This window comes from Carcharhinus amblyrhynchos, chromosome 11 (assembly GCF_965287045.1).
Source record: "Carcharhinus amblyrhynchos chromosome 11, sCarAmb.v2.hapA, whole genome shotgun sequence".
NCBI classification, from domain to species: Eukaryota; Metazoa; Chordata; class Chondrichthyes; order Carcharhiniformes; family Carcharhinidae; genus Carcharhinus; species Carcharhinus amblyrhynchos.
This window is the reverse complement of record NC_137334.1, coordinates 12,499,460-12,571,548: the sequence shown is the minus strand read 5'-3', so window position 1 is coordinate 12,571,548 and position 72,089 is coordinate 12,499,460.

Here is a 72,089-nt window from a genome sequence, read left to right as displayed (position 1 = left end):
GGCCAGGCTAAATTGCCCCTTAGTGTCCCATGATGTGTAGATTAGGGTGGATTGGCCAGGCTAAATTGCCCCTTAGTGTTCCCTGGTGTGTAGGTTAGGTGGATTGGCCAGGCTAAATAGGGTAACAGAAATTGGGCGGGAGAGAGGGCCTGGGTATGAAACTCAGTCAGCGAGTTGGTGCAGACTTGATGGGCTGAATGGCCTGCTCCTGTACTGTAGGGAATCTAAGACCATTGAAGAAGAGTCATGCAGTCTTGACACACCAAGTTTGTTTCTCCTTCTACAGATGCTGCCAGACCTGGTGAGTTTTTTTCCAGCATTTTCTTTTTTAATTACAGACAATAAGCTTATTCATTTTGTGTGATCTTGCTGTGCGCAAAACAGCTACCAAGAGCATTGCTTTGAAAGCAGTCAATGCCTGCACAAAGTATTTTGGGATATGTCAACGTGAGGAAGCACCAGGTGAAATGTGATGACTTTGGGCACTAATTAGTGAGGAAATCAGTGAATTTCATCAAAGTCAGAAAACCAGCCAAGGAACCAGAGTGACTTCACATAATTCCAGTAGGATTATTCAAATTTAGCTGGTGGGCAACACCCAAAGGTCAAAGACACAGTGAAGACTGTCTGTGTGGAGTTTTTGCACATTCTCAGCGTGTCTGCATGGGTTTCCTCTGGATGCTCCAGTTTCCTCCCACGATGTATAAGTTAGGGTGGATTGGCCATGCTAAATTGCCCCTTAGCGTCCAAAGATGTGCAGGTTAGGGGGATTGGCCATGCTAAATTGCCCCTTAGCGTCCAAAGATGTGCCGGTTAGGTGGATTGGCCATGGTAAATTGCCCCTTAGCGTCCAAAGATGTGCAGGTTAGGTGGACTTTCCATGCTAAATTGCCCCTTAGTGTCCTAAGATGTGTAGGTTAGGTGGATTGACCATGGTAAGTTGCCCCTGAGTGTCCTAAAATGTGCAGGTTAGGTAGATTCTGTGTAAAAAAACTTGCCTCATCCATTTCCTTTCAACCTTGCCCCCTCCCACCTTAAAGCTACGGTATTTTGCAGAGGGGGAACCAGGCGACAAGAATTCCACAGCCTACCCAGTCAATTTATCCACTTACTTTAGAAAGGAAATGACTCCTAACCACAGTTCTCTGAGGAATGTTCCAGTTACGCTGAATGAAACTCAAAATAACAAAAGATGTGAGACTCACATTTTATTTTCAGCCCTGGGGCAACGAGTTGTCCTCAAAGGAATGGGAGGCACATGAAAGCAAAACATGAAGTCAACAACCACCCCCACCGCCCCCCCCCGCCCCCAGAAACCTGCCTTCTGCAATCTCTGCTAAGGGTGCTGCCTAGCTCATCTCAAACCGAAGGCTTGTTTGCTCTCTCAGGTGACGACACAAGATCCCAGGACACTGTTTGAAATCAGAGCGACTGAGGTTGGCCCAGGTGCTCTGGCCAATCTGGATCTCTGTCACATTTTTGGGGAGCGTTACTGTGCACAAATTGGCTGCACGCCAAAAATATTTCATTGGCTGGAAAATGTGTTGGGACATCGGAGGTGACAGCCGCTATATAAACATAATTCCAATACCTGGCTCACTGGTGCTCAGAAGGATGGGGGGGCGGTGGATCTCATTGAAACTTACAGAATAGTGAAAGGCCTAGATAGAGTGGACATGGGAGGAAGATGTTTCCATGAGTTAGATCTGAGGGCACAGCCTCAGAGTAAAGGGACAATCCTTTAGAACCAAGATGAGGAAGAATTCCCTCAGCCAGAGGGTGGTGAATCTGTGGAATTCACTGCCACAGAGAACTGTGGAGGCCAGGTCACTGAGTGTATTTAAGACAGAGATAAACAGGTTCTTGATTGGTAAGGGAATCAAAGGTTATGGGGAAAAGGCGGGAGAATGGGGTTGAGAAATATATTATCCATAATGGAATGGTGGAGCAGACTCAATGGGCCGAATGGACTAATTCTACTCCTATGTCTTATGGTCTTATAGTCTTAAGAGGAATCATCAATCAGTTTAGTATCTTCATGTTCTTTGTCCTTGGAGATTAAAGTGACCATGTTTATTATCGGGGGACTTTGTTAGGGTTCTGGTGGATGTTGGTGCAGAGTTGATGGGCTGAAGGGCCTCTTTGGCACTGTATGATTCTATGGTTCAGTGTTAGGAATCAATTGCAAGTAGGACAGGATATCACGGATCATTGGGTTTTGGGTGGGTTGTCCTCTCCTTGTGTTTTCTCTCTCTGCCCCAATATCTATTTGCTTTCAAAGAACACCATGCCCTTTACATTTTGTCGCACCAGATGCAACAATACTGGGTAAGAATCTCCTGGGTACCAAAGTCAGCAGCAAACCTCCCACATCAGACACAAGGGCCCACCCCAGACTCAAGTTCTCCATAGAAGTTTGCATTGATCCCCAGGCAATACATACTCTTGGTTGTGAGCTTAGACACCTAATAGAATAACAGAACCCTTGCTCCCCAGAGGAAACTGTTACATATTTAAAAGGTTGCAGGTTGCTTCAAGAGCTGATCACATGATTTGATGGCAATGTCATTAGGGTGTTGCCACACACTATCATTTCACTTTCAGTTTGTCCTCTGCAGAGAACATCTCCTGGGATCAATCTGTTTCTGTTAGTCTGAAACTACCTGTGCAAACCACGATCTTTTCTTTTTGTTAAAACCCTGAATGGTTAGGACATTACAGAAACATTATTTGATTGACGGCCCACTATTGGCCAATTTTGCTCTATGGCTGTAATATGCAATTTTAAGTGTTTGTGGTTTGTAGATTTTGAAACCTCAAAGCACTAGGATGATTGACATTTATGCATTGGTCCAGATTTCTCTCTAAGCAGAGGAGAAAGTGATAAATGGATTACAGTTTTTATTTAGACATTTTAATGTGGCCACGGAGGCACCATGGTTAGCACTGCTGCCTCACAGTGCTAGGAACCCAGGTTCAATTCCAACCTCAGGTGGCTGTCTGCGTGGAATTTGTACATTTTCCCCATGTCTGCAGAGATTTCCTCTGGATGTTCTGGTTTCCTCCCACAGTCCAAAGACATGCAGGTTAGGGAGACTGGCCATGTTAAATTGCCCTTTAGTATCCACAGATGTGCAGGTTAGGTGGATTGGCCATGCTAAATGCAGAGGTGCTACATGGAAAGGAGGGGGTGTGGAAGAGCCTGGTTAAGATGCTCTTTCAGAGAGTCATTGCAGATTCGATGGACTGAATGGCCTCCTTCTGCACTATAGGGATTTTATGCTCCCTCTTTACAATGTGGTGTTCATTGGCAGTCAGAATCTACCTGCCATTTCTAAAGGGCCCCCTACTCTAACCAATTTGTTTAAAATCCAAGCTGGGAGCTTGGGTTTTGAACCAGCAGTAAGGATACTCCAGTAGCAAGCAATAAAAGAACTAACTTCACAAAGTAAATCAGAGTAAAGGTTTAATAAAGAAACTTTATTACACCAACACTCATGCTACACCCTCAGTCACAAATGTTTCCCACAATCCCTGTCTCTTTCCTATTTATACTGGGTTAGCTGGTCAGCTGACCCACACATCATTTTGCTATTGGTTGCATTGTCCATTGGATCAGCTGGTCAGCTGACTCCCACAGCATGTTACCATTGGTTACATTTTAACATGGGGTGGCGGGTTGGGGGGGGAGTCTTGGGGCGATATCTAATTCTGCAATGGAGCCCACCAGGTCTGGAGTATCGGAGGCAGCTCACTGAGAGGAAACAGCCCAAACCCTCCCAAAAATCAAGTAGCCCGGGAGTTTTCTTTTTATTCATTTGTGGGACATGGGCTTTGCTGGCTGGGCCAACATTTAATATCCACCCCTAGTTGCTTGAGGGCAGTTGAATCAACCACGTTGCTGTGGTTCTGGAGTCACATGTAGGCCAGACCAGGTAAGGACAGCAGATTTCCTTCCCTAAAGGGCGTTAGTAAACCAGATGGTTTTTTCCAACAATGGTTTCGTGGTCATTAGTAGGTTTGTAATTCCAGATATTTTTTAATTGAATTTAAATTTCACTATCTCCCAGGGTGGGATTTGAACCCAGGTCCCCAGAATATTAACTGAGTTTCTGGATTAATAGTCTAGTGATAAAACCGCTCAGCCATCACCTCTCCCTGTATGGGATCCTAACTGGGATCAAGAATTCTGCAGACAGAATCTACCTGCCATTTCTAAAGGGCTCCCAAGTCTAACCAATTTGTTTAAAATCCAAGCTGGCGAGTGAGGCCTGCAAATGATGTCTCACATGAAAGGTTTGCGAGAGTTGGCACATCCATATGGAAAAGTACTTTGATAAACTGTCACTTTTCTAACATATAGAACACAAAAGCAGTGGCATGGTGGCACAGTGGTTAGCACTGCTGCCTCACAGCACCAGGGTCCCAGGTTCGATTCCTGTGCTTGGGTCACTGTCTGTGCAGAGTCTGCACCTTCTCCCCATGTCTGTGTGGGTTTCCTCCGGGTGCTCTGGTTTCTACCCACAGTCCAAAGATGTGCGGGTTAGGTGGATTGGCTATGTTAAATTGCTCTTCAGTGTTAGGGAGAATGGCAGGGTAAATTTGTGGGGTTACAGGGTTAGGGCCTGGATGGGATTGTGATTGGTGCAGCCTTGATGGGCTGAATGGCCTCTGTTGGCACTGTAGGGATTCAATGAAATGTGACCTTCTCTGCCACTTTAATTGTTTGGTGACCTACTGTATTTATAAACTCTCAGTTAATCTCAAGTCCTGTGTAATCTGTTGTATTCTCTTTGCTTACCAGACTTTCCACTCCCCAGCATGACGGGTATACAATCCTTTCCTGTTACTGGTTAGTGATTTTGGAAGTCAGTGTAAGTATTTATTGGTTGGTGTGTCACTTTTAATGCTCAGAGTTTTAGGGTTTGGCTATTATTGCGGTTGCTTAAACATCAAAAAGGCCTTGAAGCAAACTAAACAAAAGTTGGAGCATCTGGGGCCTGTCACATCCACATCCTGTGACATGTGGGAACTCTAGGCACTCTGGCAAAGCTTCGTATCTGGGACAGAGAGAGGGCTGACTCACGGTCACTGCAATGGAGATGGGGAGCTGAGAGCTTGAAGATTGGTGTTTATCCCACAGTGACAGAGAGTCCGAGAGGAGAGGTAGTGGGCAAATCAAGGTGCCAGAATCACCTGGGGACTCTGACACTCTCAAATTGACAGTGAGAGCGATGATACCTCAGGGCAGTGTGCTCAGAAGCAAGTCCAGACAGGGCAGCAGGTTGGAATGCATGTGGGGCCTGAGAGAGCAGAGATACAGCTGTTCTGCAGTTGGTGTGGAGTGTATTAGCTACGAGGAGAGGTTGAATAAACTGTTAGTTAGGCCACATTTGGAGTATTGTATCCAATTCTGGTCACCCCACTACCAGAAAGATGTGGAGGCTTTGGAGGGAGTACAGGGATGTTGCCTGGTATGGAGGGCATTAGCTATGAGGAGAGGTTGGAGAAACTGGATTGTTCTCCCTCGGCAGACAGAGACCGAGGGGCGAGCTGATAGAAGTTTATAAGATTATGAGGGGCATAGATACAGTTGGAAGCCTTTTCCCAGGGCAGACATAACAAGGGGGCACAAGTTCAAGATAAGGGGAGGGGGTGGGTAGATTCAGTGGAGACGTGCAAGGGATGTATTTTACACAGAGATGGTTGGGGGCCTGGAATGCACTGCCAAGTGAGATAGTTGAGGCAGACACGTTAGTGACACATGAGCAGATAGGGAATAGAGGGATACAGGCTGTTGGTCTAGATGGGACAATGTGATCAGCACAGGCCTGATGGGCCAAAGGACCTGTTCCTCTGGTGTACTGTTCTTTGTTTTATGGGAGTGGGTGAAGGAGGGGGGTGGGTGAAGAACGGGGGGTGGGGGGGGTGGCTCTGTGGTCAGATTAAGAAGGGTGGTTTGTGCTAATGCAGGTGTACCTCCTGAAATGTATGTTGCCTTCCTGGAACCAGGACATCAGTGTAAGATAGCCCTGTGCAGATGACGGGAACAACCTTAAAGTGCGCTTAGTACCCAATGACTCGGATGGAAAAAAAGGTGGAATTCCTTCAGGCAAAGTTTCCAGAGTCTCGGAAGAAAAACACAGGACCTGAAAGGTAGATGTGGAGATGCCGGCACTGGACTGGTGTAAGAAGTCTCACAACTCCAGGTTAAAGTCCAACAGGTTTATTTGGTAGCACAAGCTTTTGGAGCGCTGCCCCTTTATCAGGTGAGTGAGGGCTTGTGTTCACAAACAGTGCAAAAATAGACACAAACTCAATTTACAAGATAATGGCTGGAATGTGAGTCTTTACAGCTAATCAAGTCTTAAAGGTACAGACAATGTGAGTGGAGAGAGGGTTAAGCACAGGTTAAAGAGATGTGTATTGTCTCCAGACAGGACAGTAAGTGAGATGTTGCAAGCCCAGGCAAGACATTGGGGTTACAGATAGTGCGACATGAACCCAAGATCCCGGTTGAGGCCGTCCTCATGTTTACGGAACTTGGCTATCAGTCTCTGCTCAGCGACTGATAGCCTTGGAGAATGTTTACCTGAAGATCGGAGACCAAATGCCCATGACTGCCGAAGTGCTCCCCAGCAGGAAGGAACAATCATGCCTGGTGATTGTCAAGTGATGTTCATTCATCCGTTGTTGTAGTGTCTGTGTGGTCTCCCCAATGTACAATGCCACCTTTCCTGCAGCGCGTCAGGTAGACACCGTTGGCCGAGTCGCAACAGTATGCACCGTGTACCTGGTGGATGGTGTTCTCACGTGAGATGGGGGACACAGGGGTGACTTAATAGAAGTTTATAAAATTATGAGGGGCATAGATAGAGTGAACAGTTGGAAGCTGCGGAGCTGGGACCAAATCCTTGCAGGGACTTGAGCCAATGTTGTGCAGAGCATTTAAACTCACTTGGTAGAGGATTGGCTGGCCAAGACAGGGCAACAAAAGGAAGAGATGAGGGCCAGAACTTTCCAGCTCCTCCCGCCAGCAGGATCTTCCAGGCCCGCTGAACTGGGACTTTTGAACATCTCATCACTTCCGAAGGGGGGGGCGGTGTGCAGCCGCAGTGGGGCTGGAAAATTCTGGCCAGATGTATCTAGAAAGCTAGGAAGGACAAACAACAAAGAATAAAGTGGAGGAATTAGATGGAGGAAAAGAAGGGAAAGGGAACCATCTGTGTTAATGTGAAGAGTGTTACAAATGAGCATGTGGTTAAGGTGTGGAAACCTGGCTTAAATGGGGGCAAGAATGCGAACCAAACGTACAATATTTTGGGATGATAAGGGAAATTATGGTGGAAGAGTTTTGGCATTAAAGATAACATTATAGATGTAGAGGGACATTTCGAAGACTATTTGGTTCGAGTTAAGGAATAGGAGATGAGCAGTTACATCACTGACTATGGAACATAAATAGCAACAAGGAGATAGAGAGGGAAATCTGCAGGGAGATTGAAGAGATGTATCAAAATAATTGCTTCATTTCTGTGCACTCTGCTTCAGTTTGACTCCTTGCCGTCTTCCAGAGTTTTTGTCAATGGCGGTTTGCCCATTGCCTTCCATTCTCGGGGGGGGGTGAGGGGGCGGGCGACCTTACCAAAACATTCTAAGTGCCAAATGAACATGAAAATGGGAGAGAATTGTATCCAATTTTTTGGGCAATCTCCCAGCTGTGATTGTATGGCACTTAGAAAAGAAAAGGCCCTAAATGTGATTCTCGCCATTAGGGTGAGTGGGCACAGCCTATTCAACCTGGGAAGTCAGCTGCCGAGCTGCTCGAGTCAAAGAGGTTACCAGCGTGGAAACAGGCCCTTCGGCCCAACTTGTCCATGATGCCCAGATTTTACCATTAAGCTAGTCCCAATTGACCACATTTGGCCCTTATCCCTCTATACCCATCTTACCCGTGTAACCCATCCAAAGATGTGCAGGTTAGGTTGATTGGTCATGCGAAAATTGCCCCTTAGTGTCCTGAGATGTGTAGGTTAGAGGGATTAGTGGGTAAAATATGTAGGGATATGGAGGTAGGTCCTGGGAGGGATTGTGTTCAGTGCAGACTCAGTGGGCCAAAGGGCCTCTTTCTGCACTGCAGGACTCGATGATTCTATATTCTAACTGTCTAAATGCTTTTTAAAATATAAAATTGTGCCCGTCTGTACTACAGCCTCTGATGGCTCGTTCCAGACACTCATCACCCTCTGGATGAAAAGAATTGCCCCTCTGGACCCTTTTGTATCTCTCCCCTCTCACCTTAAGCCTATGGCCTTGAGTATTAGACGATCCTACCTTTTGGACTATCTACCGAACCTATGCCTCTCATTGTTTTACAGACCTCCATAAGATCACCTCCTACACTGCAGGGAAAAAAGTCTCAGTTTATCTAAACTCTCCTTATAATTCAAACCATCAAGTCCTGGTAGTATTCTAATAAATCTTTCCTGCAGTCTTTCTAGTTTAATAGTAGGGGCGCTATAGCACATGCACCCTGATCCCCCAAGGGCACTGCCCACTGTTGTCTCCAAACACTTGGGGGCATCAATGGCCTCTGGTCCCCCTGGTGAGGCCATTTTTTGTGGTCTCTTTGGTGGGGACCATACATAATCCTCACCAGTGAGGACCTCAACTGGAGAGGTCATAAAGACAAGTGATCCCGAGGAATGAGAAACTAGGCACTTACCGCCGAGGTGGTTTGCAACCACTCACCCAGTGTTGCTGTGTGACCACACTGGTGTATTCATGATGCTCCCATCCATAGAAACATAGAAACGAGAAGCAGGAGAAGGCCATTCGGCCCTTCGAGCCTGCTCCGCCATTCATTTTGAGATTGGCTGATCACCAAATTCAATATCCTGATCCTTCCCCTTCCCCCCATATCCCTTGATCCCTTTAGCACCAAGAACAATATCTAATTTCTTCTTGAAATCACACAACATTTTGCCCTCAGCTACATTCTGTGGTAGTGAATTCCACACATTCACCACCACCTGGGTGAAGAAATTTCTCCTCACCTCAGTTCTAAAAGGTTTACCCCTTATCCTCAAACTATGACCCTTAATTTTAGACTCCACCACAATCAGGAACATTCTTTCTGAATCTACCCTGTCTAATCCTATTAGAATTTTATTACTTTCTATGAGATCCCCTCTCACTTTCTAAACTCCAATGAATATAATCCTCACTGACTTAATCTCTCCTCATATAACAGACCTGTCATCCCAGGAATCAGCCTGGTAAACCTTCATTATACTCTGTCTATAGTGGAAAACATGCCTCTGTCTACAGCAATGGGGACAAAGTAGGAACGGTCGAGAGCTTCAGGTATTTAGGTGTCCAGATCACCAACAATCTGTCCTGGTCCCCCCATGCCAACACTATAGTTAAGAAAGCCTACCAATGCCTCTACTTTCTCAGAAGACTTAGGAAATTTGGCATGTCAGCTATGGCTCTCAAAGTTTTACAGATGTACCATAGAAAGCATTCTTTCTGGTTGTGTCACAGCTCTGTCCCAGACCACAAGAAACTACAAAAGGTCATGAATGTAGCCCAATCCATCAGGCAAACCAGCCTCCCATCCATTGACTCTGTCTACACTTACAGCTGTCTTGGAAAAGCAGCCAGTATAATTAAGGTCCCCACACATCCTGGACATTCTCTCTTCCATCTTCTTCCATCAGTAAAAAGATACAAAAATCTGACGTCATGTACCAACTGACACAAGAACAGCTTCTTCCCTGCTGCTGTCGGACTTTTGAATGGACCTACCTCACATTACGCTGATCTTTCTCTACACCCTAGCTATGACTGTAACATTACACTCTGCACTTTCTCATTTCCTTCTCTATGAATGGTATGCTTTGTCTGTACAGCACGCAAGAAACAATACTTTACACAGTATACTAATACATGTGACAATAATAAATCAGATCAAATCAAAGGACACCCTTCCTCAGATAAGGAGACCAAAACTGCACGTAATGCTCCAGTGCTGGTCGGACGGTTCCTTTGGTATGTCAACCGGCATGTCAAGCTCAAGGGTGACTCTTGAGCTACAAGGACTATCCGCTCTCCAGTTACTGTGGTCAGCATGGTACAACAACAGCCACACTGCCGTGGCAGCCATCACGGAGCAGACGATTGGAGTATAGAGCCAGGAGAACGGGGATGAGAAAAATATCAGCCATGATTGAATGGCGGAGCAGGCTCGATGGGCCGAGTGGCCTAATTCTGCTCCTGTGTCTTATGGGTGCCAAAACGAAGCTCCTGACCACACTCCAATACTCGATGGAGTAGGTGTCCCAATTCCGGACTGGGCCTGTTGGGTCTCCACCATCTGGACACAAGCCCTGGATATCCGGGAATCGGTGGGCACCACGGGGAGGAGGCTGATGGCTCGTTCACATTCCAAACAGGGATTTATCCGGGATGGCCTCTGCTTCCCATCAATCCAACCCCACCACCCCATTTGCCAGCGCTCCCACAGCTGACCATCCCGTCTTGGGTCACTGCTCTGAAATAGAAGCTACCTTATCCAGCACGACATTCGAAAGCCCACTTGTCATCCTTGTGAATTCCCTGAGCGCGGTGAGGGGGGGGGACAGGATTGCAGATGGCCTTTCCGATAGCGTGGTTCCGTTAATGGGCGAGACTTTGCCAGTCACGTGACCAGGCCCGAACCAAGGGAGTGCGAGCACCTGAACCTTGGTCAGTCGAGAGGGCAGGCGCACGTTCTGGGGGCTGGGAAGTTGAAAGTTAAAGTTTATTTATTAGTCACAAGTAAGGCTTATATTAGCACTGCAATGAAGTTACTGTGAAAACCCCCTAGTCGCCACACTCCGCTGCCTGTTTGGGCCAATGCACCCAACCAGCATGTCTTTCAGAATGTGGGAGGAAAGCGGAGCACCCGGAGGAAACCCACGCAGACACGGGGAGAACGTGCAAACTCCACACAGATAGTGGCCCAAGCCGGGAATGGAACCCGGGTCCCTGGCGCTGTGAGGCAGAAGTGCTAACCACTGTGCCAGTTTCAGTGGGAGTCAGTGTGTTGTTGGGGGTAGGTCTGTGTCCTTCTGTTAAACCTTGAGTTGCACGTAATTCTCAGTCAATTAATCTACTCGCCTGTTCCCTCCAGTTACTGTGGCTTCTGGACTGGACAAAGCAGCAAAGGGAAAGCCATACGGGGGGATTTTAATGTTAAAATGGAATTGTGGCCACACTGGGAGATACGCAGAAGAATGTGGTCACTCACGGCTATTGGAAATGATTTTCGCCAGTCAGTAACTTGCGAATAACTGTGACGACTGAGGGGCACAGTAGTTATCACTGCTGCCTCACAGCGCCAGGGACTCGGGTTCAATTTCAGCCTCGGGTCACTGTCTGTGTGGAGTCTACATGTTCTCCCCGTGTCTGCGTGGGTTTCCTCTGGGTGCTCCGGTTCCCTCCCACAGTCCAAAGATGTGCAGGTTAGATGGATTGGCCATGATAACTTGACACTTAGTGTCAGGGGGCTTAGCAGGGTAAATATGAGGGGGGACGGGAATAGAGCTTGGGTGGGATTGTGGTCAGTGCAGACTCGATGGGCCGAATGGCCTCTTTCTGCACTGTGGGACTCTATCAGTAATGAGCTGGCTTCACCTTTCCTCGTGTTATTCCAGTTGCTGATCTGGCTCCCTCATGATGACTCAGAGCTAATTCCAAATAGTTAATGTGTGCTCTCTTCATTAGTTTTCCCACTATGTCTGGGGAAGAACTCCCAGCCTTGTCTGCTAATTCGATTCTTATTTAGTTGGTGACAGAGATATGGTTCCCGATAATAGGTTTTATGTACAGATTGCTGCATTACCTCTGTCTGCTTCCGACCTTCTGGGCCTCGCGCACTCACCGTGTGTCCCTCCCCCAGTCTCTCTTTATATTCTGTTGATTGGCCTGGTAAATAAGGACAATTGACTTTGTTAAATGATGAACCCATAAAAGGGCGCTCCAACAGAAACAAAACTCAAAGGAATTTTATCTAACCGAACCAAACTGTCGGGTTGGGAAGGATGTGGTACTCTAACCCCTGCAGTGCTCACCAGTCATTGGAAGGCCTCAGGCTGACCAGTGTACATCAGTGTCCCCTATCCACACAGCCACAAATGTAGCCGTGGTGGCACAGTGGTTAGCACTGCTGCCTCACAGCGCCAGGGACACGGGTTCAATTCCCGGCTTAGGTCACTGTCTGTGTGGAGTTTGCACGTTCTCCCCATGTCTGCCTGGGGCTTCCTCCGGGCGCTCCGGTTTTCTCCCACAGTCCACAGATGTGCGGGTTAGGTGCATTGGCCATGCTAAATTGCCCTTTATTGTCTCAAGATGTGTAGGTTAGGGGGACTGGCCATGGGAAATGCACAGGGTTACTGGGATAGGGTGGGGGTAAGGCCCTGGAAAGGCACCCTGTCACAGAGAGTCAGTGCAGACTCAGTGTGTCGAATGGTTTCGTTCTGCACTGTAGGGATCCTATGATGATTTTATTCTGTGAAGAAGGGGGCAGACATTCAGCTGGATGATCCACTTGAGTTTGATATGTTAATGCCTGCCAGGTAGAAGAACAGGCTTTTTAAGGAAGTCCTGTCCACTCTCTCTCACTCTGTGCACCCAGGCGGTCAAAGATCAAGAGCCTGAGGACAGCCACAGCTTGAAGAGGAGCTCCTTTGGAAATCCTCCCACAACCTGTGTACGCCTGGAATAAAGACCACCCACCCCCCCCAACAACCTGTGTACACCTGGAATAAAGACCCCCCCCCAACAACCTGTGTACACCTGGAATAAAGACCCCCCCCCCCAACAACCTGTGTACACCTGGAATAAAGACCCCCCCCCCCAACAACCTGTGTACACCTGGAATAAAGACCCCCCCCCCAACAACCTGTGTACACCTGGAATAAAGACCCCCCCCCCAACAACCTGTGTACACCTGGAATAAAGACCCCCCCCCCAACAACCTGTGTACACCTGGAATAAAGACCCCCCCCCCCCAACAACCTGTGTACACCTGGAATAAAGACCACCCACCCCCCCCCCCCAACAACCTGTGTACACCTGGAATAAAGACCCCCCCCCCAAACAACCTGTGTACGCATGGAATAAAGACCCCCCCCCCCCGCCGCCACAACCTGTGTACACCTGGAATAAAGACCACCCACCCCCCCCCACAACCTGTGTACGCATGGAATAAAGACCCCCCCCCGCCAACAACCTGTGTCCACATGGAGTAAAGACCACACCCCCCCCCAACAACCTGTGTCCACATGGAATAAAGACCCCCCCCCCCCAACAACCTGTGTACACATGGAGTAAAGACCCCCCCCCCAACAACCTGTGTACACCTGGAATAAAGACCCCCCCCCCAACAACCTGTGTACACCTGGAATAAAGACCCCCCCCCCCCAACAACCTGTGTACACCTGGAATAAAGACCCCCCCCCAACAACCTGTGTACACCTGGAATAAAGACCCCCCCCCAACAACCTGTGTACACCTGGAATAAAGACCACCCACCCCCCCCCCCAACAACCTGTGTCCACATGGAATAAAGACCCCCCCCCCCCCAACAACCTGTGTCCACATGGAGTAAAGACCACACCCCCCCCCCAACAACCTGTGTCCACATGGAGTAAAGACCACACCCCCCCCCCCAACAACCTGTGTCCACATGGAATAAAGACCCCCCCCCCCCCAACAACCTGTGTCCACATGGAGTAAAGGTCCCCCCCCCCCCCGCCACAACCTGTGTATGCAGTGGAACGATGGCACCACAAGGCCATAGAAAATACGTAAGTCTCACTTTACAAGTGCTTCAGGTACTTACTTCAACATTGCCCTTGATCTGTGTATCTTAACAGTGTAGATAACGTGCCACTAACATGTCCCGCAGACTGAAAGCTGCAGAACCATAAAGTGCAAGAGAAAATTCTTTCAGAAACCTTTAAGCAACATGGTTGAGATGGTTTGAGGGTGAGTGAGATGTCCAGGCTTCACTGAACCTGTTTAACTGCTGAAGGGAGGTTAGTTATTTAAACAGGCAATGTTTGTGCTTGTCCCTCTTGTCTCCATCCTAATCCAAGCCTTTTCTTTCACACTCAACATGGTGGGCAATGAAAATATTGAGCAGGAGTGGCACAGTGGTTAACACTGCTGCCTCACAGCGCCAGGGACCCAGGTTCAGTTCCTGGCTCGGGTAACTGCCTATGTGGAGTCTGCATGTTCTCCCGTGTCTGTGTGGGTTTCCTCCAGTTTACTCTCACTGTCCAAGGATGTGTAGGTTAGTTGGGCTCCCATGATCAATGGATGGAGTTACAGCAGGGGATTGGCCCTGGGTAGAGTGCCTTTTTGGCAGGTCAGTGCAGACTTGATGGGCTGAATGGCTTCTTTTGCACTGTAGGGATTCTATAAAATCCCATTTTCCAGCACTTGGTCTGTAATCTTGTACGCTATGATGTTTCAAGTGCTCATCTAAACACTTCCTAAATGTTGTGAGGTTTCCCTCCATTATCACCCTTCCAGGCAGCGAGTTCCCAGCACCCTCTGGGAGAAAAAGCTTTTCCTCAAATTCCCTCGTAATCTCCTACTCCTTACCTTAAATCAATGCCCCCTGGTTATTGACCCCTCTGCTAAGGGGAAAAGTTTCTCCCTATCCACCCTATCTGTGTCCCTCATAATCTGATGCACCTCAATCAGGTCCCCCCTCAGCCTTCTCTTTGTCACAGCACTGTGTCTATATCGATCTTCCACCTCCCAGTGTGATTTGTGAGGCTGTGTAAGCGTCTCCAGGATTAGGCCTCTCTCCCTTCACCGCCCTCTGTTATACCTGAGGCTCGACGGACTCTCACCACAGTCCAAACATGCTCTGCCCCCACGCACCACAGGTCTTTAGAGTGGAAGCCAAGGGGGGGGGCCACACATAATATTTCCAAGTGATACAAACCTGGGTGAGAATCTGTGTCGGGAGGAAGATGTAAAGCAGTCATAGGAGGATTTGGACACCCTCAATGAGTGGGCAAGAACGTTGGAGATGTTGGGGCAGCATGGCGGCAGGCTGCCTCACAGCGTCAGGGAGCCAGGTTCAATTCCGGCCTCGGGTCACTGTCTGCATGTGTTTCCTCCCTCAGTCCAAAGCTGTGTGGGTTAGGTGGACTGGCCATGCTAAATTGACCCTAATGTCAGGGGGTACTAGCAGGGTAAATATGAGAGGGGTTACAGGAATAGGGCCTGGATGGGATTGTGGTCGATGCAGAATCGATGGGCTGAATGGCCTTCTCGATGATCCTATGATTGCAGATGGAATACAATGTGGAAAAATGTGAGGCGCTGCACTTTGGTCGATGTGCAGAGTATTTCCTGAATGGTAAGAAATTAGAAAGTACGGGGATGGGCAGAGGGACCTGGGTGTCCTTGTCTATAAGTCACTGGAGGCTAGCATGTAGGTACAGCAAGCTATTAGGAAGGTTAATGGAACGTGGGCCTTTATCACAACAGGATTTGAATACAGGAGAAGTGAGGTCTTGCTTTAATTGTATAGGAGCTTGGTTAAACCATACCTGGATTATCTACTAAACCTGGGCAGTTTCAGTTCCCTTACCTCAGAAAGGATATTATTACCATAGGGGGACCGCAACAAAGGTTCACCAGACTTGTTCCGGGGATGGTGGGACTGCCTTATGGAGAGAGATTGGGAAAACTGGGTCTGTATTCTCAGACATCTCGGAGAATGAGAGGTGATCTCATTGGAACCTACAAAATACTTCAAGGAATAGACAGGGGAGATGCGGGTAAGATGTTTCCCCTTGGCCGGGGAGTCGGGAACCAGGGGGCACCATTTCACAATAAGGGGGAAGCCACTTGGGACCGAGATAAGGAGAAATTTCTTTACACAGAGGGGGGTGGAATTCTCTACCCCAGAGAGCTCAGTGGAAGGTCCGTCACTGAGTGTGTTTAACGCAGAGATTGATAGACTCTGATTAACATTTGTGTAAAGCATTTTGGGGGCAATGTGGGTAAAAGATATTGCAGTGTCGGATCAATTGTGATCATATTGAATGGTGGAGCAGGCTCGATGGGCTGAATGGCCTCACTCCGGTTCCTATACTCCAATTGCTGAACCCCTCGCTGCCACTTTCATATGTTCTACAGGGTAAGATGTGTCCATACCCTCCTCAACAGTCAGACAGATTTATCTGCATGGGTGGCACCTCCCATAATGCCTCTGCACGACACCCTAATTTCACCTCGGAGCTGAACCCACAGTTTTCTAGCTCACTGTCTACGTGCCAGTGTCGCACCCAGCCAAGACCACAGCAAAACCTAGTTCTATTTATAGAGCTTGGAAGCACAGAGCCCTCTTGATCCAGAGGAGAGTGAGTACGCTCCTTCTGGAACAGGCCGAATGAATCCAAACTCAGCTTTCTCTCTTACTAGACAAAAAAAAACAAAATGTAATATTTTTCCAGGCGGCGTGCCAGTGTTTCCCGGAGCGAAGCCAACCCACATCATTTTATGATGATGTAATGTGGTCACGAGCAGCAGTAACTGTATTCTTGCTAATAGTGGGTGAACAAATGGTAAAGCTGGAAGATGGGCTGAACGTCTGCAGCAAGGCACCATTGACTCGAGAAAGTGGGGCAGCCCTTGAGTCAACAATGCTGATCTCACCAATGCCCCAGCTACTCATTGTGTAATGGGTTCTTCCAGTTTCAAATAAAGACCAATTATACAACTCGTTGCCGCAGAAGGCTGTGGAGACCAGGTCATTGAGTGTCTTTAAGACAGAGATAGAAAAATTCTTGATTAATAAGGAAATCAGGGGTTATGGGGAAAAGGCAGGAGAATGGGAAGAGAAGGATATCAGCCATGATTGAATGGCGGAGCAGACTCGATGGGCCGAGTGGCCTAATTCTGCTTCTATGTCTTATGGTCTAATCACTGGTGCTCTTTTTTTCCATTTCTATCTTGGGTGACCCGAGCACTACAGCCAAAAGAATCCTTCTGCCACCTCTTCAATCTTCACCTTTACCAACTGGAAATGAAGATTGGTGGGGCTGGCCATGGCTTAGTGGTATTATCGCTAGGCTATTAATCCAGAAGCTCAGCTCTGGGGATCCAGGTTCGAATCCCGCCAGGGTAGATAGTGGAATTTGAATTCAATAAAAAAAAATCTGGAATTAAGAATCTACTGATGACCTTGAAACCATTGTCGGAAAAAACCCATCTGGTTCACTAATGTCCTTCAGGGAAGGAAATCTTACCCGGTCTGGCCTATATGTGACTCCAGAGCCACAGCAATGCTATTGATTCTCAGTTGCCCTCCAAGGGCAGCTAGGGATGGGCACCAAATGCTGGACAGCCAGCGATGCCCATGTCGCACAAATGAATAAAGAAGATACCAGTGATAAAGGAGAAACTTGTGCCCACGTTGGATCTCTCGCGACTTTGGGTTGTCCTGGAGTACCTAGCAGTTGATTAAATATTCTTGAAGTGCACTCATTGTGTTCTGTGAGGAAATGCAGTGGCCAGCTGGCGCACAACAAGATCCCACTAACCGCATAGAGATGAACGGCCAGAGGATATGCCTGAGGGTGGAATGTTGGCCGGGACGCAATGCTGCTCTTCACCTTTGATGGGAAATGGGATCCGGTTAGTGGGCGCAATCCTTTGAAGAGACACTTACAATTGGACACCGCGCTTTAGGACAGGCCCTGGGGAGGGGGACAGAAGAGGATAAGCAGGACGATGCCCTGAATCTGGGGTTCCAGCTGCTTGCAGAGATTGAACAATCAGGACTGCTCTCCCTTGGAGCACAGAAGGTTAAGTGGAGACGTGATCGAGATGTTAAAATTAAGAGGAATTTAGACCTAGCAATTAGGAAAAAAAAATTGTTTCCTTTGGCAAGAATCTGATCATTTGGGACGGATATGAGGAGATATTTCTTTGGAATTCTCTTCCCCGGAGGGTTGTACTTTCTCCATTATGGAATACATTAAAGGCTGTGGGACTGAGGGACTTCTGGGAAATTGAGGGATATGGGAAGTGGATGGGAAAATAGAACCGAAATCCAAGATCAGCCAGATCATACCGAACATGACAGCCATGTTTTAATTGGATCATGGGACATAGGCGTCGCTGGCTGGCCAGCATTTATTGCCCTTCCCTAGTTGCCCTTGGAGGGCATTTGAGAATCAGCTACACAGCTGTGAGTTTGGAGTCACATGTAGGCCAGACCAGATAAGGGCAGCAGAAGTAGAGGGATATGGTCCAAATGCAGGCAATTGGGATTAGTTTAGGGGCTTAAAAAGAAAGGGTGGCATAGACAAGTTGGGCCAAAGGGCCTGTTTCCATGCTCTAAACCACTATGACTCTAGTTCCTTCTCTAGAGGACATTAGTGAACCAGATGGGTTTTTCTGGCAATGGTTTCATGGTCATCATTAGACTTTAAAATCCCAGATCTTTATTGAACTGAAATTTCACTATCTGCCAATTAAAACTGGATCCCCAGAGCATACTAGTCCAGTGGCCATACCACTATGCCACCACTCCCCTGTGGTCTACTCATGCTCCTATTTCTTGGGTCCAATTCTTCACATTAACCTTCCCCTTCTCATAGAATTCCTACGGTGCAGAAGGAGACCATTCGGCCCATTGTGTCTGCACTGACCACAATCCTACCCAGGCCCAATTCCCACAACCCCACATATTTACCCTAACTAGGTCCCGTGACACTAGGTGTCAATTCAGCATGGCCAATCCACTTAACTGCACATCTTTGGAGTGTGGGAGGAAACTGGAGCACCCGGAGGACACAGGGAGAATGTGCAAACTCCACACAGACCGTGACCTGAGGCCGGAATTGAACTCAGGGTCCCTGGCGCTGTGAGGCAGCAGTGCCAACCACCGTGCCACCTTGCCGCGCCTTCTGATTTTCTGCTTCCTGACACTCAGGAGCTGCCACCTGCCCAGCCCCAGGGCAAGCCCCAGGAAGGGGAGTGAGGGCACAAGCAGAGCACTGGCCAAGATTCTAGCGCTGGACATGCCTGGGGGAGGAGCACGTGTGGTGTGAGCTGCAGCCAGTCATGGGAAAGGATTATTTGTGTACCACCTCACCCGAGGGCGAGGTGGCAGGGACGAGAACCCGATGGCGCAGCGTAAAGGAGGGCATTGATGGGCATGCGAGGCTGGCTACATGGCCTGGCCTGTCAGCCTCCCTCCTGTCTCTGTCAAGGAGCTTGGAGGAGTCTGGTTGGTTTTGATTTGACTTATTATTGTCACATGAATTAACATACAGTGAAAAGTATTGTTTCTTGTGCGCTATACAGGCAAAGCATACTGTTCATAGAGAAGGAAAGGAGAGAGTGCAGAATGTAGTGTTACAGTCATAGCTAGGGTGTAGAGGAAGATCAACTTAATGCAAGGTAAGTCCATTCAAACAGCAGCAGGGAAGAAGCTGCTCTTGAGTCGTTTGGTATGTGACCTCGGACTTTTGCATCTTATCGCCGACAGATGAAGGTGGAAGAGAGAACGTCTGGGGTATGTGGGGTCCTTAGTTACGCTGGCAGCTTTTCCAGTGGGAAGTGCAGACAGAGTCAGTGGATGGGAGGCTGGTTTGTGTGATGGATTGGGCTACAGTCATGACTTAGTAGCAACTTGGAAGAGAAGGTAGAGCACAATATACCCCTCTGCACTTCTTTCTCCATCCCCTGAGAGTGCTGGAGACCCAGAGGCACGGCTGCACCCCTATTTCAACTTTCGTCTAGACAGGCAAGCTACTCGTCTGCCATCCCGTGAGGATTCAGTGACTGTCTCCAGGAACTCACCACCACAACACCTCAAAACACAATACTCCTAGAGCCTTGGCACAGCAGATATCTGTCTGAATTACTTTGCCTGCTGATTTGGGTGCCGGACCTTCTAAATTATGTTAGTGTCGAGCCCCTCTTGTAATTGAACATATGGTCGTAGATATGCGTGGACATGCTAGCTCCAAATTGGGTGAATGGGCATCACAGTAACCAGTCGGACAGTGTGGCATTGTGATAGCACATCTTCAATTATCATAGAACCCCCTACGGTACAGAAGGAGGACATTTGGCCCATCGAGCCTGTACCGACCACAATCCCGAACCCTGTAACCCCACATATTTACCCTGCTAATCCCCTTAACACTAAGGAGCAATTTAGCACGGCCAATCAAACTAACCCACACGTCTTTGCACTGTGGGAGGAAACCGGAGCACCCGGAGGAAACCCACGCAGACACGGGGAGAACGTGCAAACTCCACACAGACAGTGACCCAAGCCAGGAATCAAATCCGGGTCCCCGGTGCTGTGAGGCAGCAGTGCTAACCACTGTGCCACCATGCTGGCGAGAAGGAGGCCATTTGGCCCATTGAGTCTGCACTGACAATAAGACCACCTGGGCCCTATCCCCATAACCTCACATATTTACCCCACTAATCCCTCTAATCTGCCCATCCCGGGGCACTAAGGGGCAATTTAGCACGGCCAATCAACCTAACCCACACATCTTTGAACTGTGGGAGGAAACCGGAGCATCTGGAGGAAACCCACACAGACACATTCCTTCCAGTGCGGGGGCCCTTCTGAAAACGCTCACACATAGATAATTCTGAAAGTAGTGCATGAAGCCAACTTCTAGCTAGTTCTCTAGTGATAATATTTTAAAATTCATTTGTGGGACATGGGCGTCACTGGCTAGCCAGCATTTATTGTAAGAAGCCTGACAACACCAGCATTTATTGCCCAGTCCTAGTTACCCCTTGAGAAGGTGGAGGTGAGCTGCCTTCTTGAATCGCTGCAGTCCATGTGCTGTGGGTTGATCCACAATGCCATTAGGGAAGGAATTCCAGGATTCTGACCCAGTGACTGCGAAGGAACGGCGATACATTTCCAAGTCAAGATGGTGAATGGCTTGAAGGGCACTGAACCCCAAGCCACGTGGTGAAGTACGAAACCAGACCAAAATCCTTTTCTAAATAGTTTCTCTGTTTACAGAGTTACATATCCCTGCATCCTACCCACCAAACCAGCCCTCCACCCAATCCCCGCCACTCCTGGATGGCAGGATGGAGCGCCAGGGCATGGTTGGCGAGGGTGAGGAGATGGAGGGCGTGCAGCCTATCTGGGAAACCCGAGCCCACGAGACACTCTGTGGCACGGAGGGAGGGAATGTCTGCAAGGTGGCTCAGCTCATGAGGACGAGGTTCCCGAGGAAAATTTCGGACCGTGGACCAACGAGACAATCCGTCCAGACGGATCAATTCAGACGGGAGTCAGTTCCACCAGTCTGAGGACAGTCAGGGTGGAGCACTGCATTGAAACAAAGCGACAAAGTGTTGTGAATGTTGCCCAATCCATCACGTAAACCAGCCTCCCATCCATTGACTCCATCTACACTTCCTGATGCCTTGGCAAAGCAGCCAGCATAATCCAGGACCCTACGCACCCCAGACATTCTCTTCCACCTTCTTCTGTCGGGGATAAGATGCAAAAGTCTGACGTCATGTACCAACCGACTCGAGAACAGCTTCTTCCCTGCTGCTGTCAGACTTTTGAATGGACTTACCTTGCACTAAGTTGATCTTTCTCTACACCCTAGCTATGACTGTAACACTACATTCTGCACCCTCTCCTTTCCTTCTCTATGAACGGTATTCTTTGTCTGTATAGTCTGTAATACCTTTCACTATATACTAATACATGTGAAAACAATAAATCAAATCAAATCAAAGCTAAGGCTGTGAGTAGCTTTTGCAGCACGTTAGGCATGTACAAGTTCAACTAGTGACAGTCAGCCCACTTGTCTGCTATCTAGAACATTCCTGACTTCAGTCACCCCAAGAGCCTGAGCTCTCTCTTCCTACAGCCCTGCGAACTTCGTGAATGCAGATCCCACCCCAGCAAGGCATTGAGAATGGGCTACACCCACTGGGTAATGGAGAATGAATAGCAGGCTTACACCAACAGGCTACTGGGGAATGAACATGGGTTAATCCCATCGTGATATCACCATTAATATTGAGTCGAATGTGAATTAAGCCTCTATGCATAGTGTTTTAATGGAATCACTTTTTAAAATTCTTTCATCGGATGTAGACATCGCTGGCTAGGCCAGCATTTATCCTCCATCCCTTGAGAAGGTGGTGGTGAGCTGCTTTCTTAAGCCACCGCAGTACCTGAGGTGTAGGTGCACCCCCAGTGCTGATAGGGAGGGAGTTTGACACAGTGAAGGAACAGCGATATATTTCCAAGTGAAGATGGTGAGCGGCTTAGAGGGAACCTCCAGCTGGTGGTGTTCCCAGGTATTGGCTGCTCTTGTCCTTGTAGATGGTAGAGATTACGGGTTTGGAAGGTGTTGTTGAAGGACTGTTGGTGAGTTGCTGCAGTGAATCTTGTGGATGGTATACACTGTGCGTGGTGGTGGAGGGGGTGAAAGTTTGTAGATGTGGTGCCAATCAAGCAGGGCTGCTTTATCCTGGGTAGCGTCGAGCCTCTTGAGTGTTGTTGGAGCTGCACCCAAGCGGGGAGTATTCCATCACGTCCCTGTCTTGTGTCTTGTAAATGGTGGACTGGATTTGGGGAGTCAGAGTTTGAGTCGTTTGCTGCAGGACCTGCTCTGGTAGCCAGAGTATTTCTATCTCTTGTCCAATTCAGTTTCCGGTTGATGGTAACTCCCAGGATGTTGATAGCGGGGACTCAATAATGGTAATGCCATTGAATGTCAAGGGGTGTAGCTGGAATCTCTCTTGTTTGAGATGGGCATTGCCTGGAGCTGAATTGACTGACTGCCAACCACCACAAGTCTCTTCCTTTGTGCCAGGTATGACTCCAACCAGCGGGGAGTTTTCCCTGATTCACATTGGTGCCAGTTCTGCTGGGTCTCCTTGATGCCACACTCGGTCGAATGCTGCCTTGATGTCAAGGGCTGTCACTCTCACCTCACCTCTGAAATTCAGCTCTTTTGTCCCTATGTGAACCCAGGCTGTAATGAGGTCAGGAGTTGAGTGACCCTGGCCAAACCCAAACTGGTCGTCACTGAGCAGGTTATTACTGAGTAAGTGCCGCTTGATAATGCTGTTGTTGACCCCTTCCATCACCTTACTGATAATTAAGAGTAAACTGATGGGAATGGTAACTGGCCGGGTTGGATTTTTATTACTTTCTGTGTGCAGGACGCACCTGGGCAATTTTCCATACTGTCGGGTAGATGCCAGTGTTGTAGCTGTACTGGAACAGCTTGGCTAGGGACATGGCTAGTTCTGGAGCACGAGTGTTCAGGAATATTACTGGAATATTATCAGGATCTGTTACCTTTGCCGTTTCTGATGCCTTTAGCCGTTTCTTCATATCACGTGGAGCGAATCGAGTTGGAGTAACAGGTGGATCCGATGGAATCTTCCCACAATGATTTGATTTGATTTTTGAGTTGATTTATTATTGTCACGTGTATTAGCATACAGTGAAAAGTATTGTTCCTTGCGTGCTATGCAGACAAAGCATACCGTTCATAGAAAAGGAAACGGGAGATTGCGGAATGTCGTGTTGCAGTCACAGCGAGGGTGTAGCGAAAGATCAGCTTAGTGCGAGGTAGGTTCATTCAAAAGTCTGATGGCAGCAGGGGAGAAGCTGTTCTTGAGTCGGTTGGTATGTGACCTCAGACATTTATATCTTTTTCCTGGCGGAAGAAGGTAGAATGTCAAACTTCCAGTGCCACGATCTTCAGTTGAACTTCCTACACTTCCAAGGCGTTCATCTCAGATTTTCCTCTTCAGAAGTGACTAATGTGTGTAGATTGATGGCTGGTTTGTCTTGGCCAGGGTACGTTATACTCAATGAATCAGTCCAATTCACCAACTCCCATGTTTAATTTGTTGACAGGGCTGAGGGCAATGCCAACACTTAGTCCAGTCTAGATCCTAACACCCTTTTCCTTCCTCTCCTTTACTCCCGAGGGTGTGGACACTTGCTGAGGGACCCTCCCGAAGGGTTGCCCTTGGTCTGAACCAAGTGACCATCCTTGGCGTATGCACCTTGGCCTCAGGGCTGGACTGGATGGTCACAGGGGTAGTTTTCGGCAATGTGGGGTAGAATTTTACAGCCTCGAAACCATAAAATCCCACCTGAGGTCAACGGACCTTCCCGTGGTCCACCCCTTGCCGGGGTCGTAGGTCATAATCAGGAACTGGCAAACCTGGAAGTGCTTTCTGTAAAGCTAGGGTACTGAGGCCAACTGCTGGGCCCCTCTTATGAGCGTGCCTGAGCAAATCTGGTTTGGGATTTGAAACTGGGAGGTTTCTGTCTGGCATTGCTCTCAGCATGGCCCATTTTTATTGACTTATTTCTGATCCAATGATTTTCTGGTCAGCATCCTGTCTCCCAGCCTCTGTGAACTGGGTCTCACCCAAACCCCAGCAGTCCCGAATCTCATATTCACCAAGTCCTGTCCCTCTATCGGCCGTGCACTCACTGACCTACATTCCCTCCCAGCCCAGCAATAAGGGGAGGCAAGGTGGCGCATCTTTTGGACTGTGGGAGGAGACAGGAGCAGCCGGTCTCCTCTAACAGGAGGGGGGCACGGTGGCACAGTGGTTAGCACTGCTGCCTCACAGTGCCAGGGACCCGGGTTCGATTCTGCCCTCAGGTAACTGTCTGTGCAGAGTCTGACATTCCTCCCCTTGTCTGCATGCTTTCCTTCAGGTGCTCCACTTCCCTCCCGTATTTCGAAAGGTGTGTGGGAGTTGATTGGCCGTGCCAAATTGACCCGAATGTTAGGGGATTAGCAGAGTAAATATGTGGGGCTACGGGGTTAGGGCTTGGGTGCGAATTGTGGTCGGTGCAGACTCAATGGGCTGAATGGCCTCCTCCTGCACTGTGGGGATTCTATGATTCTGTGTCTCAAATTTAATATTACGCAGCCATTACTCGCTTGTTGTGTGTGGGATCTTGCTATGCTTCAATTGGCTGCCACATTTCCTATATTAGAGTGGGGACGGAAAGGCAGTGAAATGCTTTGGGGTGTCTGAAGGGCTCTTCTTTTCTTCCCCATCTGACAAAATGGCCAACATCAGCAGGTGTTGGCTACACAGATTTGTCGGGTAGGATTTTCCAGCCCCCCCCCCCCCCCCCCCCTCACTCCCACCCATGTCTTGCGGTGGTGGAGGCGGCCAGCTATTGGCTGGCAGTGGGATCTTCCAGTCCCACCGCTGTAACAGAGTGATTGGCATCTTCCACCATTGTTAACAGTCCGCGCCTGGCGGTGAAGGAGGTCACCGCCGGCAGGACTGGAAGATCACGCTGGCAGGAATGCCTGGAAAATTCTGGTTCTTGTGCAAAGGGTGTGAATGCTATTCTGAAGTGTGCATGCAGATGGTCACTCACCCGCTGAGAGGGGCGGGGGAAAGAGAGTTGGTCAGAGGCAGTAAGTGGGCAAGAAGGATGCCCACAAGAAATACCATAAAGTCACAAGGCTATTTTGACACAGATGGAGGCATCTCGGCCCATCAAGTCGATGCTAGCTCACTGTAGAACAATCCAGTACCTGCAAACCACCCCCCCCACCACCTCAATCACCGTAACCCCACCAGCTTACTTCTGTCAATTGCTCATTCGATTTCCCCTTTTGAATCTGTTCCTTGTCTCTGCTTCCACCTCCCTATAGGAGGTGGTATTATTGCTAGGCTACTAATCCAGGAACTCAGCTAGTGTTCTGGGGACCAGGGTTCGAATCCCGCCATGGCAGAGGGTGGAATTTGAATTCAGTAAAAAAAAATCCGGAATTTAGAATCTGCTGATGACCGTGGAAACATTGTCGGAAAAACCCATCTGGTTCACTCATGTCCTTTAGACAAGGAAATCTGCCGTCCTTACCCGGTCTGGCCTACATGTGACTCCAGAGCCACAGCAATGTGGTTGACTCTGAAATGGCCTCACAAGCCACTCAGCTCAAGGGCAACTAGGGATGGGTAATAAATGCTGGCCAGCCAGCAATGAGCATGTCCCATGAATGAATATTTTAAAAAAAGCCCTTATGGGCAGTGAGTTCCACATCATTACCAGTCTCTCTGTGCTTCCTTTACCTTCTCTCCAAACACCAGCACATCTCTTCCCTGAAACCGTTGGGGTGGGGGGGGGCCTCCAGCCCAGTGTATGGGCTTGGCCGTGTTACTCACTTGTTCCTCGCTGGCGGAGTTGATGTGTAGGAACACTCCTGTTTGTGGGCCTGTAAAATAAGTTAACCTTTGGCCTACTCTTTCTTCCTCATCGGCTGTACAGGTTAATGTGCTTCAGTCACAGGGAAACCCTGCCCCACAGTGGACCAACCAACCTTGTACCTTTTATTGTGATCACCTCTCTCTTAACCCTCGCAAACAGCACTCACCCCCAACCCCACGAACCCGATCTAGATGTGGACTCTGCGCAGAAACAAAGTTTTAGAGGGAGAAAAGGCAGCAACACATCTGGTGTCCATTAGCCTTCCCTCTGGCATGTGGCCCTGCCGTATTGTCAGCTATACAAAGCCCACTCCAAACAAACGCTCAACTTGTCGCTGTTGCATGGCCCTTTTGAAGGCGGGGCCTCCTCAAGCCTGGGGCGGGGTAATGTTGATCCACTCAACATGGGCCACATGTTACCTGGCAGGGTTGGCACAGAACCACCCTCCCTGCCCGCTGGATTGGGGAACTCCAGTTCTCTGATGGAAGGTTTCTCTGATTGAGGTTGAGTAGGGTGGGCCAGCTTGAGGAAGGAGGGGGACTGCAGAGGGACTTGGACAGGTTGGGAGAGTGGGCAAAGAAGTGGCAGATGGAATACAATGTAGGAAAGTGTGAGGTTATGCACTTTGGAAGGAGGAATGGAGGCATCGACTATTTTCTAAATGGGAAAATGCTTAGGAAATCAGAAGTACAAAGGGACTTGGGATTCATTGTTCAAAATTCTCTGAAGGTTAAGTTGGCAGCTAGGAAGGCAAATACAATGTTCGCATTCATGTCACGAGGGCTAGAATACAAGAGCAGGGATGTACTTCTGAGGCTGTATAAAGCCAGACCACACTTAGATATAGGGCAGTTTTGGGCCCCATACCTAAGGAAGGATGTGCTGACCTTGGAAAGGGTCCAGAGGAGGTTCATAAGAATGATCTCTGGAACGAAGAGCTTGTCGTACAAGGAAGGTTAAGGACTCTGTGTCTGTACTCGTTGGAGTTTCGAAGGTTGAGGGGGGGATATGATTGAAACTTACAGGACACTGCAATGGCTGGGTAGAGTGGACGGCGAGAGGATGTTTCCACTATTAGGAAAAACTGAAAAACACAGCGTGAGTTACTCCAGTTTTCCCACAAATCTGACACTTAGAATGCTTTTGGAAGAATCGCACCCCCCAATCACCTCCCCTCCCCACCCCCCAACCCCGGTATGTCTCAGTAAGATCACTTCTCATTCTTCTAAACTCCAATGAGTACATAAGATCATAAGGCTTAGGCCACTCGGCCCATCGAGTCCATTCAATCATGGCTGATATTTTTCTCATCCCCGTTCCCCTACCTGAACCAGAGGGTACACCTCAGGCTAAAGGGACAACCCCTTAAAACAGAGATGAGGAGGAATTTCTTCATCCAGGGAATAGTGAATCTGTGGAACTCTTTGCCGCAGAGGGCTGTGGAGGCCAGGTCAGTGAGTGTCTTGAGAGATAGGTAGGGTCTTGGTTAATAGGAGATCAGGGATTATGAGGAAAAGGCAGGAGAATCGGGATGAAAAAAAACAGCCATGATATGGTGAGAATCACAGAAGGTCCACAGCAACATGGAACAGACATGATGGCCTTGCCAGGAGGAACAGAGGCCATTGAAACCTCATTGCGGAGGTGGGGGATAGGGGTGATGCTGAGTAGTTTCAGTGGTGATCGGGGTGGGGGGGGGGGCACGGTGATCAGTGAGGGCAGTGATCAAAGGGGTGGGGTTGGCGATGTCGGACGTGGGGTGATGTCCAGGGGGAATGGGGGGGGGCGGGGGGGGGAGGGAGCCCAGTGCGAGGAGTGATCGACGGTAGGTTCCGATGTCCGCTGGGGGTGGTGGGGGGTGATAGGAGATCTTCCAGTACACTGAGAGATCAGGGTGTCTGCGCAATGGCACCCCAGAGCCCTGCTGCCGGCTTCACCAGTGAGATTAGGCTCCGTGCCTCCCCCTACTGGCAGGAATTGCTTCCTGGCATTTTTTTTTGTACTTAGTGCCATAAGATTGCTTTTTTTTAACACGTGCAAAAAACAAGTCTGAAACTCTCCAGCTTTCTCACTCATTCAGCACACGGAATGTTTTCAGAAAATTTCACCCTCTGGGCGGGATTTTACAGCCTCACTCAGGCGAGACCGGAAATCCCTGCTCGAGATCCAGATTTCCATTGTCGGATCCTTGCCCGCTTAGATTCTGGGCAGGCAAGGTGGTAGAGTGAAATGTTCTGTCTATTATCTGTGAGCACTTGATTGCTATCTAACCAACTTTGAACAACATGTTGGCAGACTGTCCCACTCGCCATGGGGAATGGTAGTGGGCAGGGGGGTTGGTCAACAGACCATGTAAAGGTCTGTTGACCTTGGTTGGGACTTTCCGGTCTTGTGGTGAGTGTGGGTGAAGATCCTGCCTTTTGGGTGGGATTTTCTGGCCCTACCCACTTATGGGATCTTCCTATCCTGCCAATGGCCAACCCAACACCCCCTGGGTTTCCCGGCAGCAGAGGGTGCAGACAACAAGAAATCCCATTGACAGAGGAGGGACTGTAAAATCCAACCACTGGCTAATGGTCTCCACCACAAAACACGCAGTGGGGGAGTGGCGGAGATGGGGAAGGAAGGAGAGAGCAGATCCTGCCTCCAATTCTCCTGTTGCACTGTAACAAGTGGAGGAGGAGAATGATTGCGCCCGCGAGTGTTTGATTAACTTCCAGACACTGATTGTCTCGGATCAGGCAATAGAGTGTGGTTTCCTGGATCGCCAGGAATATTGGAAACGTGTCAGGAAGGAAAGGGAGAAAGATAAGCATCCAATACATCACAGGAGGTTCTTCTGCCCCTGATCCAGAAATGCCAGAGATTGTGGCTTCAACTCCCACTCAGACAAGTTGTAAAAGTCAATTAAATAAATCCCATGAACTCCAGGCCAAGAAAGGTGCTACACTTCACCACGCCGAGGTCACAGGAGCGGCCCACCGGAGACTCCTGCCCCCTAACTTGGTTGACTCTTGGTGATCTCAGGGCAAGCTTGAAATGGGAAACAAGTGCTCGCCCCTGCTTACTTCCCAGAGGTTTCCAACAAACGTGCGATGGTGTTCTTGGCTGTATGGGCTGTTCACCAGTGGGATCCCAGCCACTGTTCTATAAAACTGGATCTTGCCCTGGGGCAAGTGTTTTCGCAAACACGGCCAAGCTTACATTCTTTACCGTGCCAGAAATCAAATAATGACGTGTTGACTGAGTTACCGCACCGAAGAAAGAAAAGACACCCTTCCCAAGAGCTGGACGTAATCTCTCAAATTCTCCGTCGGTTAATTGATGATATGAAGGGTGGCACGGTGGTGAGCGCTGCTGCCTCGCAGCACCAGAGATCCGGCTTCAATTCCAGCCTCGGGTCACTGCCCGTGTGAAGTTTGCGCGTTCTCCCAGTGTCTGCATGGGTTTCCTCCTGGTGCTCCGGCTTCATCCCACACTCCAAAGATGCGCGGGTTAGGTCGAAACGTAGTCAAGACACATTGATCGTTACAGAGGAGTTGGGGACGTTTTTTTTACACGGAAGAAACGGGCCAATGAATTAGGGCCCGCATTCACCGCGAGTTCAGAAAGATTTCCATTTCAGAATCACAGAATACTACAATGCAGACGAGGCCCTTCGGCCCATCGAGTCTGCACTGCTGCATGAAAGGCACTGACCTGCCCACCTGATCCCACTTGGTCCATAGACCTGACTGTTACGGCGTGCCAGGTACTTTCCATGGTGCCTTTCTTTAATACCTTCCATTGCTTTCTCAGTTTACCATGCCTTGTTAATCATTCACCCTCTTCACTCCCCATGGCTGTTTCTCAATCCTTTATGCTGAGTGTTACCCTTTGCCTATGTAAGGCCTACCTTTCTGAGTAAGCCCAATTCTTCACATGTACCTCACTGCTCTTTTTGTCATCTTTCTCCAGTATTTTCTGTGCCTTTTCTTCACTCTGTGAGCGAAGTGTCTGTATTTTGGCTCACCTTCTTCACTCCTGAGATCCTTCCAATCTCCCCAATGGCAGCAGCGCAGGTCTTAACCCACAATTTCTGCATCTCAAATTCGGGTGGCACAGTGGTTGGCACTGCTTCTTCACAGTGCCAGGGACCCAGGTTCGATTCCCGGCTTGGGTCTCTGTCTGTGTGGTGTTTGTACATTCTCCCCATGTCTGCGTGGGTTTCTTCCGGGTGCTCCGGTTTCCAGAAAGACTTGGTTAGGTGCATTGGCCATGCTAAATTCTCCCTCAGCGAGACCCGAACAGAGTGTAGCGACTGGGTGATTTTCACAGTAACTTCATTGCAGTGTTAATGTAAGCCTACCTGTGACTGATAAATAAATAAACTTTAAACAAATTTACAATGAAATATGCAAATATTCAGAACAGGAAAAGATCTAGAACAGGTGCAACATTCAAAGTATATTGGAAGCAGAAAAACTTCAGGTCGAAGATGCAACAGGGAAATAAGATGGAGGGAAGCAATGGGAAAAGTCATATTTAGTAAGGTTGCTAACCAGAAAAATGAGGAAGGAACTCTAAAGGCAACTTTTTAAAGAAGTTAATTTGGAGAGTTATTTTAGAGACATAGGAACAGGAGGAAGCAATCCAATTCCTCCAACTTGCTCCATCATTCAATGGGATCATGGCTAATCTGTGACAAATCTCCATAGCCTTTGGCCCACATCTCTCAATACCATTGCTTAACAAAAATTTATTTAGCTGGGATTTAAATATCTAGCACCAACTGCCATTTGTGAAAGAGAATTCCAAATCTCTACCACTCTCTGTGTGTAGAAATGTTTCCTAACATCTCTACTGAGCAGTCTGGCCCTCATTTTTTTAGACCATGCCCCTAGTTCTAGAATCGCCAACCAGTGGAAATAATTTATTTCTATTTACCCTGTCTTTTCATGTTACAATCTTGAAGACTTCTATCAGATCGTCTCTTAACCTTCAGAATTCTGCAGAAAGCAGGCCTAATTTGAATAACCTCTCCTCGTAACTTAATCCTTGAAGTCCAGTTATCACTCTTGGTAAACTTACCTTGCACTCTCTCCAAGGCCAGGATATCCTTCCTAATGTGTGGTGCCCAGATTTGCAGACAGTACCCCAAGCAGGGTCTAACCAGGGTTTTGTAGCATACCTTTCTTCTGTGTATGTATGAGGCTTAGAATCATAGAATCCTTACATTGCAGAAAGAGACCATTCAGGCAATCAACTGTCTGATACAGCATCCGACTCAGGCTCACCCCTCCCACCCTCTACCTATAACTTCACATATTCACCCTATTAATCCCCACATCATGAGATGCTAAGGGACAATTTCAGCAAAGACAATCCCCCTAATTTGCACACCTTTGGATACTAAGGGGCAATTTAGCATGGCCAATCCACGGGGAGAACGTGCAAACTCCACACAGACAGCAACCCGAGGACTGGAATTGAACCTGGGCCCCCAACACTGTGAGGCAGCCGTGCTAACCACTGTGCCACCGCGCTGCTCTCGGAGCTCACAGGAGGGGAATGCAACTTGCAAAATAGTTTTGAAATGTGGGTTTGGAGGAGCGTGGAGAGGATCTGCTGGAAGGAAAACTAACATAAATAATAACGGATGAAGTGCCAAGAACGTTGAATGAACAAAGGCATTTTCTGAATGTAATTAGATTCCAAGAGGGAGCCTGGGTTGGGAACAACTTAAGAGAAAATGGACGAGTGAGAGACATCGTGGAGGGATGGTATCAGAAAGAGGAAGGAAGAGAATAACAATGCTGGATGGCTTGAGGAAGTTATTGGCAAATGGAAAGACTGGCACTGGGTGAAGGGATATAGAAAGGATAAAATGTGCCAAATGTCTGCCTTTGGGCAAAACACACGTGGAGATGATAAAGAGCAATCTCAGGACATGCTCAGGTTCTTTACAGCCAATGGCATCAATCTCTGTTGCATTGTGGAAAATGTGGCAGCCATTTTGTGCGCAGGAAGATCCCATGGCACACTGCCAGTACTGGCATCGTGATCATGGTTTTACTGATGTCAAGGGTTAGATATGACCCAGGACACTGGAGAGAATTCCCCTGGGTTTTGATTGATTGGAAATTCTGCCCACCACGGGGTGGGATATGGCCCATGCAAAGGTCCGTTGCTCTCGGGCAGGATTTTCCAGTCTTGGAGCAAGCACGGCCAGAATATCTCACCCATTAGGCAGGATTTTCCCTTCCCACCCACCACGGGAATCAGAACAGGCGGGGTGCAGACCAGAGAGAGGTCCATGGGCCTCGGGTGGGATCGTCCAGTCTTGGGGCACGTTGGTAGGTACTCAACAAATATGATAATGACCAAGTAATCCACTTCAGTGATGTTGGTTGAGGGATAAATATTGACCAGAACACACCAAGGAAAACCTTGCTTCTCTTTTCGAAGAGAATGCCATGGGATCATCTACAAACAAGGGCAGACATCTGAAAGGCAGTAGGTGGGATTTTACAACCCTTCCCACTGGTACTTCCTGTGGCCCTTTGCTGGGTTCCCTGGTAATGCGGCTAGTGACCAATGGCAAGCTGTCTCCGCTGAGGGGAAACATGTTGAGGATGGTGGAAGGTGCCGGTTGGTATCTGTGACAGTGCTGCATTCCCCCAGCATCACCTCGAGGTTGCCAGCCTACACACCTCTCTGGAATGGCAGTTGAACCCGTGACCTCCTGACATGTCGATTGCCGGAGCCAAGTTCTGAAGGATCTGACATTAGGGCCGGAATGTTAGCGCCCCGTCCGGGGTGGGGGGCAGTTAAAAAAATTGCGCTGGCATCTGGCTGACTTGAGAATCTGGGCCTGATTTTACCATCAGGTTGCATTTGTATGCATTTAAATTGACTTCATGGGCTGCATACCCAGCCTTACCGGCACTAGGGGGCATAAGTTAAAGGTGAGAGGGGAGGGGTATTTTTTCACTCAGAGGTTGGTGAGTGTCTGGAACGAGCTGCCAGAGGTAGTAGTAGAGATGGGTACAAATTTGTCTTTTAAAAAGCATTTAGACAGTTATGTGTGTAAGATGGGTATCGAGGGATATGGGCCAAATGCAGGCAATTGGGACGAGCTTCAGGGTTTAAAAAGAAGGGTGGCATGGATTGGTTGGGCCGAAGGGCCTGTTTCCATTCTGTAAACCTGTCACTCTACGAAAAGTCCGATTCGGGCGCTCCAGTTAGTGAGGGAGTAGGTGCCGAGCAACCAACAGCTCCCTGACTGAGATTGATGGGCGGGGAGGGGGGGTCCGCTGTCACTCTGCCTAAGATCAGTGAGGGGGGGGGGTCCGCTGTCACTCTGCCTGAGATCAGTGAGGAGGGGGGGGGGTCTGCTGTCACTCTGCCTGAGGTCAGTGAGGGGGGGAGAGGGGGTCCGCTGCCACTCTGCCTGAGATCAGTGAGGGGGGGGTCTGCTGTCACTCTGCCTGAGATCAGTGAGGGGGGGGTCTGCTGTCACTCTGCCTGAGATCAGTGAGGGGGGGGTCTGCTGTCACTCTGCCTGAGATCAGTGAGGGGGGGGGGGGGGTCCGCTGTCACTCTGCCTGAGATCAGTGGGGGGGGGGGGTCTGCTGTCACTCTGCCTGAGATCAGTGAGGGGGGGGTCTGCTGTCACTCTGCCTGAGATCAGTGAGGGGGGGGGGGTACAAAGAACAAAGAACAAAGAACAACCCAGCACGGGAAACAGGCCCTTCGGCCCAATGAGCCCGCGCCGCCACATCACCCTGCACCTATTCTACCCTGCGTGTGTACGAATGGAACCCCTAACTTAGCCAGATTCAGGGGAGAATAGTGTCAATTTGGTAAAACCAATCAGCCTAAGAGCACATCTTTGGGGTGTGGGAGGAAACCGGAGCGCCCGGAGGAAACCCACGCAACCACAGGGAGAATGCACAAACTCCCACAGACACAGGCCCAAATCCATGTATCTGCACAGCTAGCAGTGCTAGTCACCGAGCTGTTGCGGCGCCCGTCTACCGGTCCAGGATCAAGCACACACACCGACACGAAGTACTAGGCTACTCCCGGAACCTCCAGGAGCAGCCCACGCACAACCCACCGTGTGCATGCCCCTCGTTTGACAACGAGGTGGACCTCCACCTGCGGAGTGAAAAGACAAAAATGTTAATCACAAGCCTGCCTTTCCGGTGTCTCCCGAGGTTCTAACCCTTATTCAATAACCCCTACCATAACCCTCCATCCTCGTTTCACTCGTGCCTATCTAACTGAACCTTAAACGAGTCCAACGTTCCCGCCTCCACCACCCCACTCGGTAGCGCGTTCCATACCCCCACTACTCTCTGCATAAAGAACCTTCCTCTCATATCCAAATTATACCTCTCCCCCCTCACCCTTAAATCATGTCCTCTTGTATTCATAACCAATCTAGGGAGCAGTCTCTCACTACTGACCCTGTCTATTCCCTTCAGTATCTTATATACCTCTATCATGTCATCCCTCAATCTCCGTCTTTCCAAAGAGAACAGTCCCAGTTTCTCGCTGGAGTACTGTGTGCAGTTTTGGGCGCCGCACCTGCGCAAGGATATTTTGGCCTTGGAGGGAGTGCAGAGGAGGTTTACTAGGCTGATACCGGAGTTGAGGGGGTTGAGCTATGAGGAGAGGCTGAATAAACTAGGCTTGTACTCGTTAGAGTTTAGAAGAATGAGGGGAGATCTCATTGAGACGTATAAGATGATGAATGGGATGGATAGGATAGAGGTGGAGAGACTCTTCCCGCTCAAAAAAGACAGTAGGACTAGGGGGCACAGCCTCAAGATAAAGGGGGGGCGGTTCAGAACGGAGTTGAGGAGGAACTTCTTCACTCAAAGGGTGGTGAATCTCTGGAATTCTCTGCCCGTTGAAGTGGTGGAGGCTGCCTCGCTAAATATTTTTAAGAAGCGGGTTGATGGGTTTTTGATAAGAGAGGGGATTAAGGGTTATGGGGAGAGGGCGGGAAAGTGGAACTGAGCCACGACAGATCAGCCATGATCTTATTGAATGGCGGGGCAGGCTCGAAGGGCCAGATGGCCTACTCCTGCTCCTATTTCTTATGTTCTTATGTTCTTTCCTCGTAACCCAACCCCTCCATGCCAGGCAACATCCTGGTAAACCTCCTCTGCACCCTTTCCAGAGCCTCCACGTCCTTCCGGTAGTAAGGTGACCAGAACTGGACGCAGTACTCCAAATGCGGTCTAACCAACGTTCTATACAACTGAAGCATTAGACGGCAGCTTTTAAACTCTATACCTCTTCCTATAAAGGCTAACATCCCATAAGCCTTCCTGACAACTTTCTCCACTTGTGTCACAACCTTCATGGATTTGTGAACCTGCTGCCACTCTGCCTGAGATCAGTGAGGGGGGGGGTCTGCTGTCACTCTGCCTGAGATCAGTGAGGGGAGGGGGGCCGCTGCCACTCTGCCTGAGATCAGTGAGGGGGGGGGTCCGCTGTCACTCTGCCTGAGATCAGTGAGGGGGGGGGGGTCTGCTGTCACTCTGCCTGAGATCAGTGAGGGGGGGGGTCTGCTGTCACTCTGCCTGAGATCAGTGAAGGGGGGGGGTCTGCTGTCACTCTGCTTGAGGTCAGTGAGGGGGGGGGTCTGCTGTCACTCTGCCTGAGGTCAGTGAGGGGGGGGGTCTGCTGTCACTCTGCCTGAGATCAGTGAGGGGGGGGGTCTGCTGTCACTCTGCCTGAGATCAGTGAGGGGGGGGTCTGCTGTCACTCTGCCTGAGATCAGTGAGGGGGGGGTCTGCTGTCACTCTGCCTGAGATCAGTGAGGGGGGGGGTCTGCTGTCACTCTGCCTGAGGTCAGTGAGGGGGGGGGTCTGCTGTCACTCTGCCTGAGATCAGTGAGGGGGGGGGTCTGCTGTCACTCTGCCTGAGGTCAGTGAGGGGGGGGGGGGGTCCGCTGTCACTCTGCCTGAGATCAGTGATGGGGGGGGAGTCCGCTGTCACTCTGCCTGAGATCAGTGATGGGGGGGGAGTCCGCTGCCACTCTGCCTGAGATCAGTGAAGGGGGGGGGTCTGCTGTCACTCTGCCTGAGATCAGTGAGGGGGGGGGGTCTGCTGTCACTCTGCCTGAGATCAGTGAGGGGGAGAGAGGGGGTCCACTGTCACTCTGCCTGAGATCAGTGAGGGGGGGGGTCCGCTGTCACTCTACTTGAGATTGATGGTGGGCAGGGGGGGGTCCGCTGCCACTCTGCCTGAGATCAGTGAAGGGGAGAGAGGGGGTCCGCTGTCACTCTGCCTGAGATCAGTGAGGGGGGAGGGGTCTGCTGTCACTCTGCCTGAGATCAGTGAGGGGGGGGGAGATCTGCTGTCACTCTGCTTGTGATCAGTGAGGGGGAGAGAGAGTGTCCACTGCCACTCTGCCTGAGATCAGTGAAGGGGAAGGAAGGGTCAGGGGCCGCGATCAGACTGGGGGGTGGGGGGGATGGAGAATAAGGGGGTCAGTAATGTTGAGGGGGGTGGGGTAATGTCTGTGGGGGCCCAGGAGGGACGTGGAAGGAGAGCAGCATTCGATCTCTTTTTTCTGCACACGCGCAGCTGGAATCACCAATAGGATCTGCAGGATTTCAGGCACATTAAGCCCCTCCCACAGGCTTCCGCCACGCGATTCGGAATCGCTGATATTTCTTCAGGTAGGCTGCGTATGGGGGCATCGGTGAACAGGTCTAAAAGTTGGATCTGAAATGCTCCCAGTTTCAAGTCTGTCCAGCGCTTTGAATGAAAATGGTTAAAAAGGGCCTTCTGTTAGGCTTGCTCCCCAGTTAATCTTAACCCCGGTGCAGTAGCAACATGTGGTCAGTCCTCCATGGCAGGGGGCGCTGATGTCAACACTGGGTTCAAACGAGGGGGGAATTGGAGCAGGCGAGGGGGCTGACAATGGGAAGGTCTGTGGACATCCGATGGGATTTTATGGTTTCGGGGTGAGTGAGGCTGGAAAATGCTGCCCTTGATTCCTGTTTTTGAAAATCCGACTGCAAGTTTCACTCGCGTGTTATGTGCCTGGGAAGGTGCGTCCCCTACATGCGTGTTAGAATGAGATTGAAGAGACGCCATCATACTCTATACCATTCACGTGACCACGCTGCCAATTGGCCCATAGCCCGGCTTTGAAAACATTCCCGTTTCCAGGTTGTGCTAATAACAAGCAGATGAGAGTGTTACATAAGAGGGTGACAGGAAATAGAAGGTTCAAATGATCCAGATATTTTCCTGGACGCACCAGTAAAAGTTATACTGACACTTGGCCCGGTGATAAGCTCTGAATGGGAGGAAGGAGACATTATGAAGGTGAGCTCATAGTGATGCACGGGGCCATTTATCTCTCAGCAGGAGGCCATTTGGCCTATCAATCTCATGCCAAGTTGCTTTTATACAAATTTTAAAACCCAAATCTATATAAATCCAATGTGTCAAATGGCTTCCACTGGCACAGTGGTTAGCACTGCTGCCAGGGACCTGGGTTCGATTTCCAGCTTGGGTCACTGTCTGTGCAGAGTTTGCACATTCTCCCCATGTCTGCCTGGGCTTCCTCCAGGTGAATCATAGAATCGCTACAGTGTAGAAGGACTCCATTCGGCCCATCAAGTCTACACCAAGCATAATCCCACCCAGGCCCTATCCACATAACCCCACATATTTACCCTGCTAATCCCCTAACAGTGGGTCAATTTAGCATGACCAATTAACCTGACACGCACATCTTTGGACTGGAAATTCACGCAGACACAGAGAAACCGTGCAAATGCCTCACAGACAGTGACCCGAGGCCAGAATTGAACCCAGGTCCCTGGCACTAACCACTGTGTTAACTAATACGCCATCGTGCCCCCCCTGTCAGAGGAGGTCAGGTGCTCTGGTCTCCTCCACAATCCAAAAGACAGCTGATTAGGTGCATTGGCCATGCTAAATTCTCCCATGTGTACCCCAACAGGCCTGGATTTGATTTATTATTGTCCCAGGTATTAGCATTCAGTGAAAAGTATTGTTTCTTGCATGCTGTACAGACAAAGCATACCATTCGTAGAGAAGGAAAGGAGAGAGTGCAGAATGTGGTGTTACAGTCATAGCTAGGGTGTAGCGAAAGATTAACTTAATGCGAGGTAAGTCCATTCAAAAGTCTGACAGCAGCAGGGAAGAAGCTGTTCTTGAGTCGGTTGGTACGTGACCTCAGACTTCTGTATCATTTTCCCGACGGAAGAAGGTGGAAGAGAGAATGTCCAGGGTGCGTGGAGTCCTTGATTATGCTGGCTGCTTTTCTGAGGCAGCGGGAAAGTGTAAACGGAGTCAAAGGATGAGAGGCTAGTTTGCGTGATGGATTGGGCTACGTTCATGACCCTTTGTAGTTTATTTGGTCTTGGGCAGAGCAGGAGCCAGACCAAACTGTGATACACCCAGAAAGAATGCTTTCTATGGTGCATCTGTAAAAGTTGGTGAGAGTTGTAGCAGACATGCCAAATTTCCTTAGTCTCCTGAGAAAGTAGAGGCGTTGGTGGGGCTTTCTTAACTATAGTGTCGGCATGGGGGGACCAGGTTGTTGGTGATCTGGAAACTTGAAGTCCTCGACCATTTCTACTTTGTTCCCATTGATGTAGACAGGAGCATTTCCTCCACTACGCTTCCTGTAGTCGATGATAATCTCCTTGATTTTGTTGACATTGAGGGAGAGATTATTGTTGCCGCACCAGTTCACAGATTCTCTATCTCATTCCTGCACTCTGTCTTGTCATTGTTTGAGGTCCTAGGGGATTTTTCACAGTAACTTCATTGCAGCGGTAATGTAAGCCTATTTGTGATGTTAATAAATAATCTTTAAACTTTGTACTGTAAACGACTTGATCTTATTTCTTTGCTGATCATATTAAACAGCGTAATGACTGTAACAATTAAAATAATGGTACAGGAGATACTCTGGGCGGAGTTTTATAGCCCCAACCGCCAGCGAATTTTTCATTTCCACCAGAGTCAACGGATGTTTGAATACAACAGGGTGGAAAATTCTGCTGTCGGCACTGATCGGAATTTTGGAAGCAGGGCTGTGAATAGGACGCTGCTTGTGTTGTGTTGTGATATACTCCCTCAATTGTCAGACCGAACGCTGTCAGGATTGGTCAGAATGTTTCCCCGGGACAGTTTCCAACAGTGGACAGGGACAGTGCTCAATGTTCAAGGGAAGGCCTGTTCTCCAGGCCGAGAAAATGGCCAATGAGGAGAGATCTATGACAGGGTGGTCAGGAGGTTGAATTCCCCAGCAGTGGGGTACTATACCCTTGGGAAAATGGGGAGCGGGATCAATGTTTTGAAAAAGGAAAAATGGGAAGAGTTTGGGAAAGGGTACGTGGAAAGAGACTGAAAGCTTTTCCCAAGAGTCAGCACGGGCTCGATGGGCCAAAGGTTCTGTGAAGGATGAAACAGTGTTACAGAATATTTTGTGTTAACTTTTGTGTTCTTCTCTACGATCACCTAATGCAGGAGGCAAAACTCTTACAAGAACAAATTCAAAAGGAGTTTGTCTCTGGTGAACAGTCTTGCCAGATGAAAGCATGGTAACGTTATACCCCTGCTCCTCCAACCTGTCCAGCAAGGCTGCCATGTTCTATTTACCATACAAATGTACTTTGATGCAAAGCTGAATATTCTAAATCTGAGATTAAATGGGAAAATGGGACTGGTTTAATGGTAAAATTGGGCAGGAGGGGCAAGTTGGGCTGAAGGGCCTGCTCCCATGCTGGAACCCTCTACGACTCCAAGCTCTTGAATCCTGTTTTGTGCCTTTTCCAATGGCTGCCTGTAAGCAGCACCTGTTTGATGTTTGAACTGAATTATTATTGTCACATGTACTGGGATGCAGTGAAAGGTATGGGCCAGGATCCTCCCAAAACACAAAACTAAGTGCCCAACGGGTGGGAAAATGGGAGAATTTCCTGCCTGTTTCCTTGGGTGTACTTACCTGAATGAACCTCCCACACTCAGTACATTGTAGAGTGTCTCAGCATGAGTCACTCTGAAAAGTGGTGAGCAGGGCCGGTCTTGCTGGAGAGACCAGCAGTATAGTCACTGGGTACGTGCCGATCTATCATTGTGGAGACAGGCACATGCGCACTGCCCCCCACCCCCAACCCCCCCCCCCCCCCCCCCCGCCCAGTCGCTGGCTTTTCCAATCCCCCATCCCAGCCCACACGCCCCCGCCCCACAAATTGCTGGCCTACCTGACTCTCTACAGGCCAGCCCACTCTCCCAGGCCCACCTCCAGGGCTATCCCTGACACCTCCAACATGGGGGGGGGGGGGGGGGGGGGCGGGGGGAGCGGTGTGGGGGAGTGTCTGGCAGATGGAGCACAATGTTGGTAAGTGTGAGGTCATCCATTTTGGTTGGAATAACAGCAAAATGGACTATTATTTAAATGGTAAAAAAATTGCAGCATGCTGCTGTGCAGAGGGATCTGGGTGTCCTTGTGCAGGAATCACAAGGAGTTGGTTTGCAGGCGCAGCGGGGAATTAAGGAGGCAAATGGAATTTTGTCCTTCATCACTAGAGGGATGGAGTTTAAAAACAGGGAGGTTATGTTATAGCTGTATAAGGTGCTGGTGAGACCACACCTGGAGCGTTGTGTACAGCTTTACTCTCCTTATTTGAGAAAGGATATACTGGCACTAGAGGGGGTGCAGAGGAGATTCACTGGGTTGATTCCAGAGTTGAGAGGGTTGGCTTATGAGAGACTGAGGCTGAGTAGTCTGGGGCGATACTCATTGGAGTTCAGAAGAATGAGGGGAGATCTTATAGAAAGATATACGATTATGAAGGGAATAGATAAGATAGAAGCAGGGAAGTTGTTTCCACTGGCAGATGAATCTAAAACTAGGGGGCATAACCGCAAAATAAGGGGAAACAGATTTGGGACTGAGTTGAGGAGGAACTTTTCCACACAAAGGGTTGTGAATGTGTGGAATTCCCTGCCCAGTGAAGCAGTTGAGGCTGCCTCATTGAATGTTTTTAAGGCAAGGATAGATCAATTTTTGAACAGTAAAGGGATTAAGGGTTACGGTGAGCGGATGGGTAAGTGGAGCTGAGTCCACGATAAGGTCAGCCATGATCTTATTGAATGGTAGAGCAGGGTCAAGGGGTCAGATGGCCTACTCCTGCTCCTAGTTCTTATGTTCTAATGGCCAGCCCTGAATCCTCTCCTCCCTGAGATCACCATCGCCCCTCTCCCCCCAATGCCCCCCTACTCCCTACCTCCTCCTCACTGCCCTGGCATGCACTCCTCCTCCTAGTTGAGGGATTTGAGGTGGGCACGGCCAGTGTGCCAACTGGTTGTTTTTCAGAATGTTCCCCTCCAGCGAGCATTGACCACCCCCTCGGCCTTGATTTCCTCGACCTCCTGGCCCTCAGTGGGCCCTTGAGTGCTTGGGTCATGGATCGTTCTGCCCTCACAGGGAAAACATGCTGGTGTTCAAAGTCAGTCCAGGCTTGGCCAACTGAACTCCATACAGCCGCTATAATAAAGGCAGGGTAATGAACCTATGGCCAACAGGCCTATCTATTCACTTGGTAGAGACTGAATGGAGCCCTCATTAATTATCCAATACTTAGAAGGCGAAAGGATATTCAAACGGAAATGACCTCAGACTTGCTGATATCTGAATAAGTGAGTCTGGATTCTATCTGCATGAGGTTCTGGTTACAATTCCATGTACATTGATTGAAGATAAGTGAGTTGGAATGTTAAAACAGCTTAACATTAGCCCAGAACTTGCTGGCTGAATAATGGTGAGATAAAGAGTTAAGCTGTGGGACTCTCCAGGTAGTAATTTGTCTGAAGATTTCTGAAATTTAAAATCTTTATTTTTTTTCCTCAATCATCTCTTCCTGTTGGCTTGAATCCTCCATCTGATCACTTTTTCTTTCACTTTATTTCCTGGTGTACCCAATCTCCTTCTGTTTCACTCTCCGGGCGGGATTTTCTGGCCGTGTCCACCCAAGATTGGAAAATCCCACCCGAGGTCAATAGACTTCTGCACGGTCTGTGTCCCGCCTGTTACAACTCGCGTGGCGAGGAAGGCGGGAATAATTCCGCCCTCTATCTCTAATCCCCGTTAGTCCCGGTTAAGGAACATTGATCCCCTTGTCCACTAATGTTCCTTTGACGTCAGGGTGGCATTATCAACTCTCACCTGCAGCAAGTTACAGAGCAAAACATTTTCATGTGTGATAAAAGGGGTATGTCACAAGACATTGCATTGGAGAAAATTTAGGGCCATTTTAGAATATAAAATAGCAGACATTTTCAAACAGTGTGTGGTGACTTCAGCCAAGCTAACGAGGTTGGCTTGCTGGAGTAGGAACCGGTAGTGAGTTATTATTGACATTTGCTTACAAAGTCAGTTACATGATGAGTCCTAATTGATGGTCAACCAGGGAGCCTCGCGCTCCCTGTTTAAAGCAGGTGTGTCAGTCTCTCAGCCTGCATTCAGCAGGGAGCAACTGGACAACTGGCTGTGTACAGATGTACGGTGTAAATAAAGTAACTTGGCGATGGGACTTTTGCCTCCGTGGAGTTAATTATGCAGCGGGCCCATTTTTTTTCAAGTACTGAGAACTGAGCGTTTAGTTTATATTGGAAAGAGGATAGTTGATATTTCTTTTACAAACATTCTGACAACAAGCACCCAGCCAGAAAACTCTTGGACAGATTTCTAACCCTGGAAAGACATCAACTCCTCCTAAATAGGTCAAATTGTAACCCTCTATTTAGGAGGTTTGCTTTTAACTCCTTCTGTTGTCTCATATTAAGATGTGAAATAGGGGCAGACATAGGCCATTCAGACCCTCGGGCATGCTCCGCCATTCAGTAAGACCATGGCTGATGTTTCAAATTCTACATTCCCAATAGCCTTCGATTCCCTTGCCTGACAAGAATCCATCTACCTCCACCTTGAAAATATCCAAAGACCACCCCCCCCCCCCCCCCAAACATCCACCTCCTTCTGAGATAGATGCCGGAACGTTACCACCTCACCTGCCCGAGGTTTGTAAGATCTCGCCTGAGGCCAACGGAGAATGCCATGCTCCAAGCCTCGCCCACCTCCCCAAATCGGGCCGGGCGTGCTGGTAAAATTCCGGCCGGAGAGTTCCAAAGTCTCACAGCCCTCAGAGAAAAGAATTCTCCAAATCTCTGTCCTTAAGGGTGACCCCTAATTTCAAAACACTGCCCACAAGAGGAAACATCCTTTCCGAGTCCATCTTATCAGTAACATTCAGGATCTTATATACTTTAATCAAGCCACCCCTCACTCTTCAAAACTCCATTGAAAACAAACCCAACCTGTCCTCATGAGACAACTCGCTCATTCCAAGTATCAGTCAAGTAATGGGGCGTCACGGTAGCACAGTGGGTTAGCACTGCTGCTTCACAGCTCCAGGGACCCGGGTTCGATTCCCGGCTTGGGTCACTGTCTGTGTGGAGTTTGCACACTCTCCTCGTGTCTGTGTGGGTTTGCTCCAGTTTCCCCCCACAGTCCAAAGATGTGTGGGTTAGGTTGATTGGCTGTACTAAAATTGCCCCTTAGTGTCCTGAGATGCGTAGGTTAGAGGGATTAGCAGGTAAATATGTAGGGATATGGGGGTAGGGCCTGGATGGGATTGCGGTCGGTGCAGACTTGATGGGCCAAATGGCCTCTTTCTGCACTGTAGAGTTTTCTATGAATCTAAACCTTCTCTGAATCACTGCCAAAGCATTTACCTCCTTTGTTAGACAAAGTGATTAGAACTGAACACAGTATCCGAGTTGAGGTCTCACCAACGCCCTGTATGAGTGAGGCATGATGTGGAGATGCCGGCGTTGGACTGGGGTGGGCACAATAAGAAGTCTCACAACACCAGGGTAAAGTCCATCAGATTTATTTGGCAGCGCTAGTTTTCTCAGGTTACTTCTTCGGACTCCTTCTCATCTGAAGAAAGAGCCGGAGACTCTGAAAGCTTGTGCTGCCAAAGAAACCTGTTGGACTTTACCCTGGTGTTGTGAGACTTCTTACTAAGTGAAGCATAACATCCTTTCTTTTATATTAGAGAGAAAACAGGGAACTATAGACCGGTGAGCCTGATGTCAGTACTGGGGAAGTTGCCAGAACCTGTTATCAAGATTTTCATAACTTGGCATTTGGAAGGCAACAGCATAATCAGACAAAGTCAGCATGGATTTACAGACGGAAAATCATGTTTGACAAATCTCTTGGAATACTTTGAGGATGTAACTAGTAGAGTTGACCAAGGAGAACAAGTGGATGTGGTTTATTTACACTTTCAGAAGGCTTTTGACAATGTCTCACATAACAGACTGCTGTGTAAAGTTAAAGCACTCAGGATTGCAGGTGGTGTCTTAAGATGGATAGAAAGCTGGTTAGCAGATAGGAAGCAAAGAGTTGGCATAAATGGGTCTTTTTCTGATTGGAAGTCAGTTACTAGTGGAGTTCCACAGGGACCTGTGGTGGGACCCCAACTGTTCACATTATATATTAATGATCTAGAACGGGAACTGAATGTAGTCTCTTCAAATTTGCAGATGATACAAAGTTGGGTGGGAGAGTGAGCTGTGAGGTGGATGCAGAGATGCTTCAGCATGTTTTGGACAGACTTTGTGTGTGGGCATCTGCATGGCAGTTGCAGTATAATGTGTATAAATGTGAGGTTATCCACATTGGTAACAATAATACGTAGTCAGATTTACACTTGAACGGGTGTAAATTGAGAGAGATGGATACTCAATGAGACCTTGGAATCCTTGTGCATCAGTTGCTGAAAGTAAGTGCACAGGTACAGCAGGCAGTAAAGAGGGCAAATAGTATGTAGTCCTTCATAACGAGAGGATTTGAGTATAGGGATAGGGATGTTTTGTTGCACTTGTACAGGGTGTTGGTAAGGCCACAACTGGAGTATTGTGTGCAATTTTGCTGTCCTTATCTAAGGAAGGATGTCCTTTCTATAAAGGGAATACAGCGATGGTTTACCAGGCTGATTCCTGGACTGGCAGGTCTGTCATATGTGGAGAGATTCAGTTGGTTAGGATTATATTCACTGGAGTTTAGAAAAGTAGAGGGGATCTGATAGAAACTTATAAAATTCTAAAGGTTTAGGCAGGATAGGTTCAGAAAGAATGTTCCCAATGGTGGGGGAGTCCAGACTTGGGGTTTGAAGATAAGGGGTAAACCTTTTAGGACTGAGATGAGGAGAAATTTCTTCACCCAGAGAGTGGTGAATGTGTGGAATTCACCATCATGGAATGTAGCTGTAGCCAAAACGTTGTCTGATTTCAAGAAGAAATTAGATCTTGCTCTTGGGGCTAAAGGGATGAAGGGATATGGGGGGGAAGAGGGGATCAAAATATTGAATTTGATGGCGAGCCATGATCAAAATGAATGGCAGAGCAGACTCGAAAGGCCGAATGGCCTACTCCTGCATCTAGTTTCTACGTCCCTATGTTCAATCCCTCTTGTAATAAAGGATAGCATTCCATTAGCCCTTTTAATACTCAGCCGGACATTGGGTGGGATTTTCTGACCGTGCTGGCCCCAAAGCCAGGGAATCCCACCCAAGGTCAATGGACATGGCACGTACCCTGCCCACTACGATTCTCGTGGCGGGCGGGATGGGAAAATTCCATCCATTGTATCCCTGATCTTATTGTTCCTCATTGACGGTCTGTTGTATCACCTGAGTGGGCATGATACTGATGACCATTATAACTAGATGGTCAATGAGTAAGAACTGTTTAACCAAGGGTCTAGCCATGAACTCGGACATATCACTGTGAGTTCCTCACTCACCCAACCACCTGACGTGACCAGTGTGGTAGAACAGCGATAAAACTTATTGTAATTTTTTTAAAGATTCACTCATAGGATATGGATGTCACTGGCCAGTCAGCATTTATTGCCCATCCCTCATTGCCCAAGGACATTGCTGGGGCTCTGGAGTCACGTGCAAAACTAGGTAAGGATGGCAGATTTCCTTCCCTAAAGGACATTAGTGAACACAATGGACTTTTTCTGACAATCGACAATGGTTATCAGTAGATTCTTAATTTTTTTTATTGAATGCAAATTCCACCATTTGCCGTGGTGGGATTTGAACCCGGTTCTCCAGAATATTAGCTGATGGGGACAAAGCCCTCCTGAGGGGGAACGTTATGAAGAGAAGTTCCAGTAGCAGGCCAACATTAGAATGTTTCATTACCACAGTCTCGCCACTGGCATATTTCCCCGATTCCCTTCCCAGGGTACACCATTTATGGACATGTATGAGTTCAGTATAAGATTGATTTGTAGCTAAGCATAACAAAATGCCTCTTGTGTTTTTCACTCCACATTGTAGAATGCCAGTAATCTCATTGCGCATTGGACCAAGGCTTTCATTTTTTTCCTCTTTATTCCAGATTGCAATCTCCGTTATTTGAGGGTCATTGAACTATAGTTTGTTCACCTGTTTTACCAGAGCGCAGGGGAGAAAGCGGGCCAAACTCAACCTCAGCCAGATCGGGGAATCAAACCCTACCCTCCTGGCATTATTCTGTATGACACACTAGCTGTCTACCTGCTGAGCTAACTAGTTCCCTGATCATTCCACTAAAGTACTCATTCGGTGTCCCTTTAATGTCAGCAAACAGTCGAAAGGTCAGGAACACCATTAGTAGATGGCAGAAACCCCAAATGGGTCTCCAACACTTAAGTGGTGGTGGTCTTGTGGCTCCTGCCCTTGAGCTCAGAGTTCCAGGTTCAAGCCCCACCCCAGGACTTGTTGAGCATGAAAGAAGTGTCGCTGTCTCTGCTCAAACCAGGGGCGGCACGGCGGCATGGTGGTTAGCACTGCTGCCTCACAGCGCCAGGGACCTGGGTTCAATTCCCAGCCTCGGGTCACTGTCCGTGTGGAGTTTGCACGTTCTCCCTGTGTCTGCATGGGTTTCTTCCGGGTGCTCCAGTTTCCTTCTACAGTCCAAAGAAGTGTGGGTTAGATTGATTGGCCATGATAAATTGTCCTTTAGTGTCACAGGAACTAGCTAGGGTAAATGCATGGGGTTATGGGGATAGGACCTGGATGGGTTTGTGGCCAGTGCAGACTTGATGGACTGAATGGCCTCCTCCTGCACTGTAAGATTCTATGGATTCTAGTACGTTCTTCCCATGTCTGCGTGGGTTTCCTCTGTGTGCTCTGGTTTACCCCCACAGTCCGAAAGATGTGCGGGTTAGGTGGATTGGCCAAGCTAAGTTTTCCCGAACAGGCCCCAGAGTATGGTGACTAGGAGATTTTCAAAGTATGTTCATTACAGTGTTAATGGAAGTCTACTTGTGACATGAATAAATAAACTAAAATATTTGGCCTGCCGATCCTTCAAAACTGTTGCCACTAATCCTCAAAGCAATAAAGAGAAATAAGCACTTAACAGATGGAAATAAATCTCTAAAATGTTGAAAAGAATTCAGATTCTATTGTGATGAAAGTATACCATGTAGGGTTATTACTCACATGTTGCTGACATGGGACATCTCATGACATGCCACATTATTTTGACTCATTTGTGCACAGTTCCGTTTTAAAAAAGATGTGCCCACAAATTTTCCAGAAGCGCAAACTGTCAACTGGACAGTGAGGGCACCTGGGAGCTTAGTGAGCGCTGTGGTATCTCCACAACCAATAAGATTCAAGGACGCAGTCAGAAAAAAATGGGTGAATGCGATTGGGTGGATTAAATGTTAAATCAGGTGCAAAAGGAGAAGTTAAAAGAGGGAAAAGTAAATTGGGTTCAGGAAAAAAGTTCAGAACTGAAAAATAAGATGAAAAATGTCAATTTTACCTTCGTGATGTTTAAAATCTCCAACAACAATTCGTAACTGAAGGAACGAGATCCCTCATTTTGACTGTTTACTTTCTTGGTGGTGACCGACCATTATCATGTCGTTAAGAAGACATTTATGCCATTAATGACTAGTTAACCTAATGTGATGAGCTTGGTAGGAAAACAGATAAAGGAACCTCATTCAAATCACCGGTAGATGAAGATTTTGCCGAGCCAATGACAGATCAAACTGGTCAGCAACTTGTGGTGATTTACAATTCATAGGGTATCTCCTCCTCACTGGAAGTGGCTGGCTGATCCATTTGTCAATAACTCGGGGAACATTTCAGATGCTAATAGTTTATCGATTGTCTTTAACAACCCTGGAACCAATGTCAGTTTGGCAACTGAATCCTGTGACGGGCTTGGAACGTGGTGATTAAAGTTGTTAGGCCTTGCTCCGATTCAGTCGCACTCCCTTTCTGAACTGATTTATCAGCGGGAAGCCAATTCTTCCACTGCTCTCCGTCAGACTGGTGGGTCCCTACCCTATGATTTAGCAATAGTTTTCCCAATTAAACAATAAACCAAAGAGTGAACTCCATGAGAAATAAAATCCAAGGAAAATCCTACTGGATGTCAGACCCAATTCAATCACGTTAAGATTATCCATCTTTCACCAGTCTCTAGCTTGTTGAGGCACCTGCTAATCTTGTTGTGTTCTTCTGTTAGGTGTGAATGCCTACATTTTCTCATCACTAAGCTAAGTGAGGGGGAGATATGTCACGCCCAGTCCCAAATCTGCTGTCCCTCGAAGGGTCACCAGATTATCCATTGAGGGATTCCTCAGAAGTTCTCATGTAACCACAGGGTGGCATGGTGGCACAGTGGATAGCACTGCTGCCTCACAGCCTGTGGACCTGGGTTTGAATCCAGCCTCTGGTGACTGTGCGGAGTTTGCACATTCTCCTCGTGTCTGTGTGGGTTTCCTCCGGGTGCTCCGGTTTCCTCGCACAGTCCAGAGATGTGTGGATTGAGTTGATTGGCCATGCTAAATTGCCCCTTAGTGTCACGGGGATGAGCAGGGTAACTCCGTGGGGGTTACATGGGTAGGGCCTGTTGTTGGTGTGGGCTTGATGGACTGAATGGCCTCCCCCTGCACTGTAGCATTTCTAAGGACTGCACGGTACATGTCTGGGAAGTTTTTTGATGTACATTGGGAAATCACCCTCCATCTGGAGCACTCCAAAACTCTGACTTGAAGTCAGAGACTTTGGATGATTCTTACTCACTGGGTGGGATTTTATGGCTTCGATCAAATGAGGCTGGGAATGCCCACCCAAGGTCAACAGACATTGCTGCTGTCTGCCCCTCGCCTGCTCCGATTCTGTGGTGGGTGGAGTGGTAGAATTCCAGCGTCTTATTAGAATAGTTACCCAGGGAACATTGGAGGAATTAAGACCACTTCTAAGGCATGAGTTGGCCTTGATAAATTGGGGAGGGTCACTTACAGGGATGACAGTGGATAGGCAGTGGCAAACATTCAAGGAACACATGGGGGAATTGCAGCAACTGTTCATTCCTGTCTGGCGCAAAAGCAACATGGGTAAGAGGGCCAACCCATGGCTTACAAAGAAAATTAGGGAGAGGATCCAATCTAAGGAAGAAGCATACAGATTGGCCAAGAAAAATAATAGGTCTGAGGATTGGGAGCAGTTTAGGATTCAGCAAAGGAGGACCAAGGGATTGATTAAGAAGGGGAAAATATAGTATGAAAGTAAGCTTGCAGGGAATATAAAGATAGACACTAGGAGTTTCTATGGATAGATGAAGAGAAAGAGATTGGTAAAGACAAATGTAGGTCCCCTACAGACAGAAACGGGGGAATGTATAATAGAGGACAAAGAAATGGCCAAGCAACTGAATACATACTTTGGTTCTGTCTTCACAAAAGAGGATACAAATCAGATCCCAGAAATGTTGGAGAATGTAAGATTTAGTGAGGGGAAGAACTGAGGAAAATCAGTATTAGTAGAGAAATGATACTGGGAAAGTTGATGGGATTGAAGATGAATAAATCCCCAGGACTCGATAATCTACATCCCAGAGTACTTAAGGAAATGGCTCTAGAAATAGTGGGTGCATTGGTGATCATCTCCCAGGATTCGACAGACTCTGGAACAGTCTCTGTAGATTGGAGGGTAGGGAATGTCACTCCAATATTCAAAAAGACAGGTAGAGAGGAAACAAGGAATTATAGACTAGTAAGCTTATCACTGGCAGTGGGGAAATTCTCAAATCCATTATCAAGGACTTTATAGCAGAGCATTTAGAAAGCAGTGGCAGGATCAGACAGAGTCAGCGTGGATTTATCAAGGGGAAATCATGCCTGACAAATCTGTTGGAACTCTTTGAAGGTGTAACATGTAGAGTTGACATGGAGGAACCAGTTGATGTGATATATTTGGACATATTTAGACTTTCAGAAAGCGTTTGACAAAGTCCCACGCAAGAGATTATCATGCAAGATTAAAACACATAAGACTGGAGGAAGTGTATTGAGATGGGGAGAAAACTGGTTGGCAGAGAGGAAACAAGGAGTAGGAATTAATGGGTATGATTCAAAATAGCAGGCAGTAACCACTGGTGTGCCACACAGATTGGTGCTGGGTCCCCAGCTATTCACAATGTATATTAATGATTTGGATGAAGGAACAGAATGTAACATTTCAAAATTTGCAGATGATACCAAGTTGGGTGGGAGGGTGAACTGTGAGGAGATGCAGAGATCCTCCTGAATGATCTGGACAGGTTGGGTGAGTGGGCTAATCAATGGCAGAAACAATATAATTTGGATAAATGTGAGATTATTCACTTTGGAAGCAAAAATAAGAAGGCAGATTACTACTTGGATAACTGTAAATTGGGAGAGGGGAGTGTGCAGAGGGACCTGGGTGTCCTTGTGCACCAGTCATTGAAGGTAAGCGTGCAGGTGCAGCAGGCGGTAAAGAAGGCAAATGGTATGCTTCATTGCAAGGTTTCAAGTACAGGAGCAGGGATGTGTTGTTACAATTATACAGGGTCTTGGTGAGGCCACACCTAGAATATTGTGTGCAGTTTTGGTCTCCTTTTCAGAGGAAGGATGTTCTTGCTCTCGAGGGAGTGCAGTGAAGGTTTACCAGGCTGATCCCGGGAATGGCGGGACTGATGTATGAGGAGAGATTGACGAGGTTAGGATTGTTTTCGCTGGAGTTCAAACAAATGAGGGGGGAATCTCATAGAGACTTATAAAATTCTAACAGGACTAGACAGGGTAGATGCAGGGAGGATGTTCCCGGTGGTGGGGATCCCAGAATCAGGGGTCACAGTCTGAGGGTACAGGGTAGACCACTTAGGACGGAGATGAGGAGACATTTCTTCACCCAGGGAGTGGAGATCCTGTGGAATTCATTACCACAGGAAGGAGTTGATGCCAAAACATTGAATGTATTCAAGAGGCAGCTGGATATAACACTTGGGGCGAATGGGATCAAAGGTAATGGGGAGAAAACAGGATTAGGCTATTGAATTGGATGATCAGCCATGATCATGATGAAAGGTGGAGCAGGCTCGAAGGGCCGAATGGCCTCTGTCTGCTCCTATCTTCTATGTTTCTATGAAACCCCTAGGTAGCTATACTAGTGATCCACCCTCACTATATCGCCTCCCCACTACAACCTCTCTGCCACTAACCCCCAGCCACCTGAGTACCTCAACTCCCTCCATCCTCCCTGCCCCTCCCCCCAACACTCGCTATCTCCCACTCCAGGCCACCCTGATCTCTCACTCACTTACCTGACACCTTTACCTCATCACCCAGCTTGTCAAAGTGGCCAAGAGTTTTAAATATATTGTAACTTCCTAACTGTGTTGGGCATTGTGGGTTTTAACAGAAAAGACTTGCGCTGGAAATTACCCCTCCCACCCAATGCGGTAATCATAGTGCGCGGCAGAGGAAACTTGGCGACAATTTGAAGGTCCGTTGACCTCGGGGTGGGAATTTCTGGTCATGGGGCATGCGTGGCCGGTTAATCCCGCCCTCAGTTTGCACACGTAGATTCAAAGTAGCAGACAACAGGTTTTTATTGAACAGCTTGTCTCTGCTCTACAGAAAACAAAACTGAAAGTAAAAGAGCAACCAGTGGCAACACCCTAATGACGCCACAGGCAAATCATGTGATCAGCTATTAAAGCAATCTGCAACCCTTTTAAATATATAATACATTTTGGGAAAAAGAGCAGCTAGTACTGTAGAAAGGGTGGGGGGAGGTCACTTTGCTTCTTCTGCAATTTCTGAAGGCCTCCAAAAGCAGCTGTGATCCACATTCCTCTGCAGGTCGTGTATCCGGGTGAGATATGTACAGCTCTAGAGGAAGGTGAGGAAATGAGAGCAGATTGCCATTTTTATGAAGATTTGGTTGTCTCTCTCTCTCAATAATGCTTCCAAATTATATTCCAGCCTGACCTTTCAGATTGTAATAATTGTCACACAGGGCAGTTCTAACCAATGCTGTCTCCTAATCAAACAAAAGACAAGGGGGTGAATTTACCACGGGAATCGGAGTGGGCAAAGGGCGGGCCATGGAAAGGTCCATTGACTTTGAGAGGGATTTTCCAGTTTCGGAGCCAGTCCAGCTGGAAAATCCCAGCCAAAGAGTTACATTTTGTAAAGCCTCTCATGACTTCAAGATGCCTGAAAGGACTTAACAGCCAATGAAGTGTTGCTGAAGCATAACCAACGGCGTAATGCAGGAAACTCAGCTGCTAATTTGTGCACAGCAAGCCCCCAAAGAAAACAATGTGAGAGAATCTGTCTTAATTATCAGGCTGGCGAGAACTAAAACAGTGTGCCGGGGGGTCATTTACATCCGTCTGACAGGGTGGAATATGGAATATTGAAAGGCCTGGATAGAGTGGCTGTGGGGAAGATGTTTCCATTAGTCGGAGAGGCTAGGATCCAAAGGCACAGCCTCAGAGTAAAGGGTTAACTGAGATAAAAAGGAATTTCTTCAGCCAGAGGGTGGTGAATCAGTGGAATTCATTGCCACAGGGGGCTGTGGGAGCCAGATCGCTGAGTGTATTTAAGACAGAGATAGGCTCTGGATTGGTAAAGGGGGGGTCAAAGATTACAGGGAAAAGGCTGGTGAATGTGGTTGAGAAACATTCCAGCCATGATTGAATGGTGGGGCAGACTCGATGGGCCGAATGGCCTAATTCCACTCCTTGGTCTTACGGCCTTAATTTAACATCTCACTCTGAAAGATAGTGAGCATGACCTTACCTACGCTCCCACTGCAACGAAGCTGGAGAATTTGGCGCCCAGCCAAATCTCCATTCACCGCAGCGGGATGGGAAAATCCCACCGGTGTGAACGGCAGTGCAGCACCCTCCCGAGCGCAGCATGGGAAACGTAGGCAGATGCTTTGCACTCGACTCTCCGCAGTGAGACTTAGGTGACCCTCACAAAACCACTAACTCAGCTGAAACTTGTGCTCCAGCTCAGGTAGAACCAGAGATCCAACCTCCCCCAACCACCTCCTTGAGTTGGAGGCCAATCTTTTAGCACTTTACATGACTGGTGTTAGAAGGAACAGAATTAGACAGGCCGACATCGCATATGGGACGCAGAATGACAGACAGGCCCTGGCTGGTGCAGAATCCACTCTTCATTTCGCACAACCTGAAGCTAAATTACATAAAATCTAATCGGCTGAGGTCTCGGATTCAACTGTGCAGTTATCAGCCTGAAGGGTGTGCTAACTAATACCATTCTCATGTAGCCATTGGAAGAGAATATTACCGACTGTCAGACTGCATATGTTTCTAATCAGAGTGGCACGTCCTGCAGATTCAAGGGAAGGCCTGTTCAATAAAGTCTTGTGGTTTGGTTTATACTGACAATAAAATCCTCACGACGTTAACCCCTTCCAGCTCGCGCTAACGTTCCCGCATTGTGTTAGGAAAGAACTTGCCGATCGGCCACTGAAATGTGTGTTTCCTCCCCACCTGCCGCACCCCCCCTCCTCATAGCACCGCTACTCCAACCCCCACCTCCGGTGGGGTACGGTGTAGGCAGCTGGAACGTTTTATATTCTTGGCGTTGCAATGCGATACTGAGTGACGTTTGACTTTGACGGCCTTTAACGGGATGGAAATTTCCTCTTCTCCTCTCTGACCTCAACTTCAACCCACGCTGCAAACGTACCAGGGCAAAATTCCCTGAGCCGGCCCACCGCCCGGGCTGTCTCGTCTGAGGTGAGTGATTCCTAATCCCCACTGAAGGGCTTGGGTTTCAAAGAACAAAGAAAATTACAGCACAGGAACAGGCCCTTTGGGCCTCCAAGCCTGTGCCGACCATGCTGCCTGATTGAATTAAAGCCTCCTACCCTTCCAGGGATCATATTCCCTATTCATGTATTTGTCCAGACGCTCCTTAAAAGTCACTATCGTGTCTGCTTCCACTATCTTCCCCGGCAGCGGGTTCCAGGCACCCACCACCCTCTGTGTAAAAAAGACTTGTACATCTCCTTTAAACCTTGCCCCTTGTGCCCCCCCTAGTAATTGACTCTTCCACCCTGGGAAAAAGCTTCTGACTATCCACTCTGTGCAAATCCCTCATAATCTTGTAGACTTCTATTAGGTCACCCCTTAACCTCTGTTGTTCCAGTTTCTCCAACCTCTCCTCATGGGTAATGCCCTCCATGCATCCTGATAAGTCTTTCCTGTACCCTCTCCAAAGCCTCCACATCCTTCTGGTAGTGTGGTGATCGGAAGTGAACACTAGATTCCAAGTGAGGCCTCACCAGGGTTCGATAAAGCTGCAACATGTCTTGCCAATTTTTAAACTCAATGCCCCGGCCGATGAAGGCAAGCATTTCATCAGATCGAGCCTGGATGAAAGTCATATTCTATCAGGAAAGTTCTACTCGGCACAGAAAACGGATTGGCTGGAATTTTACCATCCCGCCCGCCATGTGAATTGGAGCCGGTGGAGCGGGGGGGGACAATGCCAGGGACCCGGATTCAATTCTGGCTTCGGCACACTGTCTGTGTGGAGTTTGCACGTTCTCCCCGTATCTGCGTGGGTTTCCTCCGGGTGCTCCGGTTTCCTCTCATGGTCCAAAAATGTATGCGCTGGGGGGGGCTGGCCATGCTCAATTGACCCTAGGGTTGGGGGGTGAGCAGAATAAATGTGTGGGTGTACAGGAATGGAGCCTGGGTGGGATTGTGGTCAGTACAGAGTCAATGGGCCAAATGGTCTCCTTTTGTACTATAGAGATTCTATAATTTTATGATTCTATGATTGGATTGATCCATGCTGGGCAAAGTGGTTTGCCACATTGCCATCTGTAGTATAGCTGACCAGGAAACTCTCCCACTCTAACGCCACCCTGCCATGAGGCAGACCGGAAGGATAAACAGGCAGATTATTAATTGCTGGGACAAATTTTGAACACATCTTCCAGGCCCTAAAGTGAGATTCAAACCAAGAACATCTAACTCAGAGATAAGGACACCAGCATCATCACCAGGCCAAAGATCCCCTCTCTCACTGTCCACTCTATCGCCTTTACTTTCTCAGAAGAATAAGGAAATTTGGCATGTCATCTATGACTCTATGACTCTCACCAACATTTACAGAGAAAACATTCTTTCCGGGTGTAACACAGCTTGGTCTGGCTCCTGCTCTGTCAAAGACCACAAGAAACTACAAAAGGTTGTGAATGTAGCCCAGTCCATCATGCAGACCAGCCTCCCATCCATTGACTCTGTCCACACTTCCTGCTGCCTCGACAAAGCAGCCAGCATAATTAAGGACCTCACACACCCCGGACATTCTCTCTTCTACTTTCTTCCGTCGGGAAAAAGATACAAAAGTCTGAGGTCACGTACCAACCAATTCAAGAACATCTTCTTCCCTGCTGCTGTCAGACTTCTGAATGGACCGACCTTGCATTAAGTTGACCTTCCTCTACACCCTAGCTATGACTGGAACACTACATTCTGTACTCTCTCGTTTCCTTCTCTATGAACAATATGCTTTGTCTATTTAGCGCACAAGAAACAATGGTTTTCACTGTACACTTATACATGTGACAATAATAAATCAAATCAAACACTTGCTAACACCTATTTAATCTCCCCTTAAACTGTTCTGCTCTAAGAGGAACAGCTTCCAATCTCTGCACATAGTACCGTTCCCTCGCTACTGCCGGTATCCTGGAATGTCTAAAAAAGCACTACTCTAAGCTGACCATTTCTAGTTCATTAAATGGAGGTTTCATTTAGCAGGAGAATGATAGGGGTGAAGGGGTGGCCTGCCTTTGCTTCTTTAGCCCCCAACAATCTACCAAGTTCGTAAGCGAGTGGCTCAGCCTTACATTGTGTTTCCTTCTGGGCCCTGCACTGTAAGAAGGGTGTGTAGGCCTTACAGAGGCTGCGATTTAATGGAAGGACCTCAAGGATGTGGGCACACCAGCACACAGGGCCTCCTGACTGGCAGGAGTCTACAATTCAGTGGTAAGATCTGTGGGTCAGTAATCACAAGGCCCAGTCTAATTTTCAGGGGATGTAGGTTCAAATCCCACCATGCCAGCTGGTACTTTTTAAACTCAGTTAATAAATATGGAATTGATCTCAGTAATAGCACGGAGCTATAATTATCATTACAAGGAAGAAAAAACATCTGGTTCACTTAATGTCTGAAGGAAATGGTGTTATTTTTAACTGGTCGGATTTTTCCATAAATTTCCAGACCCATATAAACACTGGGGTGGCATGGTAGTACAGTGGTTAGCACTGCTGCCTCACAGCGCCAGGGCTCAATTTCCAGCCTCGGGTCACTGTCTGTGCAGAGTCTGCACATTCTCCCCGTGTCTGCGTGGGTTTCCTCCGAGTGCTCCGGTTCCCTCCCACTGTCCAAAGATGTGCGGGTGAAGTGCATTGGCCGTGCTAAATTTTCCCCTCAGTGTACCCGAACGGGCACCGGAGTGTGGGCGACTAGAAATTTTCTCAGTAACTTCATTGCAGTGTTAATGTAAGCCCGACACTAATAGATAAACTTTGAAGCCTCTAGCTGACAATGTGGTTGACTCTTAACCCGCCCTCCGAAATGGCTTGGCGAAATGGGCAACAAATGCTAGCATTGCCAGTGATGCCCACACCCGGCAAAGGGGTAAGGGAAAGTTCCCAACCTCCTGCCCCGTGGCTGGTACAAGTGAGCCAGCCAGCAGGGGCATGTAGGTGGGTTTGCCATTGCCGCTGGCATCAGTCTGTACACCATGGCAAGTTCGCAACCTCCATCCCCCACCCCCCCCCACCCCCCCACCCCCCATCAGTTGGCACAAACAGCGTCAACAACAGAAGCAAGGACTGCCCCCAAACCGCTCCCATTTTATTCCGGGCCCAGAATTACGGTACAGCGAATGGGTTCATTCCTCTCCTTCCTCCTGGTTCCGTTTTGATCCAAAGTTAATGAAACAATTAGGCTGCGTCTCCTTAGCTTTGCCGGGTTGTTAATGAGGCTTCCGAGCTGCTTGTTCTGTAAGTCAGATGGTGCTGGAGCGACCTTGCACAATTTTAACAGCAACAGTTAAAGTCAAACGCTGGTGAGTGTCCATTCAGTAGTCACCCGGGAATGATCTCTGCTTTTGTCAAGCTGTCAATGTATTGTCCAACACATATAGCTGTAGGCCAGGTTTTTGGCCTCCTCAGCTTCGTGGCAGAGAATTTCACTTCCAAGGAATTATATCCTTGGGGTGGGCAATGGCCTCGTGATATTATCACTGGTCCATTAATCCAAAAACTCAGCGAATGCTCTGTGACCTGGGTTCACATTCCACCACGACAGATGGCGGAATTTGAATTCAATGAAAAAAAAATCTGGAATTAAGAATGAACATGAAACCATTGTCGGGAAAACCCATCTGGTTCACTTAAGGGAAGGAAATCTGCCATCCTTACCTGGTCTGGCCTACATGTGACTCCAGAACCACAGCAACATGGTTGACTCTCAACTGCCCTCGGGGAACTAGGGATGGGCAATAAATGCTGGCGAGCCAGTGATGCCCATGTCCCATGAATGAATAAAAAAAAATTCTCAACAACAAGTCATGTGGGAATTGTTGATTCAATACAGCAGAATACCCCAAGGCACCTTGCAGTGGCATAGGCGGAATTTAAAACAAGATGGCTGGGTTGAGTTAAAACCAGAGATGTGGGGCAAGGGTGATTAAAAATGTATTTGGAGTGATGGGTTTCCTCAACGGAGGGCATGGTGGCACAGTAGTTACTACTGTTGCCTCACAGCGCCAGGGACCTGGGTTCAATTCTGGTCTCGGATGACTGTCTCCCCATATCTACGTGTGTTTTCTCTGGATGCTCAGGGTTCCTCCTATACTCCAAAGATGCATGGGTTCGGTTAGCTCCTGCTCTGCCCAAGACCGCAAGGTACTACAAAAGGTCATGAATGTATCCCAGTTCAACACGCAAACCAGCCTCCCATCCATTGACTCTGTCTGCACTTCCCGCTGCCTTGGCAAAGCAGCCAGTATAATTAAGGACCCCACGCACCCTGGACACTCTCTCTTCCACCTTCTTCCGTCGGGATAAAGACAAAAAAGTCTGAGGTCATGTACTAACCAACTCAAATGCATCTTCTTTCCTGCTGCTGTCAGACTTTTGAATGGACCTACCTTGCATTAAGTAGAAACCAAAAGAGAAAATGCTGGAAAATCTCAGCAGATATAGCAGCATCTGTAGAGAGAGAAAAGAGCTGACTTTCTGAGTCCAGATGACCCTTTGTCAAAGCTAAAAGGCGTAGAAAGAGGTTGCATTAAGTTGATCTTTCTCTACAGCCTAGCTATGACCGTAACAGTACATTCTGCACTCTCTCATTTCCTTCTCTGTGAACGGTATGCTCTGTTTGTATAGTGCGCAAGAAATAACACTTTTCACTGCATGTTAATACATGTGACAATAATAAATCAACTCAAAAACAAAGTCAGGATGGAAAGTGGCTTGGAGAGGAACTTGCCGTCCATTCGCTTGGTGCTATTTTGAAGGGGAACAGCAGAGTCCTCCCTGGTGTCCCAGCCAATGTTTTTCTGTCAACACAATTCAAATAAAGCCAGATTCTCTGGTCATTATCACATTGATGTCTGTGCACACATTCACTGCTGCATTTTCCACACATTCCAACACTCGCCACACTTCAAAAGCACTTCACTGGCTGCAGAATACTTTGATGTATCCGGTGCTCAGGAGAAATACTATACAAACGCGAGTTTATTTGATATCACGGAGAGTCTGTGAGGTTAAATGGATGGTTAAGGTTCTGAACTGTTTATCCTCAGAGGAGGATGGGGGCAGGTGGAGGGATGAAGACAATGGTTTCAATTCACTCAACCTTCAACTCGAGGACAATGAAACCCAGCCAAGACTGGACCTTGGACATGCAGTGTGACCACACTGAGCGTGGAGGTGTTGAGAATTGGAGACAGCGGGGCGGATGGAGAGGGAGATGGTGGGGGGGTGTTGGGGCTGAGGAGGGTGGGGAAGGGGGAATGGGGACACCAACATACATTTGGAAGCTGACCCCCTGGGCTATGCTTTGCTTGACGCTGACTTGTTGCCCTGTGGAACATCCCATTCAATTTGAATGTGCCTTTTTGGTTACCCCTTCACGAGCTCTCTCACCACTTGTCTCCATGACTTTCCTTAAGAACTTCCCAGTTCAGGGCGCCATACGAATGTAGGTTGTCAGTGATTGTTGTCGGAGGGGCAGGATTTTCCCTCTTGTCTTTGGGATCCCGGTATCAGGCTGAAATTGGTGCAGATAAATAGAATTAAGGATAGAAGATCTGGAATTGCAAGCTAGTCCATGAAAGTATCATCGATTATTGTAAAAACCCACTGAGGTCACTAACACACGAGGGGAAGGAAACCTGCCATCTTTGTCTAGTCTAGCTAAATGTGACTCCAAACCTGCAGCAAGCTGGTCTTAACTGCCCTCAGAAATGGCCCAAGGCATTAGATTTGAGCAACAGATACCTTTCTTATCAGTGTGTCCACATCCCATGGAAGAATTTTTTAAGAAGTAGAATCATAGAATCCCTATAGTGCAGAAGGAAGCCATTCGGCCCATCAAGCCTGCACCAATCACAATCCCATCCAGGCCCTATCACCATAGCCGCATGTATTTGTCCTGCTAGTTCCCCTGACACTAAGGGGCAAATTAGCATAGCCAATCCATCTAAGCTGCACATCTTTGGAGTGTGGGAGAAACTGGAACACCCGAAGGAAACCCATGCAGACACAGGGAGAATGTGCAAACTTCACACAGTCAACCCAGTCTGGGAATTGAACCCGGATCCCTGGCGCTGTGAGGCAACAGTGCTAACCATTGTGCCACCGTGCCGAACCAAGTGAATCTGATCAGAATATGTATCCAGGCCAATAACCTTATCATGGGATAAAATTGCTTAATAATCCAATCTGAACCCTCCACCTTGAGAGAGATTCATTGAGGGAACGGCACAGTGGTTAGCTGCCTAACAGCGCTGGGGATCCGGGTTCAATTCCCGGTTTGGGTGACTGCCTGTATGGAGTTTGCACGGTCTCCCTGTGTCTGCGTGGGTTTCTTCCAGGTGCTCCCGTTTCCTCCCACACACCAAAAATGTGTCGGTTAGGTGGATTGGCCGTGGTAAATTATCCCTTAGTGTCCAAAGGTGTTCAGGTTAGGTGGATTAGCCATGATCAGTGTGTGGGATTACAGGGATAGAGCAGGGAAGAGGGACTGGCTAAGATATTGGGTCAGAGAGTCGGTGCAGACTCAGTAGACCAAATGGCCTCTTCTGCATTGTAGGGACTTTCTTTAGAGAGAGATTGGGGAAGAACTGGGACTTTCCAGTTCGGACCCCACTGTCGTAACGCTGGTTCCCACTAGTATCCAGGTTGGGCTGTGTGAGACAATCCTCAATGAGTGAATGAGAATAACCCATTCCCCTGAACCCAAGAAAGAACATTGCGTAGCTTCCAATTCACAATGATCCAAAATATTCAAATAAAATTGCAAACCACAGGATTGTTCTCCCGAAAGACCCAAGTTGGCGCGAGTTCCAAGATTTTTTTTCGACCCAACCTCATTTAAATGGAAAAACTCCCTCATGAGCCAACTGTTAACCAGAGACAGAAACTATTGGTGCTAGTTACTCATTGAATGAAACATCTCACCGCAGCCAGATGGTTTCTATTTATGTTCATCATCTCATGAAAGTGGTTTATGCACAGAAGAGATTTAGCTTTTCAATATGAAACAAATTTTTCCCCTGAAAGGAGGTTTATCAAAGACATCCCCGATGGCTTAATCCTCCTCCTCCCCACTGCTATTTCTCAAGAATTTCTCTTTGAGTTGCCTTCTCCAACATTGGCTCCCGGTCTGGTAACGTCTGGCTTCTCACCATCACAAGCTTATGTTCAAATCTTTCTACAGCCTCACACCTCTTCCAGTCCAACAGTTCTCTGATATCTCTTCACTCCTCAAATCCTAGCCTCTTGCGCATCCCTTACTGTCAACACTCTATCATTGGTGGCCAAGTCCTCAGTTGGCAAGGCCCTAAGCTCCCGCCTTAAACCTCCTTACCTCCCACTGCCTCTCTTATCCTTTGATTTGATTTATTATTGTCACATTATATGACAAAAATAAATTGTCCTATTATTATGTGACAATTATACAGTGAATAAGGATAGAATGAAAAGTATTGTGTCTTACGCACTATGCAGACAAAACATAACGTTCATTGAGAAGGGAAAGAGAGAGCGCAGAATGTAGTGTTACAGTCATAGCTAGAACGTAGAGAAAGATCAACTGAATGCGAGGTCCATTCAAAAGTCTGATGGCAGCTGGGAAGAAACTGTTCTTGAGACGGTTGGTACGTGACCTCAGACTTTTGTACCTTTTTCCAATGGAAAGTGGAAGAGTGGAAGAGAGGAAGGGGGAAGGGAGAATGTCTAGGGTGCGTGGGGTCCTTGATTATGCCGGCTGCTTTGCCGAGGCAGTGGGAAGTGTAGACAGTGTCAATGAATGGGAGGCTGGTTTGAGCGACGGACTGGGCGTGATTCACGAACCTTTTGTAGCTCCCTGCGGTCTTGGGCAGAGCAGGAGCCATAGCAAGCTGTGATACAACCAGAAAGAATGCTTTCTATGGTGCATCTGTAACTGTAAGTCACATCACCCCAAAGATGTGCACCATTAACCATCCAGTCGTATTACCCCGGCGATAGAGAGATCTACTATCAACTGTCCAGTTATATTATCGTGAAGATACAGGAAAACTACATCATCTCAAAGGTGATAAAGCATCATTAATCAGGTTCAATAGCCTGTAAACAACTGTTTTATTAACATCCTTAAATTATCTGTGGTGATCAATGGAATCCAATACTTCTAACAGCCAAAAAATATCCATTGAAGATATTGATTTGAGAAACAGAGCATACTTTATAACACAGTGCTGTCTAGAGATGATGCCTGGTGTGGTGTGTTTCACAGTGAGAGGAAATTGGAGCATTCACAACCCTTTGTGAAAACTGCTCCTTTAGTTCCTTCTGTAACACTTGAAGATCCCTTGTAGAGAAGGATTTGGCTTCGCTTTGGGAACATTTATTTTGATAGATTATTCAACTGCAGTGCACCAAATCATCCGTGAATCTGGTCTGTGGCAAGCGTTCATTACTTACGAATATTTATCATTCAATAAGTCACCGCTTACCTCCCCCACAGCTGGAAGGAAAAACTGAGGACTCGCAGCTGTCCAGAGTACATTGCATTCTGCTTTGAGTTCTGAAGAAGAGTCACACGGACAAGAAATATTCACTCTGTTCCTTATCTCCAGATGCTGCCAGACCTAAAAGCAAAGTTTATTTCTTAATCGCAAGTAAGGCTGACATTAACACTGCAATGAAGTTACTGGGAAATTCCCCTAGTCGCCACACTCCAGTGCCTGTTTGGGTCAATGCAGCTAACCAGCACATCTTTGGAGTGTGGGAGGAAACCGGAGCACCCAGAGGAAACCCATGCAGACACGGGGAGACCGTGCAGACCCCACACAGACAGTGACCCAAACTGGGAATCAAGCCCCGGTCTCTGGAGCTGTGAGTAATCACTGTGCTGCACTGTGCATTGCGCATTTGCAGCGTAGCTACTGTTGCAATGTAACAAATGCGGCAGTGAATTTGTGCACAGCAAGCTCCCGCAAACAGTGACATAGGAACAACCAGAGAATCTGTTTCTGTTGAGATAAATATTGAACAGGACACCATGCTGGGGGGTGGACAAGGGGGAAGAGGAAGGGTTGGGGGGGCACTTCCCTTAAAAAGAGTGGGCAGACTTTTCTGGCCTTCCCCTTGTTTCCTGGTTGTGGAGGGGACTTGCCATTGGGCGGATCTTCCAGTCCCGCTGATGGCCAGGGCATTTTTGTGGCTCTCCCATCCTGCCACAGGGGAACCTGCCAGACTGGGTGGGAGGGTCACCTTCACCAGGAATGGGAGATCCGGCCTTGAGTCACTGTCTGTGTGGAGTTTGCATGTTCTCCCCATGTCTGCGTGGGTTTCTTCCCACAGTCCAAAGATGTGCGGGTTAGCTTGATTGGCCATGCTAAATTGCCCTTCAGTGTCAGGGGGATTAGCTAGGATAAATAGGTGGCGTAACGGGGTTAGGATCTGGGTGGGATTGTTGTCAGTATAGACTTGATGGGCTGAATGGCCTCCCTCTGCACTGCAGGGATTCTATGATTCTATGATACTCCGAGAGAAGGCATTGGCAAGTCCGTTGGCAGCTACAGGTCACCTTCCAAACCTGTGACTCTACCACTTGGAAAGGGAAGGGTATTAGATGCAACCCCTCCAAGCCACTCGTTATCCTGATTTGGAAATACATTGACTGTTCCTTCATTGTCGCTGGGTGAAAATCTTGGAATATCCTCCCTAACTGCACTATGGGTGCACCTACACCACATGGACTGTAGCGGTTAAGAAGGCAGCACATCGCCACCCAGGGTGGCACGGTTACACAGTGGTAGCGCTGCTGCCTCACAGCGCCGGAGACTCGTGTTCGATTCCCGGCTCGGGTCACTGTCTGTGCAGAGTCTGCATGTTCTCCCTGTGTCTGCATGGGTTTCCTCCGGGTACTCCGGTTTCCTCCCACAGTCCAAAGGGTTAGGTGGATCGGCCATGCTAAATTGCCCTTAGTGTCAGGGGGGGCTAGGAGGGCAAATATATGGGGTTACAGGAAGAGGACCTGGGTGCGATTGTTGTCAGCGCAGGCTCAAGGGGCCAAATGGCCTCCTTCTGCACTGTTGATTCCATGATTTCACAGTCCGGAAGATGTTCTGGTTAGGTGCATTAGCCATGCTAAATGTGTGGGGTTACGGGGTAGGGGGCCTGTGTGAGATACTTTGTCAGAGAATCGGTGCAGAGGTGATAGACCCGTAGGGCCACTTTGTGCACTATAGGGATTCTAGGATACTCTCGGGGGGCAATTAGGGATGGGCGTTCTGCTCGGATACCCACCCAGTTCCAGGAGAATATTGAGGTGCAAGCCCTTTTGGGGATTAAACCATGCTGAGGGAAAGGAGCGATCGTTGTGTCCCCATGGGAACATTCTCCCACACCAAACTTTAATGACAATTTCCACTGTATAATAGCTGTGTCTGGTTAACATAATTGAATACTGTGAGCCAGCCATTCCACTTAAGAACATGGCCATTAATCACCACCTTAGGTTAAGTTTGCACAGTGCGGTGAATTTTCACCGAGAGGACAGACATTGTACATTTATTGTGGCCTCGGGATATCCAAATGGGTCTCCCAGTCAAAACAGTTCTTTTGTAGTCTTGTCCCAGTTGGAAACACAGCGTCTACACCGCGCACAAACTGAACAGAGATAAATTACGCTTGTTTTTTTAATGGTGTTGACTGGATTTTATTTCATGTGTTCGATTCCAGCCTCTGGTCACTCACTGTCTGTGTGTGGAGTTTGTACGTTCTCCTCGTGTCTGCATGGGTTTCCTCCGGGTGCTCCGGCTTCCTCCCACAGTCCAAAGGGTTAGGTGGGAGGAAGCCGGAGCACCCGGAGGAAACCCATGCAGACACGAGGAGAACGTACAAACTCCACACACAGACAGTGAGTGACCAGAGGCTGGAATCGAACACTGCTAAATTGCCCTTGGGGGGGGGCTAGGAGGGCAAATATGTGGGGTTACGGGGAGAGGACCTGGGTGGGATTGTTGTCAGCACAGGCTCGAGGGGCCAAATGGCACTGTTAATTCCATGATTGTCTGATTATATGAAGGAGGGATAAATGTGGGTCAGAATACCAGTGGGAACTCCCTTTTCTTTACTTCAGGAATATGGTATTTTACATGTAAAGGGAATTGGGTTTCAGATCTCATTGAGGAGACAGCAGCAGTGTGACACTTTCTCAATACTGTGCTGAATGATCAGCTGAATTGAGGGGAAGTGGTGGAGTAGTGGTATTGTCACTGGGCTAGTCATCCAGAACCCCAAGGTAACACACAACAAACAATACGTTTCACTGTGTCCCAATACACGTGACAATATAATAAAACCAATCAGACTCAATGGGACAAATAGCCTCCTTCTGCGCTGTAGCATTCAGGAGCAACACGGCGGCTCAGTGGTTAACACTGCTACCTCACAGCGCCAGGAACCCGGGTTCGATTCCTGGCTTGGGTCACTATCTGTGGGGAGTCTGCATGTTCTCCTTGTGTCTGCGTGGGTTTCCTCCGAGTGGTCTAGTTTCATCCCACGGTCCAGAAGATGCGCTGGTTAGGTGCATCGGCCATGCTAAAATTCTCCTTCAGTGTACCCAAACAAGTGGCAACTGGGGGATTTTCATACTAACTTCACTGCAGTGTTAAACATAAGCCTACTTGTGACATGAATAAATTTTGAACTATAATTCCTATTCAAGTTCTAACAATATACTGGCCAAACAAATCTTATTTCTCCTGCTTGTACACTCTTGCAATTAAGCAAAGAAAGGACACCTTATCACTTTTGAGAGACTGCAGAAGACATCTTCCAGATCTCATCGTTATCTCTTTGGGAGAGAGAAAAGAAAAGAATTGACAATGCCCAGAGAGCTTGTCGGATCTAATTCTATGGAAAGCTGGATTCCCAGCTCAGTCCAGAATACAGGCTCTGAAAGTCTGGAGAGAAATCTGAAGAGAGAGCGCCGCCTGATGTGTGAAGGTAGGATTTGCAGACGGGGGTGGGGGAGGAGAGATTGGGACCCCCTGAGAGGGGGGTGCCTGAGAGGAGGACGGGGAATGGAACTTTGGAAAATTGCTCCGGGAGCACTGAGTTCCTCTGAAGTTGGGCAGAGTTATACTTTCTAAGATCCTCCCAGTCTAGAGACGCCCAAGTCTCCAGCTGGATGCAGCCTTCCTCTCCTGCGAAAAAATAGCCCCAAAATCCGTGCAAATTCCCATTCCTCATCCTCGCCGCTGGTGGATCATGCCGGGGGGGAACCGCTGAAGGAACATTTATTGTTTGAAGATCCGAGGAACATTTTTCCAGGAAAGGACAGGACAGACCATTAAGGCATGTATAACAAACTTTATTCTGTCTGTGTGTGCACTTCCCAAACTTCACTGAGAGTTCGAAAAGTTGGGAGTTTTTGTTTTAACCTCAAGCTGTTTGCAGGCAATATTTTAGTTTTTTGGGGGGTAAAAGATTTATCAATGGGAGGGATGTGATTGAAGCTAAAATGAGAAAGAATTCTCCTCTCAAACTGATTTCGATTTGATTTTATTCAGTTGCAGTTTTACTGAAATAAAGTGTTGCCCCGTCTTGCCTTTTTGACCTCATTTAGAACACTGACGTTTTGGGGACTTTTTAACCCATTACAAATTTTCCCCCTGTTAGTCCCGTTAACCCTTTGCGGGCCACTGGAAGATGTCGCCCCCCCCCCCCCCCCCCCAGCCACCACCACCCCGCAGCCCCCTCTTAAAGTGATACCCTACCTCTCACCCTAAATATTTTGGGGAAGCAATTATTAATGGTGTAGGATTTTCGATAGGATAGAGGATTGAAGTGCATTGTGCCCTTTTTTTGGAGCTTAATCCCGCACGATTGCCCCCCTCCCACCCCCCAAAACGCATTTAAAGTTAAGCCCTAGACATTATTCTTCTAACCCGCTGTCTAGAAAAAGCAATCAGACAGAAATGTGAAGCTTCCAGGTAATGACTCTAACCGGTTTGCATTGAGTCGGAGGCTATGTACATCTGGGTGTTAAAAAAAACTTGGCTTTTGTTTGAACTGAAGGTGTTTAATTTATTACCACGCTGGAGGAAGGGGTGGATTCCAGATGTGCGATTCGAACAAAGCGCTCAGTCCGCTGGAACATTATTTGCAACAAATGTTTTAGGCTGACATTAAGAAGTCATTAGTTTGGGCTGCAGGAGGAATATTTCCTACAGTTCTGCGTCCTCTGCTGTATCCACTACGCACTGCAGCTCCAAGTAATGTCATTTATTCCAGCACTGCAATTGTATTAACTCATTCGAGGCTGCAGCAACGGAACAGCAGAGCTCCTGTTGACTGTTGAAGTGTTTCTGTTAGTTATTTTGACAGTTGGAGCTGCAGTTTTATAAAGAACAGACAAAAGTACAGAAAGAAGTCTCACAACACCCCAGGTCCAACAGGTTTATTTAGAATCACATTAGACCTGGTGTTGTGAGATTTCTTACTGTACCCAGCCCAGTCCAACACCGGCATCTCCACATCAAGATAAAAGTGCAGCACACGAACAGGCCCTTCGGCCCGCCAAGCCTCATGGTGTCCTAAACCTTCTGCCCTTACTCCACATTCCCTCCCTATCCATGTACCCATCCGGATGCCTGTTAAATGTTACTGATGTGCCATCTTCCTCCACCTCCTCGGGCAACACATTCCAGGCACCCAGCACTCTCTGCGTGAAAAATGTACCCTGCACATTTCCCTCAAACTTTCCCCCCTCTTATCTTGAACCTGTGCCCCCCCCCCCCCCCACCTTGTAATTGACACTTGCACCCTGGGAGAAAGTCTCTGACTATCCACCCTGTCAATGCGACGTGTTGTTAAGAATGTCACTATAAACTGTGTGGCAGAGTTTTACAGCACAGAGAAGAGGTTGGTCCATCGTGTCTGTGCTGGCTCTCAAGCACCCTATCTATCCCAATCCCATTTTCCCAGGGCTGGAGCCTGGCCATGCCATTGGCTTTCCAAATGCTCATCTCAAGTGACTTCTTTACTGTTGTGGAGTCCTTGCCTCTTGAGTGAGAGCAGGGCTCTGGGGTCACAGGTTCAAATCCCACTCCAATGGGTACTGAAATGGGAAAACTGAATTCAGTAAAATCCATGTGGTTACGAGAGGTGCTAGACGAAGGCAAATCCTCTGTTTCACGCTGGTCGGGCTGCCTAGGGCGGGTTTGGAAGGGTCAGTCAGACCCCAACTCCCCACTGCATGCTTGGCTCAGTTCCATCAGGACCAGGCCCCGCTCGTTCACTCAGGCAGTGACTTCCAGATACTTGCCGTACTCTGGGTGAAAAAGCTTTTCCTCAAATCCCCTCCAAACTTCCCACCCCTTCCCCTACATCTAAGCCCACCTACTCCCCCCCCCCCCCAACTTCCTGGCACCTTCCCCCACACACCCCCCCCCCCCAGTTATTGACCCCTCTACTAAGGAGGAAAGTTCCTTCCAATATACCCTGTCCACCTGTGCCCCAGGGTGTGACTATTGGGTCCTTGGCGAGTTGGGACCCTCTTCTCCGGCTCTGGGACACTGTGTGTGTGTGAGGTAGCCTTGCCTCTCACCTGGCCCCTAACCGAGCAGCTTTTGTGTCTGCTGTCAGTCACTGCAGGTCAGAGATCCACTCATAAGGTACAGAGCGGGGTGGATGAGACGGATGGGTAACAAACAGGCTGGAGTCTGCGTGTCCTGATATTTGGCAGAGTGGGAATACTCTTTCCTGTGGGGGAAGAGTGGAGGGGTGGGGGGAGGCGGGGGGGGGTGTCGGATCATTCAAGCAGTGCCAGTTGGCGATGTGTTTATGTGCGAGGTGATTGGCCACCCACAGCTGAGTGAACGAGCGGGGCCCGGTTCTGTTGGGACTGAGCCAAGCATGCAGTGGGGAGCTAGGGTCTGACTGACCCTTCCAACCCCTCCTGGGCAGCCCGACCAGCGTGAAACAGAGGATTTGCGTTTGTCTAGCACCTCTCATAACCGCAAGGGACAACCACCTGTTGAGGTCTGGCCTCTCTGCTAATGTAGGAAATGCCGCAACCGAACCGTGCACAGCAAGATCCCACGCACAGCCGCGAGGTAAGTCCGGTTTGAGCAATTTTGGTTTCGGCACTGGGAGAGCCTCCCTGCTCCCCCGCAGGTCAGGGACACTCACTCTCAACTGAGAAGCAGCACAAGGTGTCATGTTAACATCCCAGCCAAAAGGTGGCGCCTCTGACAGTGCAGCACTCCCTTAGCACTGCCCTGGAGTCAGCCAGTTTAATACTCGGGTCTCCAGAGTAGGACTTGGACCCACAACCTTTTGACTCAAAGGTGAGAGTGCCCCTACTGATCTATGGCCAACTGTCTCGCACCCAAAATGGATACCTGGGCATCAGGTACCCTTCCAAGTTCTGGCTTGTATCTTTTACTCCTGCCATATGATTTGCTTTTGTTTAAACACCTCCCCCACCCGCCCGTCCCCATCGCCCCCATCATTGGGTGTAAAGTCAACATCCAGCTGCCTGTTAAATTAGGTCCAATTTTCACCAAGTGTTACAACACTGTGCCTTTAAGAAATGTACTTTAATCATGTTTCTCTGCAGGACGTTTTACAATCATTGGGATTTTGTCGGCACCGTGTTGTCTGTAGCCAGTGTCCTTTATTGTTAATGAAGCAGTATCATTGTTGTTTTAATCTGAACTAATGCAGTGTTCTGTGGTTTTAATGTGTCCCAAGGGATGACAGAGTGGAGCTTGATTTGGGATAGTTGACAGGTCAGGTCGTATGACCGGGAACAGCTACTTTTCACAGAGCATCTCAGTTTTAATTTTGGTTTTTCAGAAGCTGCTTGGAGCTGAGAGAGAGCAGTGTTCTTCCGCCCCCCCCCCCCCTCCTACTCTGGAGTTGGAAGTTCTGATGTCTGGGTGGCTGTTTTTGTAAGCTGCCAGTGACCTTTCTGGGGTTTTGCTGTTTGGAAGATATAGCCTCCTCTGGAGGCTGCTGCGTATGTTAGTCAGATACACGACCCTGGTGTGCATACAGATGGAGCCTTGTGTAACGGCCCTGCATTGTTGCTGAGTTCAGTCCAGACAGTCTGACTGCTTTGAATAGGGACAGAAAGGGTTATATTCTGAGGATAGATTGCACAGATTAGGCTTGTGTTCCTTAAGTATTGCAGATTAAGGCATTAAAATGATGAGAGGTTTAGATAGAGAAGATAGAGAAAAACAGCTTCCTTTGGTGGCAGGGCGCAGGACAAGGGGCAAAACTGTGAAATTAGAGGGAGGTCATTCAGAGGGTCATGCTAGGAAGGCAGACCCTCACTAAAGGGATGGTGAAAAATGTTGAATTTCCCCAGCCCAGCCCTGAAGAATGTTCCTGGGGCTCAGTTGAAAATTTCTAATTGAGATGCTGCCTGGTTTGGAGGGTAGGTCTTACGAGGAAAGGTCGAGGGAGCTGGGGCTTTTCTCTTTGGAGCAGAGGAGGATGAGAGGCGACTTAATAGAGGTTTATAAGATGACTAGAGGGATTGATAGGGTGGACGTGCAGAGACTATTTCCTTGGGTGGATGTAGCTGTTACTAGGGGGCATAACTATAAGGTTCATGTTGGGAGATATAGGAGGGATGTCCGAGGTAGATTCTTCACCCAGAGAGTGGTTGGGATATGGAATAGACTGCCTGCTGTGATAGTGGAGTCTTTAGGAACTTTCAAGCAGTTATCGGATAGGCACATGGAGCACACCAGAATTATAGGGAGTGGGACAGCTTGATCTTGGAATTGGACATAGCTCTGCTAACATTGAGGGCCTAAGGGCCTGTACTGTGCTGTACTGTTCTATGTCTATGTCTATAAAAAATTTTTTTGGGGCGGGTAAGAATATTAATGGTGTCCCAACCATGTGAGGTTGGGTATGATGACTCTCCTGTTCTTCCATTGGGGCAGCACGGTGGCACAGTAGTTGGCACCCAGCGCCAGGGACCCGGGTTTGATTCCAATCTCAGGTCACTGTCTGTGCGGAGTCTGCACATCCTCCCCGTGTCTGCGTGGGTTTTCCTCCGGGTGCTCTGGTTTCCTCCCACAGTCGGAAAGAGATGCTGGTTAGGTGTGTTGGCCATGCGAAGTTCTCCCTCAGTGTACTCGAACAGGCACCAGAGTGTGGCGACTAGGGGATTGTCACAGTAACTTCACTGCAGTGTTAATGTAAGCCTACTTGTGGCACTACTGAATAAACTTTAAACACCAGTACAGGTGGCAGAGTAGGAGGATGAGCTTCTAGGATTTGTACAGCTTGTGAAAAATCAAACAGGAGTATCGAATTATCTGCATCGTGCCTGCTCTTGAAGCAGTGAATCTATTGCTGCCAGTTTGCTCAGTTGACTTACTGGGTGCAGTTGGAGCAGCTTTCTACATTCTATTTCCAAATGGCCTCGGTTAGCAATACATTTCTCAGGCTGGTTAGTTTTGAAATAAAAATTGCCAGGTTACCCCTGAGAAAGAAAGGGCTCGCAGCTTCCACAGTCTATTTCATGACAGTTTTGTCTCTCATTCTCTATCTCCGGCTTGGTAAGCCTGTAAAAGAGAAAAGT